The 72,089-nt window shown below is 43.5% G+C and overlaps 1 protein-coding gene across 1 annotated transcript; it reads right to left on the reverse strand.

Annotated features, from left to right (window-relative positions):
• Positions 1 to 1,311: 1,311 nt before the first annotated feature.
• On the reverse strand, positions 1,312 to 52,608 carry LOC117359722 (chymotrypsinogen A-like). The gene is made up of 8 exons (XM_033942939.1): positions 52,476 to 52,608; positions 48,800 to 48,903; positions 45,728 to 45,804; positions 42,386 to 42,467; positions 17,879 to 18,038; positions 17,771 to 17,776; positions 5,756 to 5,889; positions 1,312 to 1,604 (listed from the first exon to the last, which is right to left on the reverse strand). Exons 1-8 carry the CDS (start codon positions 52,606 to 52,608, stop codon positions 1,443 to 1,445), a joined length of 858 nt encoding a protein of 285 aa, XP_033798830.1. The 3' UTR covers positions 1,312 to 1,442.
• Positions 52,609 to 72,089: the final 19,481 nt, after the last annotated feature.

A 72,089-nucleotide genomic window follows, 5' to 3' on the forward strand; every position in this document is an offset into this window, starting at 1 on the left:
CTAGGGAGACAATGTTTAAGGGGGAAGGAGGGTTGGGTATTTCAAATCTGGAAAAATACTATATTGCAGCACTGGTCCATGGTGTAGTGGAATGGCAGGTGCAGTCTCCTAAGCAGCAGCGGGTAGAGGTGGAACAGGGTACAGGGTCTTTGCCTAGGGGACTGCCTAGATTGGGCTATCTGCTGTGGGCTGATTTAACTCTGGGGGAGATTCAGGCACTGGAGAATCCTTTGTAAGAACTACTTTAAAAATATGGCAAGGGATGAAATTCAAATTACTAAAGGAGAGCAGAGGGCTTTATTATTTACCCTTAAGTTATACTCCAGACTTTCAACTAGGGTGAGAGAGGGGAGTTTTTAAAAGATGGGAGTCATTGAATTTTAGATATTTTGGATTTAGATATATCTAGATTTTCCTGATCTTCAAGCTAGATACTATTTACAGCTGAAGGATGTTTTCCCTTATTTACCGGCAAAAGATTTTATTCAGACAGCAAAGGCTAGAGCATTGAAGCAGCTGTTGGGTACAAATATATGCAGAGGATATATTTTTTCTCTATATAGACTTCTTCATGAGGCTAAAGCAAGGGAAAACATATATGATTTCATGGGAGAGGGACTTGGATCTTTCTCTTACTGTAGAGTCACAGGAGAATATTTGTTCATGAAGTTATCATATCCCACACATTCTTGAAGATACCCTCAAGTTGTTAGTATGCTGCCATAAAACCCCTCTAGTAGTGGGTCATGTAGCAGCAATGGGGATGCAAATTGTTAGAGGGGTTGTGGGGAGATAGGTGTTTTAAATATATGTGATTGGGATGCCCTGTCATTCAGGATTTTTGGAAACAGGTCTCAGAGTATGTGCAATAATTGGATTGTGCTACACCTATTACCATGGAAATGACCCTCTTAGGCACTCAAATTGGGGAGTTAGAGGGACCAAGAGACAAATTAATTATGTTAGTTTTGATGGCTGCCCACATAGTACTTGGCAATGGTGGCACGGGCACAGGTGCCCGATGTGGGCAGTGTGCAACTTCAGCTTGGATGGATCTGTGAGAGATACCGTTTTACAACCTTACACACTAAAACTTGGCATCAGTTCCAGGATATGTGGAGCTGATATTTGGAATTTAAACTCAAAGTGGACCGAGAGAGAGGATATTATACCAATTTTCTTTGCAATGAGGATATGATTAAACAAATAACCAAGAGTTTAAAATAAAGGGAAATTCATTTTTATTATTTTGCAAATACAACCTTTCAGATCTGATACAAGGAACAGGCAAAAGGGCTAGTTTTTGCATAAAGCTGCCCACAAGATATTCCATTTAGATATAATGCTGCCTATGTTTGTGGTGACATATAAATGTTACATCTTTCTAGGTGTTATAGTGCCATGCTTCCTGGTTTCTTGTGTTTCTTTTGTTCTTTTTGCTTTTAATTAGCTGCAATAGTTTCCTCAATCCATCCACGGGCATAGGTGATCCGGGCATACGCGGCGGGAAGTTCCACATTACAGGAACTGGATCCCCATGAGACAATGCCAACCAAATTCCATACCTCATTGATTTTGATCACCAGAGGGCCACCAGAGTCACCCTAGGAAGAGAAAAAAAGCACCATTCCATCAAGCATCTCTTAGTTCCCTCTCTACTCTAGTGGGACTTCTTAAGTACAAAGCAGTGAGCCCTATGTTTATATGAATTGCAGGATATTCTGTCATGAAAATCTCAAATTCCCACTCACAGTACTTTTAAAGAAATTATTCTGCATATAAAAGTTGTTTTACATTCGGAAAAAGGCCTCTTAAAAAATTATCCTACAGTGCATATATTGGCTCTATGTGTTGGCATTCTTGGATGCATAGTTTTGGCAAAGCAGGAGTGGCATTGCAATGTACTCACCTATTCTATAAAATATGCAAATATTTATGTAGAGCATAGTATATATAATTTACACCTGTGGTAGGGCGCTAAAATGCTGGAGCAAAAAACTATCCAAACAGTGGTAATATTCAGCCTCTTATCCTATTAAGGACAGGAAAAGTAGTAGAATTTCGCAATTATACGGATAACTCTGGTGGTTGGTGGCATGCTTGAATATTCAGTGCCAGTGTCTATATAGTGACTGGCACTGAATATCAATGATTGTGATTAAATGCTGAAGTTGATGTTTAAAAGAAATGCTGATTATGGATTTTAAAACTTGGCCTGACTGTACCATATCTTTTTCAAATGGCAGATATTAGGCCTAATTTATATACAGTAAGATTGCTCCCCATTCTGTGCTTATGGAAATAATCTTTATTGAATAAAGCCTACTGTGTAATATATTGGCTACTGTAACCATGTTTGGTTGCACTAATATTGTAGAAAGGTAGGGAAAAAGAACCCGATGTTCAACTATAAAATGGGGGGAACGTTGCTGGGGGTGAGCAAACTTGAAAAAGACCTGGGGTGATGGTAGACACAACATTGAAAGCATCAGCACAGTGTGCGACAGCCTCAAAGAAAGCGAACAGAATGTTGGGTATCATCAAAAAGGGTATCACGACCAGGACGAAGGAAGTCATTTTGCCGCTATATCAGGCGATGGTGCGCCCACATCTGGAGTACTGTGTCCAGTACTGGTCGCCATACCTCAAAAAGGACATGGCGGTACTTGAGGGAGTCCAGAGAAGAGCGACAAAGTTGATAAAGGGTATGGAAAACTTCTCATATGCGGACAGATTGGAAATGCTGGGGCTATTCTCTCTGGAAAAGCGGAGACTTAGGGGAGATATGATAGAAACCTTCAAAATCATGAAGGGTATAGAGAAGGTAGACAGGGACAAATTCTTCAGGCTGTGGGGAGCCACAAGCACAAGGGGGCACTCGGAGAAATTGAAAAAGGACAGGTTTAGAACAAATGTTAGGAGGTTCTTTTTCACTCAGAGGGTGAAAACAACATCCACATGTAAAGGGCAATATAGTGGGCTCAGTTTATATCTGCATATCCATAATATATAGAAATTGCAAGGAAGCAAGGTTTGCACATGGCATCTTCCATTTAAAGCTGCTCACTGACACATAAATGGTTGTTTGTTTTTAAGTACTTGCTTTTGTCAGTTCTGCATAGGAGGGATTAAGGGAGGTGCTTTCTTAATTCCCTATTGCTTATTTCCCCCTCCAAACTAAAAATAAGTAAAGACTGTGGCCTCTGCATTTAATTAGCAGCATTCATGCGTTTAGTACTACTACTATTAATTAGAGTGCTACCAGACATTCGCAACGCTAGACAGTCACGAAGGAGACAGTCCCTGTGAGACCTTATTTAGAATATTGTGTACAATTCTGGAGGCTGCACCTTCAAAAAGATATAAAAAGGATGGAGTCGGTCCAGAGGAAGGCTACTAAACTGGTGTGTAGTCTTCATCTTAAGGTGTATGGGGCCAGACTTAAAGATCTCAATTTGTATACTTTGGAGGAAAAGTGGGAGAGGGGAGATATAATAGACGCTTAAATATCTACGTAATGTAAATGCACATGAGTCGAGTCTCTTTAATTTGAAAGGAAACTTTGCAATGAGATGGCATAGAATGAAGTTAAGAGGTGATAGGCTCCAGAGTAATCTAAGGAAATACTATTTTACAGAAAGGGTGGTAGATGCATGGAACAGTCTCCCAGAAGAGGTGGTGGAGACAGAAGCGATGCCTGAATTCAAGAGGGCCTGGGATAGGCACATGGGATCTCTCAGAGAGAGAAAGAGATGGTTATTGCGGATAGGCAGACTAAATGGGCCATTTGGCCTTTATCTGCCATCATGTTTCTATGTTAATTTAAACAGGTAAGATGGACAAACAGGATGCCAGGGTGGGGGATACATTTAGGGGGGCTGGTTAATCTGCTTGATAAGGTGGTGAGCAGTGGACAGTAAGGTTATAGATTGAAGGCTATACCAAAAAGGTGGGGTTTCAGTCTGCTTTTAAACAAAGTAAGGGAAAGGATGTGAAGGGCATACAGGGCTGCTAGATGAAATGAACGAAGTCTGGAATTGGCAGTGGAGAAGGATACAGATAAAAGCAACTTATCTGAGGAACAGTGAGGTGTATAAGGAGAGATACTGAGTGGCTGCGGCATGAACACACTTGTAGGTTAGTAATAAGAGTTTGAACTGTATGTGGAGGTGGATAGGGAGCCAGTGAAGTGATCCGAGGAGAGGGGTAAGGTTGGTGTAGTGAGGTTGGCAACAAATAAGTTGTCAGCTGAGTTTTGCACCGCTTGCTGGGGGGAGAGGCAGTTTAGTGGAGACCTGTTAGAAGTAAATTGCAGTAGTGTAAGCATGAGGTTACAAGAGTGTGGGCAAGGGTCAAGGCGGTGTGCTCAGAGAGGAAGGGGCAAATTATGTTGACTCCAAGATTGTAAGCAGAGGAGACAGAAATGATAATAGTATTATTTATTATTATAGGTTTGTAAAATGACTGACATGTATTAGTTGGTATTTTACAACTTACATGTACTCGTAAGTTACCATGTTTCCTCCGCTGATTTTTTTTTTCCATGTGTATATTTATTCCTCAATATAGGTACCCCTTACTCTCTGTCTGCTATAATGTCCTCCTCACAATTGTACCCAGCTTCTCGTTAGTGCCCGATCATTTTCAATGTTCCATGAAAACAAGTTAATTCTTATTCTGTAACTTATGTATATTTTTCTTCTAACCAATTTGCACCTTGTAATCATTGACTGCTCAATGTCCTCTTATTTATTTATACATTGTAATTCGCTGACTGTACAGCTTTTCTTCATTGTGAACTGCCTAGAAGTCGCAAGACTATGGCGGTATAGAAAAAATAAAGTTATTATTATTATTATTATTATATTTGTAAAATGGATGTTTCCACTACAAATGCTGGAAAAAATACATCTACTAAGGAAGATATTACATTGGCAGATCTTTTTTGTAAAAAGCACTGAACAGAGTTTATCACAGCCTGGAAGTCTCAATTCTGATCTCTGCATTCTGTGTAAAATGGGATTAATAGGGGGTCATTTCATAACAATTCCTATGTAAAATATCTAAACACTGCCCATTTTATATCCAAAACATTTTCCTAGAAAAGCTCTCATCAATCTTTCAAACTATTTGATGATACAAAGATTATACTAAATTCATGTTTTAAAAGTTTCTGGGGGACCTTCAGAGGGTAGAAAATCAGGTTTTTTTCCCCTCAAATCACTGCACCATATTTTAGCAGTCCACTAAATTCATGACATCAATACCTTGAAAGAAGCACTTATTTTTTCATGTCTGATAATCTTTTATATTCTTCTTAGTGATACGGAGAACCAAACTTGTATATTCTCTGTATTACCATGTTCAGGTACTAGCACTGAATATTGGGGGCTAAATGTGGGTAGATTGGACACCAGAGCTTGGGTGGGCCTGGCTGCTATTCAGACACTGCATAAGTGGGTCCTGGTTGAATATTGGGCCAGGACTCGCATAACATTTTTAAAACAAATTGGAATGTCCAGGTTCGCTGAGTAATCATCCAATTACTCAGGGAACCTGGACATTCCAATTTGTTTTAAAAATGTTATGTGAGTCCTGGCCTAATATTCAGCCAGGCTTTACAAGCCCTACCTATGCAAAATTGGGCTTAGAGTAGGCTAAGACCTTAAGTTGAATGCAATATCTAAATGACAAAAGTGGAGCATTCTAATGTTGATCTGCTGTAATCAGTATCTATGTTGGGTATTGTACTTACATGGCAGGAAGAGGCACCAGCTGCACCCCCACAGATCATGGAGTCATTCACTGTGTCACCCCATTGTGCCTTGCAGACTTCCTCACTCACTAGAGGCAGTGCTACCTGCTGCAGTCGGATAGCACTTTCATATGCTATGAAAAAGCAAAATAGACAGTCTGTCAGAAGCCAATCTTCTATTGAACTGAAAAGATTTATACACTACTTTCCATAGGAAAACGGCTTCTGAGATTGCTGTGGCTCTATGTGTTTGTGTTCCTCTAATAGCTTTTTTGGTGTACTTTCCAAACCAAATTTTCAGGACATGTCTTGAAGAATTTGAGACCTCTAACTTAGAGTTTCTTTTCCAATTCATGCATATATGTAGCCAAGGGGCCATTGTAACACAGACTCTTAAAGCTGCTGACTCTGTGCTTTGGAGAGTGATGAAAAAAAAGCAGACCTGCTAAACAAATACAGTAAAACCTTGGTTTGTGAGCATAATTCGTTCCAGAAGCATGCTTGCAATCCAAGGCACTCGTATATCAAAGCAAATTTCCCCATAAGAAATAATGGAAACTCAAACAATTTGTTCCACAACCCAAAAACTTTAATGCAAAATACTATATGTACTTGTATTGCAAGACCTCACTTATTTAGAACAGTCACTACACTCCCGGAGCATCAAAGAGAGAAGAACCGTCGGCTCAGTTGTGATGATGTGACACGTGTATACTGTACTGTATGTACTCGTATTGCAAGACATTGCTTGTATATCAAGTTAACATTTAATAAAATGTGTTGCTTGTCTTGCAAAATGCTTGCAAACCAAGTTACTTGCAATCCAAGGTTTTACTGTACTTTTGTTCTATGTTCACAGAGTAAAATCTTGGGGAGCAACCATGATTGGCTACTAAGGGTATATATGGGAATGGAGTAGCTAGCTATCACACTATTTAAAGAAGAAAGTGTATATGGACAGCTTGCAAAACTGAAGGTAGACAAAGCCATGGGGCCATATGGGATACATCCAAGAATATTGAGGGACTTAGAAAAATCCTGGTGAGACCTCTTATAGATTTACATTTTTAAAACAAATTGGAGGAAATATTTTCTCACTCAAAGAATAGATATGCACTGGAATAGAGAATGACATGGGGCCAAATTTGTCTTCATACCCATACCATCCCTGTGAGTTCTTTCCCTGTCCCTGCCCAATCACTGAAAGCTCTATCCTCATTTGCACAAGCCTTGAACACTTAGGCCCGGATTCTATAAACAGCAACCTGATTGTAGTCGGCCAACTGCTGCCTAACCAGCCAATCGGGACACATGTTTTCTAAAAAAATAAAACCTCCCGAGGCAGGCTACCTATATTGGAGGGGCTTCTGGGAGCCTAAGGAGGCAGGCAAGCCCGCTTAAGCTCACCTAAGGCTAGGTGTGGGCATGACTTGGCTTGGAAGTAGTCTTAAGCAGACCTAGGCAGCGGTATGCATCTTCGTAGGCCCGCAGTAGATGCATACAATGTAGGCCAGCAAAATGCTGACCTACATTGTAAGCAGATGCGGCCACTGAGCTTATCACAGCAAGGGATCTCCCTGTCGCGATAAGTTTAGCAGCAGCCGCCGCCTGTCTCCCTCCCCCCCCCTTACATCACCGGCAGGAGGGATGGCCAATCTCTTCTGCCGGAACCACCCACCCACCCCGAACAATCACAGCAGGAGGGATGCTCAGTCCCTTCTGCCAATACCCACCATGACCCCCCAAATGATCACGGTAGAAGGAATGCCAGTCCCTCCTGCCCATCTGCTGTGACCCCCTCGAATGATTGTGGCAGGAGGGATGCCCAGTCCTGCTTGGCATCCTCAAACCCACCCCCAAATGATCGCAGCAGGAGAGATGCCCAATCTCTCCTGCCAGAACCCTCCCACGCCCCCTGTACATTGCCGGCAGGAGGGATGCTCAATCCCTCCTTCTGGAACTCCCCACCCCCCGAACGATCATTGCAGGAGGGACACCCAGTCCCTCCTGCCGACACCTCCCCTCCCCCCTAACCCCAGAATTCACTGGGAGATGGGCCTAAGATTCCGGTTGGCCCAAGGGCCATAAGTGCCTGGGCTAATCAGGCCCTTAGGCCCCTCCCTGGTGCATCCCAAGATGCACCAGGAAGGTGCAGGCCCACCATTCCTTTGCAGGTAGACCTGCTGGCTGGACGCAGGCAGGAGCTGTCTGGCCAAAGAAATCAGATTAGATGGGAGTCTGGGGGGTCCAGGTGGGGTTCAGGGGGTCTGGGTGTGGGGGGGGGGTGTTGGCAGGAGGGACTGAGCATCCCTCCTGCCCCAATCGTTTGGTGTGGTGGTGGGGTCCGGCAGGAGGGATTGGGCATCTCTCCTGTTACGATCATTCAGGGGTGGGTTCAAGGGTGCTGGATAGGAGGGACTGGGCATCCCTCCTGCCGCGATCATTCGGGGGGTGGTCACGGCAGATGCTGGGAAGGAGGGACTGGTATCCCTCCTGCTGCAATTGTTCAGAGGGTGGGAGATGTTCTGGAAGGAAAGATTGGGCATCCTTCCTGCTGGTAGTCTTCGCGGGGGTGAGGACGGTTACTGCTAAAATTATCGTGGCAGGGAGATCCTTTGCCGCAATAAGCTCAGCGGCAACCCGATTTTCTAACCAGTACTAGTAACATGGATGTCAAAGAATTGGGTTCTTAGGCGGGCTTAGGTGCGAATCTCTATAGGACGTCCGTGTGCAATTCTCAAAAGCCACTAAAGCGGCTTCTGAGACCAGGCATCCTATACAGAGTCCAGACCTTATAATTTTAATGTTGCTCCTAATTGGGTTTCTAACAGGTACTTGTGACTTGAATTGGCCAGTGTTGGAAACAGTATAGTGGGCTAGATAAACCATTAGTCTAACTAAGTATGGCTATTCTTATGTTATTGTTGGAGTTGGGAGAGGTTCTGCAGAACTGAAGAAGAGCAGATGTGGTCTCACTTCTCACTTCACAAAATCGGAGACAGGGAAGAACTGGAAAACTATAGGTTAGTAAAACTCACTCCAGTGGTCAGAAAATTAATGGAAATGCTGCTGAAGAACAGGTAAATCCTACCAAATGAATCTGATTGATATCTTTGACTGGCTGACCAGAGAGCTGAATAATGGGCACATGCAGGATGTGGTCTATTTGGATTTTAGCAAAACCTCAGAGGAGGTGCATGAATAAACTGAATGGGATGAAGTTGGGACTCAAAATGGTGAACTGGATAGGAAACTGGTTGACTGAGGAACAAAAGTGGGTGGTGGTAAATGGAATCTAATTGGAGGAAAGAAAGGTGAGTAGTGTGGTGCCTCAAGGTCCAGTGCTGGGGCTGATTTTCTTGAATATATTTGTGAGAGACATTGCAGAATGGTTAGAGGGAAATATTTGCCTTTTCGTGGATGACACGAAGATTACAAACAGAGTGGACGCCCCAGAGGGGCCTAAGGGATCTGGCCAGTCAGAGTCTTAGGCCACTCCCAGTGCATCCCAGAATGCACTGGGAGAGAGCATGCCATTCAATGGGCATCCCTCCTGCCTATGATCTTAGGGGGGGTGGGGGCATTCAGTGGAGGCGGGCCTGTTGGCCAGATGTAGGAAGCATCCCTCCAGTTGGTCAACTTAAAAAAGACACTGTGGGGTCTGGGTGGGCTTGGGGGGTGGAGTGGTAGGGAGCATGCCGTTCAATGGGATGGGGGGTACCGGCAGGAGGGCCTGGGCATCCCTCCTGCCAATGATCTGGGGGGAGTGATACCAGCAGGAGGGACTGGGCATAGAGAATGACACGGTGACAAAATTCATCACCGTTCCCGTCCCCGCGGATAACCGCGGGAAATAATCCCAAGTCATTTTCTAGTGACAATTTCAACCTCAGTCCTTCTACACCAGCATTCTTCAAAGCAAAGCTTGCAGGTCAGTGGTTGTGCCCAATTATACTCTAATTCTTCCCTCCTTAAAGAATGACATGAAGATGATTTCCCACGGTTATCCGCGGGGACGGGAACGGTGATGAATTTTGTCACCGTGTCATTCTCTACTGGGCATCCCTCCTGCTGGTGGATGTCTCTGCGAGGTGGCAGCAGGAGAAATTGGGCACTCCTGCTGCGGACATTTAGGGGTGGGCAGCTTCGTGGGTTTTGGCATGTACCCTGAAAATGGCAAGCATACAGTGAACAGATTGAAGTAATCCTGAGTCTTCTAAAATAAAATTTATTAGCACCAACCTGGATGGCTTGGCTAAATTATGCACTTCCTGGGCTGCTTCAGGGGCTAATGGTACTGTCAGAACAAAATAATATAAATACTACACAAAGAGGTAACATGATTAAATAGATAAATGTTGAAAATTAATAAAATCCTAATAACATTGAAATAGAAAAACTGACTCAATCATCAATTATATCTGTCTATCACTGAAAACTATAATAAAAAAATGAATTCAAGCTAAGACACCAAGATGGGATAATACATACCCAGACCAGCGTAGTAAGGAGCTTGCACCAAGTCTGATAAAAACAAACACTTTTTTGAATCCTTTACTTTTGTGTTTATCAGAAACCTAGATTTCGAAAGCAGTTACTGGAATATAGAAAGAAAGCAGTAAAACTTATTCTCTTTCACTTTCAGTTTTCCCTCCAGCTCTATTTCTCTCTCTTTTTTATTTTTTTCAGATTTGGTGCAAGCTACTTACTACATCCCATATTGGTGACCTTGTGTGCTTGTATTCTTTTTATTGTAATTTTCAATGTTTTTAATATATATTTTAATAATTGATGGTTATGAGTCAGTTTTTCCATTTCAGTATTATTATATATAATGTTATTGATTTTTATTATCTATGTGATTTTGTATTTTATCTCTTTGTGTGGTACTTATATCTATTTTATTCTGACAGTACCATTGGCCCCTGAATCAACTCAGGAAGGGCGAAACATGGCCAGTTGAGCGTAGCATTCCTCTCTCCAGTGTTGCTAATAAATTTTATTTTGGAATACTCTGGACTACTTTGGTCTGTTCTTCGGTCTGCTTACCTTCTGCTGGTCTAGAATTTGCAGACTGCCTGCCTGTTTGTTTTCTGAAAATGGCAAGGAGAGCTCAAAATTCAGTATGCATATTATCCCAGGACAAGCAGGCAGGTATTCTCACATATGGGTGATGTCATTGACGGAGCCCGGATGCAGACGCCTCACAAGCAGACTTGCTTGAAGAAACTCAAAGTTTTGAGTCGCCCACACTGCGCATGTGCGAGTGCCTTCCTGCCCAGCGTCTCCTCAGTTTTCCGCGGAGCCGAGAAGTCCATCTTTGACTCTGCATTTAACTTCGTTACTTGTGCCTTCTCTGAACTGCGGTTTGTATTTTTTTCCTCACGAATCGCTGTTCTTATTTTATTTCTTTCATTTTTTAGTTTTAAAAAAAAATTCCTCTTCCGTCCGTTTTTCGGGACAGGCCACTCGGCCGCAGACGGAGGGCTTCGATCTTGCGGCGGCTATTTTTCCTTCTATGTCCCGGCCTGCCACGGGCTTCAAGAAGTGTAGCAAGTGCCAGCGCGCAATCTCTCTTACGGACCCACACCATCACTGCCTTAAGTGTCTTGGGCCGAAACATCATCCTAGGTCGTTCCTGCCTTGCCAAACACTTCAGCCTCGTGCTTTCAATCGTCGTCGTATTTTGGTGGAGAAGCTCTTCGAGATGGAATCTTCTAATGATCCCTCGACTTCAAAGGCGTTCTCCGCCTCGACTCCTACCGAGGTTCCTCCTGCTTCTACTGCTTCCACTTCGAGCCTCATCAGACCTTCGTCGTTTGTAGCGGCTCTTTCTTCGACGACATCTATTGTATCTTCCCCTGTTTCCTCAGGTCAGATAGCTCAGCAGTCGGTTCCACCGGTAGTGATTAAAGTGCCTAAGACTCCCAGGTCGAAGCACACTCAGAGTACCTCGATGTAACCTCCAGCCAAAGCAGATGGTCCAGTTTCAGACGCGGATCCATCTTTGCTGGCTTTTTTTCAGACCATGTTAGAGAAGCAGTTTATTTAGTTCCTTATAAATATGGGACCCAAACTGCTTCCTCTTATTCAGCCTGGGCATTCAGCAGACTCCCGCGAGGTCGAGCTGCTTCCTTTGCCTCAGTCTGAGCTTACATACTCTTTGCAGGGAGCAAAGTCTCTGCGAGTGTCTGGTCTGGTATCCAAAGAACACAAAAATAGAACCCAAAAATGTAAAGGGAGGAAAAATATATAACTGCTGCAAAACCTCCCCAACCCCAAGAAAACCAACTGACAAGGGGGAGAGACAAGAAGAAACCTCAATCTAAGTTAATCGGCAAATTACACATAGTGTGAAACAGGAGAACCCTCAGTAACACAGCCACCCACTAAGGGAAAGGCTGTCACCGGCTGACACTCAGAAAGAGTGTAAACTGTGAAACATCCCCGGGTTCTTCCTGTAAGTGAGAATAAATCAAGTGCACCCCCAAAAAGTGCTACGTGTGAAAAAAGATTCTAGAAATCAAAAAAACACACTATGAGGTTAAGAAATTCTTGTCTCTACTCCTTGCCAGGGGGGCCAAACAAGGAAGGAAAGTGTCCAAATCTGTCCAAATCAGAACCAAGCCAGTCAATAAGTGGAAGTACTTAGCTTCTTTAAACTGTAGAACAGCCAGCCGATGTGTGACATCATCCGTCCAACGGGACTCCGTTTCGGGGGTGCACACCCCCTTCCTCAGGAACAACTGGACTGTAATGAGACTGGTGATTCCTCCGGCGTGGCTTGGAAAGTAAGGCAGAAAATGGCACCTAACAGAGGAAAACGCCTCCAGATTTAAACTGCAGCCACTAGTATTATTGGATGAAAAAGTCAGATGACCAATTTCTGGTCTGGTATCCAAGCACGTGAAGCAAGGAGCAGATTCTTTGCGAGTGCCTCTGCAGGACTCCTCACACTCTATCCAAGGAGCAAAGTCTTTGGGAGTGCATCAAGGTTCCTCCATAAAGCCTCTGGAGCTTCGTTCTACAACCTCCAGTCCTATCCATTCTTTGATAGCATCGGCTACTTCCATCTCCGAGGCGAAGTCTCCTCGATCCTCGAGATCTGCTTTCAGGCACAGTTCTCACCGACGATCGAGGCCTTCATCGAGGCATCCTTCGAGGCATAGTTCTTCTTCTAAAGAACAACCTTCTTCAACTAAGCCTCGATCTACCCCAACTTCGACTAGACCACCGACTCCTCGTTCGAGGTCTCCAATGCCGGACCTCGAGGATATCCCAGTTTCGATTGCCTCGTCCAAGTCACCATGTTCCTTTGATGCCTTTTTTCCTGCCGAGGCTTCATCTTCGACCCAAGCTGCCTCGATGTCCTTGAGTCCTTCTCTAGGCAAAGCATTGGCAGATCAGCTATCTTTCTCATCTTTCCTTTGTCAGATGGCTGTAGACTTGGACCTTCAATTGGATACTGGCTCCAAATACTCTAAGGAGTATTTCGAAGTCATGCATCTTCCTCAACCTCCGGCAGAGTCTCTTAAGCTTCCGCTTTATAAGCTTTTGAATCAGACTTTTAGTCAATGCATGGAAACACCTTTTTCTATACCAGCTGTTCCAAGAAAATTGGACTCTAGGTATAAAACTGTGCATCGCAAAGGATTTGACAACTTGCAGTTATCTCATCAATCCCTGCTTGTCGAGTCCTCCTTAAAAAGGTCCCATCCTTCCAAGGAATATGCCACCGTCCCTCCTTGAAGGGAAGGGAAAACTATGGGCAAATTCGGACGTCGCATCTATCAAAATGCTATGATATCCTTTAAAGTCTTCTTCAGAACTAGAAAGTAGCGGGAGTAAAACCCCCTGCTCTGCTGTTCCAGGGGAACTTCCTCAATGGCACGGAGACGAAGCAGAGCTTGAGGTTACTGAAGAAGGAGGTCAGTCTGGGATGGATTGGAAGGATACTCTTTTGGAGAAAGCTCTGGTGGAACCTGAGGGAAATGAAGAGATTTTCCATCTCTGATTATTGTGGGATGGAGGGACAGAGGCAGAAGGATGGAGGTTATGCTCTATTAGACAGTCAAAAAAGCCTGAGATTGTGAGTTCAAATCCTGTGCTGCTACTTGTGGCCCTGGGCAAGTCACTCAATCCTCCATTACCCTAGGTCAAGAGTAGGCAATTCCGGTCCTCAAGAGCCGCAGGCAGATCAGGTTTTCAGGATATCCACAATGAATATGTATAAGATGGATTTGCATGCACTGCCTCCTTGAGATGCAAATCTATCTCATGCATATTTATTGTGGATGTCCTGAAAACCTGATCTGCCTGCGGCTCTCGAGGACTGGAATTGCATACCCCTGCCCTAGGTATATTAGATAGATGTGAACCCACCAGGACAAACTGGGAAAATGTTTGAGTACCTACTTGTAAACCACTTAGATAACTTCGATAGGCTACTTAATACTTTTCAGTTAGATTAGTGGCTTCAAATGCAGTAGACATTATTTCTGTATCTTTCTGACACTTTTTCTCAGTCTCTGTTTGCAAAAATGGGAAGGATCTATAATGGGAAGGTCTTCTAGTAGAACTATCATCCCAGTCTGGGCAAGTGCAACTATAAATCTGATACACTGAGCCTGATATTCAAAAGGCTTTAACCAGGTATCTGTGTCTGCTACCCAGATAAATTACAGTGACCAGATCCTTACTTGCATTTTCAATGGCATTATTTGGCTAATGTTGCTGAAAATCATCACTGACCACCCTGGTACTATCCAGATAGTACTGGAACGGAGCCTGGGAGAAGAAGAAAGTTATCTGGGGACCACTGATATTCAACGCGGGTACCTGGATACCTATCTTGTTAATTTAGGATTGCAAAAAGGCTGATTAGTGGCAGAAGTCTCTCTGTACCTTGATATTCAGCACTAATGTTTTGTACCAATTGGCATTGAATATCTCAGTATAACTTTAAACACCGCAGCTAATTTCTTAGAGTCAAAGCTCAATTGAGTTTAAATACCAGCCGGATTATTTTTATCTTCTAGCCCTGATTTAGGATGTACAACTAGATTTGTAATCATTACTCTCAAAGCTTTGTAGTATCTCAAAGCTATATACTGGGATGAGGCTAATTAATGATAAGGAAAAAAGAACTCATTACATGAGATCAAGGGATTCCATGATTTCTATAGTGGGTGTAAAACTTTGCAATTCAATTCTTAGGGTTCTGAGATTATGTAAAGATTGTATGGATTTCAAGAAACAGCTAAAAAAAAAAACCCAATTATTTGTAGATGCCTTCATATGATGTGTAAAGAGGGTTCATTGACCGCGTCTGGGCCATGCTTTGTGGTTTATAAATTTTATAAATAAAATACTGTCTAAACAGAAGGAGTAATTATCCTATACTAATTACAAACATTTTTTTTACCAGAGTCGACTGAAGCACAGGGCAAAATAAGCTGCCACAATTTGGAGACAGCAGCCAATGATTTTGCTGTTCCACAAATCTGCTAAGCAGTAGCATAGCCATGAGTGGATATCAGGGGATTGGGCTCCCTCACTTTGGGTTCAGGCTTCCTAAAATTCAAGATCCGCCAGCCAAAGAGGTCTTCCACCAGTCCAGTGGCAGCTGCCAAATTACTGTTGCTGGAAACCTCTTTGGCTGGCCAGTCTTGTGTATTCCTGCTGGCAGACAAAAATATTTAGGGTTGTCAAGGGTTGAGTTGAGGCTACAATTTGTCCTCCCCTCCCTTTGGACTCAAGACCCCTTAAAAATATGCAGCTGCTTCCAAGGCTCCTGTACTGAGCTAGAAATTCCTGCTTTCCCGTACATAAGCAGTTCGCTCTCACCAAACACAGGTTTGGGAGGCAGAGGAGCTCCAGGGGGCTGTAGCTCAGAGCAGTGACGTAGATGCTTGGTTTATCCTTGCTTCCTTTGCTGTTGATAGGCCAAAGGTGTGATCAGCATTAAATTCAGCTACAACTTCCTGTCTGTAATTTCATGTTATGAATTGCAAGATCAATGGATTCCAAGCATCAACATAGGTTGCCTGCATATTTGGGGGGGGGGGGGGGGGCAGCAGAAACATAAGAAAGACATATTGATAGTGGGAGTAGGAGGACTAATTCTGCATTATTATGTACTACATTTGGAATAGGATTACCAGACATCCAGGAAAACCTGGACATGTCCTCTTTTTAGAGGACTGGGTGTCCAGAGGGATTTCCAAAACCCAAGCTCAGGGGCCGCATCTGGAGGGCCTCTGCCCATGCATGGACATCAACACAATGATGTCACATGCATGCGCATGCATGTGACATCATCACATTGACGCATGTGCAGAGGCCCTCCAGATGCAGCCCTGAGCTCGTGGAGGTTCATGTGGGAGCATGGCTAGGGGTTGACTGGGGGCAGAATGGGGCAGGGCTAGGTGTCCTCTTTATCTAAAGAGAAAATATGACAACCCTAATATGGAGCTGGAGAAGAGTCCAGAGAGAGAGGAGGAAGCTGTGTGTGTATATATGTGTGTTGGGGGCAGGGGGCCAGTGCATTGTCCCTGATTTCATATTCCTTAACATTTTTTCATTGTGTCTCTATATCTCTAGAATTGCTATTTTAGCACAAGAGCCACAAAGTGTTTCATTCATGCTGGAACTTCCAGACATTTCTTATTTTGAAATGTGATACAAATTTATATGTAGATTGTATATAGCACCTTGGCGTGCTTATCGCGCAACACTTGTCTCTGAAGGGTCTTGCCCTAAATGTGGCCACTCTAAAGCTACTTTGTCCCAAATGTTTTGGACATATCCACTGGTGTGTTCATTTTGGTCTGTTATTTTTTCCAAAGTTGGTTGTATGTGGAGTACTACATGGCACTGTAATAGTTATAGCTTATTTTGGCTATTTGATTTTCAACATCCTATCCCCCAGTGGCCTTAAGAGTTCTTTGAGAAGAGTGATGCTTTCTGGCTTGAAGGTTATTGTTTTTCTTTGGATAGGATCTTTACGTCCTACTTATGGCCACTGGCGTTCACGTGGCTTCATCTTTTACTTATGGAAAGCATGTTGTTATCTGATTAGGATACTTGACAGGGACGAATGTTGCTAACCCTTTGGCAACCATTTTTAGATACGCTAACCCTTACTGCACATAGTCATGTTTTAATTAATAGGTCTTTATTTTTATTTCTTATGGTTTTCTTTTACGCAGCCTTAGGAGGGAGGGACGGGAGAGTGGGATAAGGGGATATTATGACTCTGTATTGAAATTTTCTTTGTTGTTAGGTGATTTAATCCTTTACTGTTTTTGCTTAAATATCATGTTGCTGTATGTTTGTACTTTTTGAAAATATTTAATAAACATGATTTAACATAATAATAAAAAAGAAATCATAAATTATAATGGTGCACTTGTGAACTGGCCAGATATGAAAGGGTGTGATGTAATATATACTTCCCTTTAAAACAGCACTGTTTTTTTGCTTGTCGTTAGCTGGGGCTGTTTACACTAATTTAAAAACAATAGTTAAGAGATGATAAGCTCAGGAGTAAGCTAAGGAAATACCGGTACTTTTTTACAGAAAGGGTGGTAGATGCGTGGAACAGTCTCATGGAAGAGGTGGTTGAGACAGAGACTATAACTGAATTCAAGAAAGCGTGGGATCTCTTAGAAAGCGGAAGAGATAATGGTTACTGTGGATGGGCAGACTGGATGGGCCATTTGGTCTTTATCTGCCATCATGTTTCTATGGGCTCCTCTTACTAAGGTGTGCTAGCATTTTTAGCACACGCAGGATATTACCGTGTGCTACACCATGCACTACGTGGCTAGAACTAATGCCAGCTCAATGCTGGCATTAGCGTCTAGCGTGCACTGCAATGTAACGTGTGCTATTCTACGCGTTAATGCCCTTACGCAGCTTCGTAAAAGGAGCCCTATGTCTTTAAGGTAGAAGTTATTAAAGAATGAGGTTTGCTGCTCGGCAGAACTGTCTAAGTACTCCATACAAAAATACCTGTTCCTTTAATATTTCCCATGTAGAATGGTCTAATATAATTGGAACTGGTTGACAACTAGTTATGCATATTATATCATAAACTGTACATACAATTGAGTTTATCACGCCCCCAGCCGGTGGTGACAAGCTGTGTTCCTGCTGGAAAATTATCCTCAGTAGCCAAGCAGACGGGAGATGCACGCTGATTGAACTGAATTGGAGAAACCAGCTTCACCAGAGTTACATCTGTGGACCCAATCCCATTCCATTCAGGATGGACAAAGACCTAGTTAAATAAACAAATAAAAAAGAAACCACTCCATTTAACTCTGGTATGATCAGTAACTGCAGCTTTTTGACTAGCAGAGCCCAAGGTGAAGCTGATAGTGGGATTAGCTCAGGAGTTCTCAACCCTGTCTTCATGACAAGCAAAGTCAATCTGGTTTTCAGGATATCCACAATGAATAATGCATGAGACAGATTTGCATACAACTGAGGCAATGCATACTCAATTATCTCATGCATAGTCATTGTGGATATTCTGAAAACCTGACTGGCTGGATGCATCCCTAGGGCTGGGTTGAGAATCCCTGGATTAGATAGAATAGTGGCTCCCAAACCTGCTCCTGGAAACACTCCAGCCAATGCTATTTTCAGGATATCCACAATGAATATTCATGAGAGAGAATCTGTCTCATGAATATTCATTGTGGAAATCTAGAAAACCTGACTGGCTGGAGTTTCTCCAGGACCAGGTTTGGGAACTACTGAGATAGAACATTGAGCTGTGGTGTTTGCCACAGAGGATGGTTAGTCAGTGTGGAAGAGTGTGTTGAAGGAAGCATCAAAAATGCACAGGACATCCAGATCAGGACTAGGATAGTCATCTTCACGGGAAGAAAGGTTGTGCGTCACAGGGTTGGTCATTGTTGGTATGCACTAGGGATGTACATTCATTTGAAATGACGTTTCAAGTCATTTATAGGCAAAAATGACAGGAAAATAATCCAAAATGTTGGTTTTATCCCTGTGTCAGAAACAGTGTACACTGTGTAACTATACATTTTTTTCTCAAGACTGTGCACATACACTGTTTTGAAAATAGGGTGCATCCTTTTTGTCTTTGCTTTGAAACAAAAAATAAAAAGAAAGAAAGAAAATTCCTAGAAAGGACACATGACATTAAGCAGAATGAAAATGTTTGCACTGCACACCCCTAGTATACAGTACCATACTGGAGAAAAATAGAACAGAGGTTTGCTGTTGCTTTGGAATTTTAAGATTCCGTCTCTTTTCCCTCCCCCTCACTGTTAAATCATAGCTTTTGAAAATTATTTGTGACCCATGAAGGAGAGTTTCCCCAGCGTACTGAGTCATTACAAGAGTAATTTCATCAGTTTTAAAACTGCTCTCAGCCCTAATTGGGAGTTTGATTTGATATATTTACTTAATATATTGTTTAATACAGCAAGGTTTTTAAAGAGGTAAAAGGTCATGAGTTTGATATACTGTACTGCCTTTCTGGGACAGGAAGTGACGTCAGAGGGGGAAGAGCTGAGGCCGGCCCGAGCAATAGGGTGGCTCGCACTGGTGAAGAGTTAGAGGCAGAGGGGGAAGGGAAGGCGTGTACGTGACAGGGGAGGGGTAGGGAAGGATGGGGGCAGAGAGGAAAAGATATGCATGTGCCCTCTACCAAGAATGCACCCGGGGCGGTCTGCCCTCTGCACCCCCTTACTATACTTTACATATATGAAATTCCTTTTCTGTGTGGAAAAAGCTTTGCAAAATTACCCTCATAAAGCACTGCTTAGACCTTGTTCTCTGTTTCAAATAACTGTCACCCAGTGCTAACAGAAATGCAACGGCCAGCTCAAGGGCTTGTGCCATTCTGAAGCAACTCTTGCGAGAGCAAAGAAACACGGTCTCACTGCTGTGAAGGATGTGCCAGTGAGGCAGGATTTTGGCACACTTGAGCACTGATGCCTGAGCCAGCGTCTCACCCGGCTCATCCCCTTAAGAAGGTCCTGAAAGGATAAACTAAATACTGTATGTTCCTTTTGGCTCTTATCGAGCAAATAATTGAAGAGAGAATCTCAAAACTTTCTACTAACATTATTTCATATATTTAAGACTCACTTCTGTAAATTGCACCCAAAAATTGGGTGCCATAAAATGTGCTCTGATGCCAGGTTCTATATATGCACCAACTGAAATGTGATTCAAATCTTCACACCTAAATGAGGTGCAGATCCCCCTTATTCTACAATTATGTGCATAGATTCTAGAAACACCCCTGATCTGTCCATGACCCTCCCATTTGTATGCCCCCCTTTTTGGAACATAAGAATAGCCTTACTGGGTCAGACCAATGGTCCATCAAGTCCAGTAGCCCGTTCACGGTGGCCAATCCAGGTCTCTAATACCTGGCCAAAACCCAAAGAGTAGCAACATTCCATGTTACCGATCCAGGGCAAGCAGAGACTTCCCCCATGTCTTAATAACGGACTATGCACTTTTCCTCCAGGAATTTGTGCAAACCTTTCTTAAAACCAGCTACGCTATCCGCTTTTACCACAACCTCTGGCAATGCGTTCCAGAGCTTAACTATTCTTTGAGTGTAAAATTGTGTTTCCCTTTTTTCTCCGCTCCAGCGCCTCCAAGGCAGAGGAAGGAGGAAGCCTTCTCCATCTTGTTCCTCCTTCCTCCACCCGACGCCACTCCTGCAGGAGCGTGCGGACCTGCTTCTCACTAGGAACTTTGCCCCACAGCCCACCCAAGAGCTGCCGAAGCCCCTGCAAGACTGTACTAGCAAGCTCTGGCTCCTCTCTGCCTCACCCCACCTATCAAGGTCCACTGAAGACCTCCAAACTCTCAGCTCCCCTTACCCAACCCGGATTCTGCCCGTTGTCAAAGTTTACCATTGTTTATACCCCTGTTTTCTGTACCATATTTTATTATTGTATTTGCTCCTGTTTTGATGCCAAACTTTTACCAGTTTTTTGCTCAGTTTCTGCACCATACTGTACTCTCTGCCAAAGGTTCTTTTACCAGTCTCTCACTTCAGTTGCCCCATTCCCCTAGCACATCCTGGGCTACTTATATATCTTAACTGTGCAATCCCCCTATTACCCATTTATTGCCCCAAGTCTCTCCGCTCTAGGCACCACACGGAAAGCGCTTAGCCGCCAATTGTCCTCACTAGCCCCTTTAGTCCCCCCCCAAAAAATAATATATATATATATATTAAAAAAAAAAAAAAAAAAAGGCTCTCCTCCCCTCTCTCGGCCCCGTACTTAGTAAGCTCAATTCAAGTTCCCCTGCTCCTTCCTCAACCCCAACTCTACTCCCCCTTGCTGCAGACTCTCACACACCAACCACCCCACCATGAATCCATCCTTCTGGATCCTTCTCCTCCTACTCTGCTCACCCCTCTATCCTTCCCTCTGTCTGAAACCTCCCTCCCCCAACCTACTCGACCCCGCTAACACCAATATCATCTGCCCCGGACTCAGAATCCCCACACTGATACGCACCAGAAATTCCCCTCCCAAGAAAACCCCCCAAAAAGTCAACCAAGATTCCCTAAAGCCCCTACCCCCTGCCAATCCTCTCAACACTATCCCGGACTCTCTCACCCCAGTCCCGACACTTTATTGCAACGCCAGATCCGCGTGCAACAAGACCCAAATCTTGAAAGACCCTCTAGACGAGCTCGACCCTGGATTTCTGTGCATCACAGAAACATGGATCGCCAAAGACGACCTATTCACACAAAACGAACTCCTCCCCCACGGTTACCAAGGCCTCTTTTCCCCCAGACCCAATCGAAAAGGAGGTGGCCTGGCACTCCTCTACAAATCTTTCTTCGACGTCCAGCTCCTTGAGACGGGCACCCATCCTTCTCTAGAATATTTGCTTGCTTCAGTCAATGATGAACTCCGCACCCACCCATTGGGCATCCTATTACTATACCGGCCACCCACCCCTTGGGCAAAATCTTCAAATCTCGTCTATGAGACCATAACAAATGCCTTCCTTAAATTCCAAAGACTTCTGATTGTTGGTGATATCAATCTCCACCTCGACGACACAAATAACAATGATACATCCGAATTCAACAACTTCCTTACCTCTCTTGGCTTCCCCTCACCCACCCCATCCCAAACCCACGAAAAAGGGCATACTCTAGACTTCACCACCTTCATTGATCTTACCACCTTCAAAACCTCAACCGACGACACTCGCTGGGAACAAGTCCCTTGGTCAGACCACTTCTTAGGGACTACCTGTCTCCCCGTCTTCATGTCACATCTTGACTCCCCACCCCACTCCTCTCATTCCATAACCTACCGCAAAAAAACCTCGAGCAACCTATTCTGGTCCAAATTTCTCAACAAACTCTCCTCCAACCCTAGACCTATAGACCCCGAATCACATTGGCACAACTGGACCATCCTCTCAGAGTCCACCTACCACTCCCTTGCTCCATTAACCACCAAAACCATCTCCTATCCCCGAAAGGCCCCCTGGTACCTACCCCTTCACAGAGAATTGAAACAGAAGTGTCGCGCTTTGGAGCGCAAATGGAAAAAAATCCAAATCCCCCTCTGATAGACAGACCTGGAGGGCTAATATTAAATTTTACAATTCAACATTAAAAAAAGCCAGGAAAAACTTCTTTGGAGACAAGATCTCCAGATCCAACAACCAGATCAGTGCGCTGTTCAACATCTGGCGCTCCCTAACTATAAAAAAAGACCCGTCTTTGCTTCCGCCATCTCTATCAGCCGAGGCCCTTGCAAATTTCTTTAATGAAAAGATTACCACCCTAAGATGCTCCTTCCCCCCCTCAGTCTCCTACAATTCCCTGACCTCTACTGTTCCCAACTCTACCTTACCGGTATCCATTCCTGCAGATAGATCCTGGACCACCTTCGAGCTTGTCTCTGAACCGCAAGTCTCCAAACTCTGCCTCAAACTAAAAACTTGCAAGTGCATTTTGGATCCTTTCCCCTCCTACCTATTCGAGAATATCCCTGCACAGGCCATCGCTTCCCTCACCGAACTTATAAACTCTGCCCTAACATCAGGCCTTTTCTCCCCCGACATGGGACACATTTCACTGTCCCCTCTACTGAAAAAGGCCGACCTCGATCCCTCCATTCCATCAAATTACCGTCCTATAGCAAATATCCCTCTCCTAACCAAGCTATTAGAATCCATCATATCCACCCAACTCTCATCCTACCTAGAACGATTCTCTATCCTCCTACCCCACCAATTCGGCTTCAGACCCAACTTTAGCACCGAATCCCTCTTGGCCTCACTAATCTCTAAGGTGCAACAACTCCATTCTCGCAACAAATTTGCTGTTCTTCTTCAATTCGACCTCTCCGCAGCCTTCGATGTCGTTCACCACGACATCCTAATCTTCCAACTCTCCGAAATAGGCATAAGCTCCACAGTTCTGGATTGGTTCTCGAAATTCCTACGCTTCCGCTCCTACACCGTTAACACAAACGGTTCCTCATCCCCCGCCTGGAAGCCAAAATGTGGAGTCCTTCAAGGCTCACCCCTCTCCCCTATCCTTTTCAACATCTACATGTCCTCTCTGAAACTCCTTCATTTATCCCCACTAGAAACTCTCTACTCCTACGCCGATGACATCCTCATCCTCCTCGAAACCGACTCGAACCTCTCGAACCTCGCTGAGAACATTTCCACATGTATTACGAACCTCCAATCCTGGGCCCAATCTGTACAAATGAAACTGAATGAGTCCAAAACCAAACTACTTTGGCTCGGCCCAACCTTAGACCATTTACCCACCTCCATCCCTCTATCTTCCGGCCCCACTCTTCAGCTTGAGTTTTCAAGCAAAGTCCTTGGCATCATCTTAGATTCCTCTCTCTCCTTCAATGATCACCTCAACTCCCTAGTAAAAAAATGCTTCTTTAGCCTCCATATGTTGAGGAAAGTAAGATCCTGCTTTCATCATTCTCATTTCGCCATCCTCGTTCAATCCACCATTCTTTCTAGACTGGACTACTGCAACTCCATCTATATAAGCCTAACAAAGAAAAACCTCCATAGACTTCAGCTAATTCAAAACGCCGCGGCCAAGCTTATTTTCGCAAAAGGCAAGTTCGACCACGTTTCCCCACTCCTCTCCAAGCTTCACTGGCTCCCAGTTTACTCCAGAGTCCTCTATAAATGTGCCTGCATAGCCTTCAAGATTCTACATGGCGTCCTTCCTCCTGTTATCCCACTCTTCTGGAACTCCTCAAACCCGCTCTCGACTAGATCCTCCCAAAAACTGAAACTATCTTTCCCTTCTATAAAAGGTATATCCCGCGCAGGAAAACTTGGAACATCCCTCCCCTTTAGAACCACAGAACTCTGGAACAACCTTTCATCCCCGCTCAGAAATTCTAGCTCCTTCCAATCCTTCCGCAAACACTTGAAAACTTGGCTCTTTTCAAAAACCTAATCACCTCCCGTGCTCTAGTATCCTGTCCCCCTCTATCTCCTCAGTCCCTCTCCTATATCCTTTCCTTGTAGTTCCTTTCCTCTCAACCTCTGTAAACCGTGCCGAGCTCTGCGCACGCGGAGATGGTGCGGTATACAAACCTAAGGTTTAGTTTAGTTTAGTTTAGTGTATAAAATTTAGGTGTGGATCTTGCACCTCCATTTATGTGAGTAACTTTTAATATCCAAATAGTGCTAATATTTGTTTGTAAGGATGTCAGTTATCAACACTAATTGGCTATTTTGTATTCAATTAAGTTACATGCATAAATTGGGTTTGCACGCACAACTCAACGTACTACATATAGAATTTACCCCTTAATATGAGCAAGTGCAAAGTGATCAATGTGGAAAAGAGGAATCCAAATTATAGTTACTGGGATCAATAGTTGTGACTATGCACTTGCATCCACTTCAGGATGTGCTTCTCACCCACTGGTGTCCACAGTGGGATTTGCATCCAGTAGCAGCTGCCTTGGATAATAGACAAATGCCACAGTCTAGCCTGGTGGTTGGAGCCTCAGTCTCTAACCAGAGGAATTCCACTTCGCATCTCGGCATGGATGATCCTAATGATGGATAGCTAGGTACAGGGGACACATTGCAAAGGGTGTCCGGTTCAAGGACTCTGGTCTCCTTCTCAGAGGAAGTGATCAATCAACTGCATGGGACTCCGAGTCATCTGCCCGATGCTTCAGAGGTTCAGGAGTGCACTGCAGAGCACAGCGGTATGAGTTTTTTCAGACAATGCAATGGCAATAGCCTATGTCAATTGCCAGGGAGGAACCAGGAGTGCTACTCTAAGCTTGGAAGCACAGATGCTGTTTCGATGGTTGGAGGTCCATCTCTTGGACACTCTCAGAAGCACATGTGGTAGGAGCAGGGCAGGATTAATTCGTCGAGGGCCACTAGGCACATAAGTACACTGGGCCCACTGCCCTGCCCCGCCCCACCCCACCCCACCATGCGCCCAGGCAGAAACAGGAAGCTGTGTCAGAGGAAAGCTTTGGGCAAGCAGCACCGCTTGCACAATTACAGTTCCCATTGCCTTTCTTACCCGGGTTTTTTGCTTGTCTTACTTTCCATCGATGGGGGGGGGGGGCTGCGTTGCCAATAGGGGTGGGACCCGCTTTGCTGATCCAGGTGGGTGCCCGCATTGCCGATCGATGTTGGAGGGGCCCATCGCCATTTGGAAAAAAACAATGTTGATGCCCTCCTTCATCAGGCCCCCCTGATCATTTTGGGCCCTAGGCACGTGCCTACTTGGCCTATTGGTTAATTCTGCCCTGGGTAGGAGTGGACAATGAGCAAGCGGATTTCCTCAGCTGGAAGACCCTAGATCCAGGAGAATGGTCACTGTCTCAGTAAGCCTTCACCTGCATTGTGAGGCAGTGGGGGTGCCTGACATTTGACCTGATGGCAATGGCAGCTAATAAGAAGGCAACTCCATTCTTCAGTTGAAGATATGAGCCAGGAAGCAAAGGCCTGGATACCCTGGTGCAATATTGGCCAAAGGCAGGATTTCTTTACGTCTTCTCTCCGTGGCCTAAAAAAAGTAGACTTCACGATGCACCAAGGGCTGATGATTCTAGTAGCACCAGACTGGCCAGGGCGACTTTGGTATGCAGACCTTGGTCCATCTGCAAAGGGACAAAGGTCTCAGACTTCCATGTCATCCCTGACTGCTCATTCAGGGCCCAATTGCCCTGCATGATCCAGAATACTTTGATCTTATGGCATGGCTCTTGAGCGTTTGGCGCTAGTGTGTAAAGGCTATTGAGACAATGTGGTCTCCACCCTAAGATTTAGGAAGAAAGCAACTCTAGTTGCATATATGAAAACCTGAAAGTGCTTCCAAGATTGGTGCACTTAGAGGAGTGAGGACCTGAACTCGACATTGATATCTATGGTGCTCCCCTTCCTGCAGGAAGGTCTAGAAAAAGACCTAGTGGTTGGCGCCCTGAAAACTTTCAAAAGTAACCTCCCTTCTTCAGATCAGAAAAAGAAGGGGGTTACCTTCAAAAGCTAATCATAAACCCCCTTTTACAAAAACATAGCGCAGTTTTTATCGCTGGCCATGTCAGTAACAGCTCCTATGCTCAAAGGAATTCTATAAGCATCGAAGCTGTTACTGACACTGTTGGGGGGGAGGGGGGAATGCATTTAGTCCAATAAAAAAGTATTATCTTATTTTGTTTGTTTTTGGATTTATTTCTACATATTTCCTTAATGTAAAAATTTAGCTGATTTATTCAAAAAGAAAGGGAATGTGAAACAAATTTTGAACATTTAGGAATTCATGGTTAGTGTTCCTAGTTGTGAAACATGATCATTACTTTAATGGAATTTAACGAAAATCTTTTTACACCTTCATAATAATTTTTCTTAAAAATAACCTAGTGGCACAGGAAGGAAGGATCCAAGATGGCGTCAGGCTGGACGCGCTGAGATGCCGCTCTGAGGATTTTTCTTCTAATAATTTTCAAGCGGTTAATTACTTACCCGATGCCTAAACGGAGGGGCCGTAGTGCCGCTGGTGCCTCGCGGCCCACAGCCACCCCCGCGGCTGGTGACATCGGGGAACTCATCAGACGGATGCAGGGCATTTTTTCGGCGTCGGAGGGAGGCCCGCAGAGGAGTAGCGGCGTCAGTGAGGCCGTGGAGATTCCTCCGGGATTGGAGACATCTTTGAGCCCCGACGTTAGGGCGCCGCCCCCGCAACCTCAGCTAAGCAGCTCTCCAAGGGGTAAGGTAACCCCGGAGGTCGGGGTCTTGTCTTCCCCTGAGGCAAGTAGTCCATCACAGAGCCTGCTGACAGGAGCTCCTATGGATATGAGCTCCTTTGAAGAAGCTGAGGGGGAATCATCTGAGAGGCGAGTTAACCTTCAGGGACAGCGACAAGTCATTCAACTGGACGGTGAGCACTATGACATTTCTTTACCTATAATTTCTCTGGAAAAACCCTCAGAAGTAACTCTGGACTCACTATGGGATCTTATGGCCGGACTAGTGAAGACCATAAGTCCCAAACTTCAGTTAATTGAGGGGAAATTATCTCAACATTCTACTGAACTTAAAGAACTGAAAAATGATATGACTGCCTCTAATTCCTCTGTTCAAAAGCTTGAACAGGACATTAAATCATCCAAACAATTACAGGAAACTTTAATGAAAGACAATATCAATCTTAGAAGAAAGATGGAGAACTTAGAAAACAACTCCAGATACAATAACTTAAGAATCATTAATTTTCCTAGGCTTCCACTGACACCTCCTAGAGAAATGTTTAAAAGATATTTTCTTGAAGTTTTGGGGGCCTCAGAAGATTCATTACCTCCTTTATCACGAGTCTATTATTTACCTAATAAGATTAAATTACCAAAAAAGCCGTCGGATCAAGGACTATTGGATGTATCAGAGTTATTGGAAAAATCAGATAAAGAGGTTGTAGAATCGAGCACTTTGATTATAACAGTAGCTCTCTCTATTGATAAAGTATGGTTGTTAAAACTGTTCTTTAAAAATAGACAGAAAGAATTTATGGGTTGTAAAGTGCAGGTATTTCCTGATTTATCACGAGAGACGCAAAAGCGTCGTCGTGAATTTCTTTTGTTGAAGCCAGGTGTTATATCTTTGGGTGCTACTTTTTATTTGCGACACCCTTGTAAATGTATAGTGCATCACCGATCAGTTAAATATGTTTTCTTTGAGCCTAATCAGTTGACTTCTTTTTTAGCGCTCTCCCGATTGGAGGTAGAAAAATCATAAGCTCTATGACTATTGGTTAATCCCAGCAATCAGCCTTCCAGCTAACTTTATGAAAGAGTGTACATTAAGTTCAATTCTTCTATCTTTGTTTTATTTTATAAGAAATCTTGGATCCAAATTTGAGGACTTGAGCATTTTAGTTAATACATGATTTAATGTTATTGGAATGTTTCTTGCTTTATGTAGAATTGCTAATTTGCTTTCTGTACAAGGTATTCTTGATTATATGATTTGAAAATCAATAAATATATTTAAACAAAAATAACCTAGTGGCTGCTGCAGTAATCGCTCTGACATCCATAGGGAATTAATGGAGTGTTTGCTGTGCAGCTTTGTACAAGAAACCTAAAATATTTTAATACTATCTATAAATGATTTTTCTTATAAAGAAATCACATACATACTATAAATCTTCAAACCAGATTGCAACATTTCTCTCCTTATATATTACATAAATAAGCAAACTATTATTCCTCCTTCTTTCTTTGACAGAGAGGAAAGAGTTGTTTTTTAAAAAATGAAAAGTCCTACCTTAACTGAGGTAATATTTAAGGTCACCATGACATCCATCTGCATCACCAGTCAGTATCTGGATACAGATACTGGATATCTTATTTTTCTTAAACTTCAGCAGCAGGTAAATTAAAAAGCTACTTATTGTCACTGCTCAGTACTGAGTTACAGTGGCATAGTGAAAGTGTGTTGTACTCCTTCCCTTCCCCCCTCCTGCCATGTGCGTGCTCCCTTCCTGAGTACCTTTTTAATTTTCCAGGCACGCGTAACATCACAAACTTGCTGCTTCTGTCATGTTGGCTATCTCTCTGATGTCACTTCCTAGGCATGGGGCCCGGAAGTGACGTCAGAGAAAGGCGACACCAACGCGGGCAGCAAGTTCGTAATGCTGCTTGTGCAGGGAAAATTAAAAAAGTATGAGCGAAGGGGCGCACGCGTGGAGGGGGAGGGAAGGAGCAGAGAGGAGGTCGGGTGCTGGTGCCCTTACCAAGACCGCGCTCGGGGTAGACCATCCGCTGCCTCCCCCTTACTACACCACTGTTGAGGCATCACCTTTTTGAGCTTGCTTTTCCATTCTGACCACATCTCTAGAACACATTCTCCTAGAACAGGGGTGTCAAACTCAATCACATAAGGGGCCGAAATCTAAAACATAGGCTGTCGCGGGCCAAATTTTTTTATTAAGATACTTAGGGGTCCTTTTATTAAGGTATGCTAACTGATTTAGCATGCATTAAATCTGCACCTTAATAAAATGACCCCTTAGTCTTAGTAGAAGTATAGGGTTACAACCTCTCCAGCCCCATGCCAGCTCTGTGATGTAAAAAAAACAAATAAAAAAGACTTTTCCTCTCTTTTTTAGGTCCTAGTCCATGCCTGCTGTCTAACATCAGCTCTGGCAGGATACACATTTCAAATCTGCCATATTGTAATCACAAAACAGAAAATAAAATTATTTTTCCTACCTTTTGTTGACTGGTCATTATTCAGATCATGTTGGGATCCCAGGCTCTGGTTGTCTTCTGATAACTCGCTTGCCAGGGCCCCTTCTTTCTTCTTCCCTCCTTCCATCCCGGCAGCTGAAGACAGGCACCTCCCCCCAGTGATCTGAGACAGGAGGGAGCATCTACAATGCACAGATAATGAGGTAGGAGAGGGCCTGAGGCCAAAGAGTGGCCCAACAGCGCGCAACACCATTCCTTCCCTCCCTTCATAAGGTGCAGCTCAGCTCCACCAATGTTAAAAGGAGCTGCGTCAAAATCGGAGCCCTGCCGCTACCGTAACACGTTCCCTCTGCCTTGGTCCTGCCCCTCCTTTGATGTATGGGACTGCGGCAGAGGGAACGTGCTACGTTGATGGCAGGGCTCCAAATTCGAAGCGGCTCCTTTTAACATTGGTGGAGATGCGCTGTACCTGATGGAGGGAGGGAAGGAACGGTGGGCCAAATCTCGGTGACGGCAGGAATTGTTAGGCGGGCCAGAGTTTGACATGTCTATCCTAGAAGCTCATGTTTATCATGTATGTTTATCTTAACTAGATTGTAAACAATGGGAGCAGGGACTGTCTTTATATATGTCTATACAGTGCATATAAACAACACAAACAAAAAGGCAACTTGCCTTAGTAAAGGTACCAAAATAACTCAAAAGGCAATTACAGTCAGACCTTGGCTAGTGAGTAACGGGGTGTGCAAAGGTTTTGCAAGACAAGCAAAACATTTTATTAGATTTTAACTCGATAAATGAGCATTGTCTTGCAGTACAAGCACGTATATGCGCGTCACGTCAAGTACACACAATATACATGCATTGCATCGTTGAGCACAGCTGAACGCAAAATTGGGATGCACTTGTAACATAGGCCAATACCTTTTGACAATCTCACACACTTTGTGACTGTTGACCGACCATGGTAAAGTGCACACAAAGAGGGTTACCCTCCCAAGATCGAGCTCAAGCGCACACAACATCCGCACATCTCATGCTAAGCATGGCTGAGCTTAATAAAAGCATCACACCCAATTCACCCGCAGTTCTAGCGCGCTGTACAAGTGAACATATCTTTCGCACTGTATTTTATACAATAGAGTACAGTATTATTGGTTGTGAAACAAAATCATCTGAGTTTCCATTATTTCCTATGGGGAAATTTGCTTTGATATACGAGTGCTTTGGATTACAAGCATGCTTCCAGAATGAATTATGCTCGCAAACCAAGGTTTCACTGTATGATGGAGTCTATAACTTAGGAGGAGAATACCAATAAAAGGAGAAGAGGAGCTTTTCTCTACCCATGGATAAAGGAGAAAGAGACAAGATGCAGTGGCGTACCTAGCATATGTGACACCCGGGGCCCATCATTTTTTGGCATTCCCCCCCTCCCCCCATCTGTACGAAAAACTTGATTTTTAGTAACAAGCCACATGTCACACAAGTACCTAGGAAAAGGCAGCATCTTACATACTGCAGTGAGCAGTACAACATCAATACACCCATTGTAAAACTAAACAAGCCAGACTAGTACAGATCAATCCTACACTGTCAATCCTAACAGAAAACCATGTCTTTCAAACACACAGAACACAGAAAACACCTTCGCCTAGTATGGAATATGTCATCACAAACTAACCCCTCCCCCTTTTACAAAACTGTAATGTGGATTTTAGCCACGGTGGTAACAGCTCTGACGCTCATAGAATTCTGAGCATCAGAGCTGCTACCACTACGGCTGGCGCTAAAAAACGCTCCACAGTTTTGTAAAAGGGGGGATAAAATAGAAATACATAGACAAAGGTTAAACTGAACCAGCAAGAAGCTGGACTCTGCATAAAATGCAACACCACAGAAACAGTGACATATGTCTCCTAAAGCAATAAATAAATAGAAAATTTTTGTTCTACCTTTGTCTTCTCTGGTTTCTGCTTTCCTCATCTTCTTGTTACTGTCTTCCTTCCATCCACTGTCTGCAATCTCTTTGCCCCTCCCTATATGGCATCTTCTCTCCTTCCATGCCCCTGCCAGAAACTGTTTGCCTCCCCCTTCCATCTCTCCTCTAGACCCCCCCCCCTTTGGTCTGGCATCCATCATCTTCCCTCTGTTCCCTCATGGTCTGACATCTTTCTCCTTTCATCTCTCTTTCCCTCCCCCCTGTGGTTTTTAGCATCTCTCTCTTCTCATTTCCTCCACTCAGATCTGATATCTCTGTCTCCTTCCCCGTTCTCTGGCATCTCTCTCTCCTCTCTCTCTTCCCTTTCCTTCTCTGGTCTTCCTTCTTTATTTTCTGCCTCCGTTTAAATTAAATTCTTTCTTACTATGCAGTCCTCAGTTTCCCTCTTTTCACTATGTCTACCCACAGCATGCCACCCCTTTCCTTCACCCCTCCACTATCTCACTAACTCTATCTTCTTCCCCCATCCAGCATATGTCCTTTTTCTTTATCCCTCTTTCCATCCAGTATGTGTTCTCTTTCTCCACTTCCATTCAGCATTTGCTCTCCCTTCTCCCCACTTCCATCATCTGACCTCTTCTCTCTCCCCTTTCTACCCACTTCCATCATCTGCCCCCTTCTCTCAATCTCTCCATCCACCACAGGCCCATCTTTCTTCCTTCCTCACCTTTCCAATTTTGGCAACAAGATCTACAATGCCGCCCCCCCCCCCAGGACAACAGGCCCGGTCCGACAAACCTCCCTGCCTGTGGCCGGCGATGTCTAAACTGCCTTCTTACAGCAGCCGGAGCATTGTAGTTGCATATGGCTGCTGTAAAGGTTGTCTCTGATGCAACTTCCGGTTGTGTCAGAGATGACCTTTACGGCAGCCACACGCAGCTTCAACGCTCTAGCTCAGGGATGCCCACACTTTTTGGGCTTGCGAGCTACTTTTAAAATGACCAAGTCAAAATGATCTACCAACAATAAAATAAAAAAAAAACACAAAGCACACTGTACGCTGAGAAAATGTTAATTATCATTTATATTCTGGGGTTTTTTCAAAGAGGTCAAGGCAGATGACTCTATGCACTGTCACCTCAGTAACAACCATACAAAAATAGACAAATATACCCCCTCCCTTTTTACTAAACCACAATAGCAGTTTTTAGTGCAGGGAGCTGCGCTGAATGTCCAGCGCTGCTCTGGACACTTATAGGCTCCCTGCGCTAAAAACCGCTATTGCAGTTTAGTAAAAGGGGGCCATAGTGCAAAATATAGACAGCAGATATAAATTCTCAAAACGGACACATTTTGATCACTAAATTGAAAATAAAATCATTTTTCCTACCTTTTTGTCTGGTGATTTCATGAGTCTCTGGTCCTTCTTCTGGTCCTTCTTCTTTCTCCTCCTGGCCCCCCCCCTCTTTCTTTTTTTTCTCCCCCTGGCCCCCCTCTTTATTTCTGCCTTTCTCTCTCCCCTTGGCCCCCCCTCTTTATTTCTGCTTTTCTTTCTCTCTCCCCCTGGCCCCCCTCTTTCTTTCTCTCTCCCCTGGCCCCCCTCTTTCTTTCTGCCTTTCTTTTTCTCTCCCCCTGGTCCCCCTCTTTATTTTTGCCTTCCTTTTTCTCTCCCCCTGGCCCCCCTCTTTATCTCTGCCTTTCTTTCTCTCTTCCCCTAGCCCCCACAAAGCCATCGTGCCGATTTCTCCACTTCCACGATTTTTTCCCTACTCTCACCCCCAAGCCAGCAGCCGATTTCTCCCTGCTCCTCCCCCGAGCCAGGCCCGGTGCGTACAAGCGTCGGGCCCACAAAAGTCTTCACTTCCAGGGTCAGTTCTAATGGGGAGGAAGTTGCCGGCCAGCCAGACAGCGATTGGCTGGCCCGAACTTACCCTCCGATGATAGAATTGACGCCGGAGGTGAAGTCTTGTGAGCTCTGTGCTTTTTGCCCGCCCACCAGCCCGCCTCACCTTTTATCTCCACCTACCGGCCGGCTGGGTTAAGGAGTGACTCTGCGGGGGAGCTGGTGCCGGGATGCGGTGGTGAGACGGAGCAATGGCAGAATAGGGAGGGTGGTCGGCTGTGCACCCCCTTAGGGCGTGCACCCGGAGTGGGGCGTGCACCCGGGGCGGATCGCCCCCCCCCCGCCCCCCTATTGGTACGCCACTGGCAAGATGAACTGTAATTTTTCTTATTTTATATTTTTTATTCTGTATTCTTATTGATTTGATTCACATTTTGCCTGCTGAAAGACTTTCAGTAAACTTTATTAATTCAGAGCAAAATCTTGACTGAAGTGTAAGTTTGTAGAAATGGAAGTAAATGGCAGAGTGAGTAGGGTTACCAGATGTCCAGGAAAACCCGGACATGTCCTCTTTTTAGAGGACTGTCCTGGACCCTGTTTTTTTTTTTTTTGGGGGGGTGGAATCTGTCCGGGCTTAGCTAGCTCTGCCAACTCCCCCACCTACTTCCTTCCCAGGATCTGCTGCTGTAATTTAATCTTCAGACAGCCAGAAGTAATGAGGTAAGCCTGCTGCCACTGGCCTGACCCAGAAGCCACCTCTCTTCAAGGCGGAACAGGAAGTCACTGCAGAGAGGTGGCTTCTGGGGCAGGCTGGCAGCAGTAAGCTCAGCTCGTTGCTTCCACCGAATGAAGATTAGAGTACAAACAACCGGGCCTGGGGATGAGGTAGATGGGGCAGTCAGGAGCTAGAGTTCATGAAAGGAAGCAATGTCAGAGGAGGGAAGAGAGGGGACTGGGGAAACAGCAGAGGGGGGGATTTGAAAAACTGCATTGTGGGAGGGAGGAATGGGGGCTGAGTAGAGTTACCAGATGTCCGGAAAAATCCAGACATGTCTTCTTTTTAGAGGACTATCTGGGTGCTCGGACTGACTTTCCAAAACCCAGCAGTTTGTCCATGTTTTGGAAAGTCCTGATGAGCTCCAGCTGTATCTGAAGGGCCTCTGAGCATGTGTGGATGACATCACACACATCAGAGCATGCATGGATGATGTCATACACATCTGCACATGCTCCAGGCCCTCCAGACGTGGCCGAAGCTTGTCGGAGAAGAAAAGAGGAGGTTTCTGGGGGTGGGGCTGAGGTCAGAACTGGGTGGGGCTAGGGTGGAATGGGGTGCAGCTAGAGGCAGAACAGGGTGGGGTCATGTATCTGGGGTTTATTCTTCAAGTTATTAAAAAAAAGTTGTTCAAAAAACTACAGAGTCTAGCTGATAATACTAAGGTTACAGAGTCTAGTTGATAATACTAAGGTTGCAGACATAAGGGTTAACTGAAGGGGGTCCTCAGAGAAGTGCCAATCTAATTCAGTGAGTTCAGCAGTGCATGGCCATGAGGAGTCCCTGCTTTTCAGTAAAAAAAAAACCTGAAGAGGTGTCAATGGAAATGTTTGATAAACATTGTTCAGTAAAGCTGTTATCAGCATAGGGAGGGAGGGGGCTGTAGAAAGCATGAAGAAGGCTGGAGAAACAACATGGAGGAAGGGAGAGAGAAACAGCTTGGAGGGGCTGGAAAAACAGCATGGATGGAGAGAGAGCTGGAAAAAAGAGCATGGATTGGGGGAGTGCTGGATGGGAGGGGAGAAGCAAAAACAGCAAGAAAGGAGGTTGCAAAGAGACAGAGGGGCACCCGCAGAGGAGGTGGGTTAGGGGTTTGAAGGAGAGAGAAAGAAGAAAGAAGCACCCACAGGAGAGGGGGGTTGGAAGGAGAGATATAGAGAGAAGCATCTGTAGGGGAAGAGGGTTGGAGGAAGGGAGAAAGAGAAAGAAGCACTAAAAGGGTACAGAGGATGAGAAGGGGACCAAGGATATGGGTGGAGTGTGGGTGGGGTCCAATCCCTGAATCTCAAAGGCTGCAGTACTGAGTCTGAGTGTGCTGCCTCCCCTGAAGTATGTACTCCTGGCCTTCCGACAGAGCAAAGAGTGCCCATGAGGGGTCCTACACCAGCAAGCCTCACATTATAAAGTTTATAAGCACTGTATACAATACCTTTTTTCAATCTACTTTCCAAAGAAAAAGAAAACTTATGAGCTCAGTGGCATAGTGAGGGTGAGTGGCGCCTGGGGCAGTGGTGCCCCTCCCCTGACCTCTTCTCCAGCCCTGCTACTTCCCATCCCCTCCCCCTACATGCCCCCATTCCCTTCCTGTGTATCTTTTTAATTTTCCAGGCACGAGCGACATCATGAACTTTCTGCCCACATCTGATATCCTTCTGACATCACTTCCTAGGCACAGGGCCCAGAAGTGAGGTCAGAGAGAGGCAACACCAACGCAGGCAACAAGTTCATAAAGCTGCTCACGCAGGGAAAATTAAAAGGTATGAGGGAAGGGGTGCACGTGCAAGGCAGGGGGTAGAGTAGGAGCAGGGGGGGCCGGAGAGGAGTACGGGTGCTGGAGCCCTTACCAAGACTATGTCCGGAGTGGATCCTCCTCTTACTATGCCACTGTATGAGATCCTATTTACACCAAATTTTCAAGTCAGATGGACAGGAAGAGGATTTTTTCTCCCCCCCCCCCCCGGTATAGACGTACAAGTAGATTGTGTACACATGCATGAATTTCTGCATGCCAGAATGTAGGTTCCTTTAGTTTTGGATGGAACTTCCTTTGGTATCTTTCTCTTTATTGGAAGCTTCTATATTGCTACTAAAGACTGGTGAGTTAATTCCGAGTGATTTTCAAAGATATCTGTAATGGATTTTAAATACAGATTCAGATGAATTCTACTGTGATTGTTGTTGACCTCCTAGCTGAGGGGTAGGGAACTCCGGTCCTCGAGAGCCGTATTCCAGTCGGGTTTTCAGGATTTCCCCAATGAATATGCATGAGATCTATTTGCATACACTGCTTTCAATGCATATTCATTGGGGAAATCCTGAAAACCCGACTGGAATACGGCTCTCGAGGACCGGAGTTCCCTACCCCTATCCTAGCTGCTTGGTTAGGGTATCATGTATGCATTTGCATTAATAGACTATTATATATGTACTAGTGTTTAAGCCCGTTAAATTAACGGATGCTAGAATATATGTGTAAACTTTTAGCACAATGGGGCACTGATGCCTTTCTTTCTTTCTTTGCTTCCTGCTCCCCCTGTCCAGCAGTAGCCCTTCTCTCTTCTTTTTACCTCCCCACTGTCCAGCAGTACCATTTCCCTGCTCCCCCTGTCCAATAGTAGCCTTTCTCCCTTTCTTTTACCTCCCCCCGTCCAGAAGCACCCCTTCCCTGCTCCCCCTGTCCAGCGGTAGCCCTTCTCCCTTCCTTTTACCTCCCCCCTGTCCAGCAGAACTCCTTCCCTGTTCCCCCTATCCAGCAGTAGCCCTTCTCCCTTCCTTTTACCTCCCCTCTGTCCAGCAGAACCCCTTCCCTGCTCCCCCCATCCAGCAGTAGCCCTTCTCCCTTCCTTTTACCTCCCCCCTGTCCAGCAGAACCCCTTCCCTACTCCCCCTGTCCAGCAGTAGCCCTTCTCCCTTCCTTTTACCTCCCCTCTGTCCAGCAGAACCACTTCCCTGCTTCCCCTGTCCAGCATCCACTAGCCTAGGCAGCCTTGGAACTTTTGCTAGGCCGGTCCACCTCCAAAGTGGGCCGGCCTAGCAAATGCCCCGCGACTACTTGATGAAACCGCGGCTGCTGCCACTGCTGGTCCAGAGGTGAGAAGAAGTGGCGTCCTGTCAGCGGCAGCGTAGTCAGAAGGCAGAAAGTCAGCCGGAGTTAGAGTTCGGGCCAGAAGGCAGGAAAACAGCTGAGGCAGGCACTGCGCATGCGCGGCACGGCCACATGGAGATTGAAGTGCACATGCACGCTAAGGGTTTTACTATAGTGGATGCTATGTTTACACAAGATTACAGTTAACCAATTTAGGAGGGAGTAAATATAGCATACTTAGAATGGTTAACTGTTATAACTAAGTAATCTATATTTACATGTATCCTAAACAGCTCTGGCAATGTGTACTATATGCATCCTTTTTACTCTTATCCTAGATAATTATAGTTATATTCATCTTATGTATAAGAATTATAGGGCCCTTTTCTTAAGCTGTCCCTATATGGAAGGCTGATTCCGAGCGGTGGTACCACAAGATTCCTGCCACGGTTTATTGGTACCTGGAGTCAGACGGGGTGAGAGAGGAGGGGAGATCTCTCTCCTGCCCTGTCTCTTTTGACTTTCAGGTATTAGGTAGGTGGACCTTCTGGGGCAGATCAGATTGGGTGGAGGTAAGTAACTTGGAGGACAAAATAAGAAAAGGAGGTATTAACTTGAAGGGGATCGGATTGGGGTGGGTAAAGGTAGTGCCAATGAAGTAAGTGTCTGACCTGTGCTAGACAGATTGTAGATGATCAGTGAGATGGATTTTCTGTCCACCACTATTTCTATAGTGGCTGAAAATCTACGGATAAAAACTTATATGCTTAGGCCCGGAATCTCTAAACAGCACCTTAACAAAGGTGACCATACATCCCGTTTTGAATGGGACTGTCCCTTTTTCAGATCCCCTGTCCAGTTGTCCCCATGCACAGCTTTGGGATGCCAAAATGTCCCGAAGCTGTGTGTGGGGCCAACGGGACAGGGGATCGCAGGAGAATGGGCTGTCTCCCTGCCCTAGGACCAGCATTAAGGGGGGAGCAAAAAGGGCAGGGCCCCCCCCCCGACTGTCTGGTGAGGTCTTCTTCCCTCCCTTCTACTCCCTCCCTTTCCTCTCGCCTGCAAACGAACTGAACTCAGGTCGCGGTGCTCTAACACTGTGCGCGCTGGCTTCCCTTCCCATCCAAAACTGGAAATTACGTCATTCCTGTTTCAGAGAAGGAAAGCCAGTGTGTGCCATGTTAGAGCCCCGCGGTCTGAGTTCAATTCACTTATGGGCCGTTACTATGGAGACAGCAGGACGCTTTCCCATCTCCCGCCCACTACCTGTCTCAGTGCCTCTCCGCTGGGGTTATCAAGCAACGGAGATGGGCCCAGACCGGAGAGAGAGCTCATGAGGATAGCAGACTGCCAGCCACACCCCAAGGGCCACAGCAACCGGCAGGTAACTGCCCAGCGTACAAGACTCGAGCAGTCGACTTCTAATTAGTCACACTGGATACTAATCATTTTGGGTTTTCTTTTTCTCCTTCCTGTAAGGATTATTTATGTACCTTAAGGAAGGAGAAGAAGAAGAAAATTAAAAATGATTAGCATCCAGTGTGACTGACCATTCTACAAAGCCAGGATTTTATGGGCTCTCTTCAAGTGTAGCCAGTATTCAAAGGACCACTTCTAAAGTCTTATTTTTCAATTTTTTTTACCAGCACTTTAAGGCCAACTCTCTAACTGAGCATCTGAATTTACCTATCACTTGCACATGAAGGGGGAAGAAGACAGATGCCAGACCAGGGGTAAGGAAGGAGGGAGGGAGAGAAAGAAAGAAGAGAAAATGCCAGATAATGGAGATGGAGGGAGAGATAGAAGAGGAGAGCAGAGAGATGCCATGGTATAAGGGAAGGGAAACTAAGGAGACAGATGCCAGACCAGAGGAAAAGGAAGGAGATGAGATGCCAGAGCATGGAGGAAGAGGGAGAGGTAGAAGAGAAGGATGTGATGCCAGGCCATGGGGTTGAGTGGGAAGGAAGGAAGGAAAGGAGAAGAGAGAGATGCCAGAGCATAGGGGAAGGGGTTGAGACAGAAAAATGAAGAGGGGTGAAGCTGAAATGAATCATGTACAAAGGAGAGAAGGGGCATAGGACAGACAGCTTATTGAAGGGACATAGAAAGAGGGAAATTGCCATATGGAAGAGAGAGAGAGGGCGGACACTGGATGGAAAGGGCAGAGAGGGCAGTGAATGGGAGGGTCGAGACAGAGGGTGAACAGGGTAGAGACACTGGATGGAAAGGGTAGAGAGAGGGGGACCAGTGCTGAATGGAAGTGTGGGGGATAGGGGATACAGATGCTGAATGGAAGTGTGGGGAGATTGGCAGGAATTGAATGGAAGGGGGTGAGAGAGGGGAGTAGACGCTGGAAGGAAGTGCAGAGGAGAAAGAAAAAAGGGTACATGCTGGATTGAGGGAATAGGATAGAGTTAGATACTGGAGTGAGGGAAAGAGGTGGCAAGCTATAGTTAGACACAATGAAAGAGGGAAATTGAGGACTGAATAGTAAGAAAGAATTTAGACAGAGGCAGAAAATAAATTGAAAAGGAAGAGCAGGGAAGAACAAGAGGAAGGGAGCAGAGAGAGATGGCTGAGCAGGGGGGAAAGGGAGGAGACAGATACCAGACCTGGGAGGAGGAAAAGAGGAAGGAGACAGATACCAGATCTGAGGGAAGAAAAGGAGGAAAGAAATATGCTAAAATCTGCTGCGAGGGAGGGAGGGCGGAAGGGATGCGAGAAAGAGGCAGAGAAAGGGGGGGGGGTTTGTAAGCAGATTAGAAAGACTAGAGAGAGAAAGGCCTGAACCAAAGGGTTGCAGGATGCAGGACTATGGGAGGTTCAAACAGAGGGGGGAGAGACCCTGGGGAAGAACAGGGTGATTTAAGATCATAACAGAGGAGGGAGAGAGAGGGAGACCTGGAACAAAGGTACAAATGAGAACTGACACTGGATCTGGGGAGGGTAACAGAGGTAAAAGAGAGAGAGACCTGGACCCAAAGGGGATGGGGCTGGATTGTGAAAGAAATGTTGGATGCGAAAGAAAGAAAGATTGGATGCACAGTCAGAAAGAAGTGCAACCAGAGACTCATGAAATCACCAGACAACAAAGGTAGGAAAAATGATTTTATTTTAAATTTAGTGATCAAAATGTGTCCGTTTTGAGAATTTATATCTGCTGTCTATATTTTGCACTATATTTGTCTATTTTTCTATAGTTACTGAGGTAACATTGCATATTTTAAAGTAATCTGCTTTGACATCTTTGAAAAAACCCCAAAACTCGTAAATGATAATTAACATTTTCTCTGTGTATAAGTGTGCTTTGTGGTTTTTTTTTAATTTTATGTTTACCATTATGAATTAATAAGATATTGTGTGTATTTTTAATATCTGATAAATTATTGTTTTTATTTACTTATTTTAACTGTTTCCTATAATTTTTTAAAATAATGTATACCATCTAGACATGTATTTTGATAGACGGTATATCAAAAATAAAAAAACTTGAAACCTGATGCATGAAAAATGAATGGATGAAAATGGGGGCGGGGCTAGGGTGGGATTGGGGGCGGGGCTGAATATTAATAGATGTCCTGTTTTGATGAAAAAAATAAATGGTCACGTTTACCTTAACTTAGGAGTCAGTAGGTGCATAAGTTAAGTGAAAAAAAATGCAGTTTAAAATGCTACTTAAAAAGCACTGGCGCCTAATAAAAGAGTGCTGAAATTGCACCTCCAGAGGCACCTAAGGACTCCTAATGCCACTGTAGGCATGGCTAATGCAAGTATGATTCACATCAAAAGTAGGTGCCAGAAATGTAGGCCTTGAAAACCCTGGCCTACATTTCTGGCGTCTATCTTTGCCAGAGGTGCGATTCACTAAATGGCACTGTCACATGATTGACACATGATCAGCAACCACTTTTAAGATGGGCATAAGTTTAAATGCATAACTTATATGTTTAGTACAACCTGGTTTTTGTGGTACCCAGGTCCATTCCTGTGGGAGGTAGGACCTCCCTTGTGGCATAGACCACCCCATAGTGTTGTTCTGTTTCTAGAAGGTAGTAATCAGTATTGCCACTAAATATATAAGTGGCAGCTCCTCCTTTGCCCTTCCTCGATGCTGGCCCCTTCTTTTGCAGATAAAATTTGACCACTTAGCAAATTTTATCTGTGTAAATGCTGGAAATACATACGTAAGTGACTCGTGTTGCCTCCTGCCTATAAGAGAATTGATAACTAGAGGCAAGCAGAAAGATCATAATCTGGGATTGCAATCCAGCGCCTGGAGACTTTTTAGTGTGTGGGAGTTATTACATTACATTACATTAGAGATTTCTATTCCGCCATTGCCTTGCGGTTCAAGGCGAATTACAAAAGAATTACAAAGAACATATTACAAGAAGTATCTGGTAATTTCTAGAGGAGATAAAGAGTAGATTAGGTTGCTTTGGGGAATCAGGAAGGTATTGGGAAGTGGAAGGAGCTAGTGGTATTAAGTCGTTTGCAGGAATTTCTTGAAAAGTAGCATCTTTACTTCTTTTCTGAATGTTTTGTAGTCTAGGGTCATAATTAGTAGATTGGAGATTTGGTTGTCGAGTTTTGCTGCTTGTGTGGCTAGGAGGCCATCATATAGTTTTATCCGTTTGACTTCTTTGATTGGAGGGTACGTGAAGCGAGTGTGGGTTTTCCTGTGTCTAGAAGATGTAGTTTGGATGAGGCGGTTGTTCAGGTAGGTTGGGCTGTTGCCGTTTATGGTTTTAAATAGTAGACAGTAAAATTTGAATAGTATTCTTGCCAGAATTGGAAGCCAGTGTGAGTTGAGGTATGACTCTGTGATGTGGTCGTGTTTCCTCAATGAATATATGTCTCAGTGCTGTGTTTTGGATTGTTTGTAGTTGTTTTATCATTTTTGATGGGCAGGGAAGGTAGAGAATGTTGCAATAGTCTACGAGACCTAGGACTAGGGATTGAACTAAGAGCCAGAATTGTGTTCTATTGAAGAATTTTCAAACTTGTCTTAAGTTTCTCATAGCTGCAAATTATTGGATTTGATTATGTGCACGTGTGTAGTTTTTTTTGTTGGGCAGGCTGCATTCTTTAGACACCATTCTATCCCTGAAGGTCTTTCTAATGGTGTATATCCTCGAGCAGTAGGTGCACCGTATAAGTCAGTTCTGAAAGCCCTGAAGGGCTTTTCTGAATTTAATGGGAGATTGAAGTAACGTACATGTCCATGTGACTCACCGCTTCAATTGCGATGATCTGCAGCTGCTCCTTGTCTGAGCTTCGGTCATGCTCTCCAATGACAACAACGTCAGAGTTTGGCCTGCAACAGAGCAAACAATGCTGTAAGTAGTGTGGGACTTGGCTTTTAATTTATAAACTCTGAGTAACTCAGTGGTTACCAAACTATTGATAATGAGGGGTTTCCAGATTCTTACACCATTTCTTACTGGAATGGTAGTTCTTATTTAGGACTAGAGGTGTTTTGAGTCAGTAGGTGGGCTTTATTTTGAAAGCTTAACAGTCGGAAACAGAGAATGAAGTGATGGAGACAGAGGTTTTACAAGTTTTGCCAAAATAAGAGAGAGAAGAAGAACAAGATATTCTAAAACAAGTCTATAGTGAAATGTATCAAACAGGATAAAACATATTAAATACATGGCTGCTAACTCCAGAAATCTAATCTATTTTTTAGATTTTTAAAAGTTTGTTCATTTCTTTTTGTTTTTTCCAGTAACCACTTATAGCTCCACACTGGTGGTGCCTCTGTATTTTTAATGGGCAGCGCATTGAGACTTGTTAATCATTTAAAGCAGTACAATTAGCAAGATTACTTGAAATATCCACTCATGCACATTTACGCCACGTAGGTAGATGTTTAAATACCTATCTGCTATAATAAAACCCTTAGCATGCGTGCACAGTTGAAACTCCATGTGGCCATGATCCCTGATCTGTGATCTGTGGCTCCATGTCGCCGCATGCACAGAAGGAGCCTTCGGTGGTTTGCAATGCATGAGGCGGTTTCTCCAGCAATGTTCCTGCCCCGATCTCTGACGTCAGCTGACATCTGATGACGCCTCTCCTTCTCACCCCCGGACCAGCAGCGGCAGCATCCGCGGGGCATTTGCTAGGCCAACCCACTTCGATAATGCGAGGTGGGCCGGCCTAGCAAAATCCCCGAGGCTGCCCAACCTAGCGGATGCTGGACAGTGAGCAGGTAAGGGAGAAGGGGTACTACTGGACAGGGGGGAGGTAAAAGGAATGGAGAAGGGCTACTCCTGGACAGAGGGAGCAGGGAAGGGGTGCTGCTGGACAGGGGGAGGTAAAAGTAAGGGAGAAGGGAAGACAGACAGGGGGAGAGAGACAGAAAGAAAAAAGACAGACAGGGGGCAGAGAGAAAAACAGAAAGAAAGAAAGAAATTCCTAAGTTTACACATCTATTCTAGCACCCGTTAATGTAACGGGCTAAAAAAACTAGTGTGGCCTAAATGTGCATGAGTCAATTCTCATTTGAAAGGAAGCTCTGGAATGAGAGGGCATAGGATGAAGTTAAGAAATGATAGGCTCAGGAGCAATCTAAGGAATTACTTTTTTTTACAAAAAGGGTGGTAGATGCATGGAACAGTCTCCCGGTAGAGGTGGTAGAGACAGAGACTGTGTCTGAATTTAAGAAAGTGTGGGATAGGCATGTGGAATTTCTTAGAGAGGGGAAGAGATAATGGTTACTGCAGATAGGCAGACAGGATGGGCCATTTGGCCTTTATCTGCCATCGTGTTTCTCTGTTTCTCTTTCTTGGCTCAATTGTTTTCATTGCTTTCTGTTTGGTTCTATTATGATATTTGGAATAAAAGTTGTACTCCTTTTATTACCGTTGCTGTTGGTATCTTTAAACACGTTCCTGGAGTACTTAGCCAGCTTTTCACAGTAAGCGTATGTTACTGTGATGACTGGATGAAGTGCTGATTTACTTTGACCATGGAAAGGGCTCATTTAGTTTTCTCCTGGATTAATACAACTTCCAAAAAGGCTGCAGAGGAAAGTTGAATGAAATGGATTTTTTGTTCCCCTCCAGGCTGGCTTTTTTTGTTTGTGTGCTACTTACCATGCTCACACTAGAAAATAGATTCAGTCTTATCCGCAACATAAGAGTATGGTAACCCACCAGCATTACCTGGATCACTCTTTTGCCTGTGCCTTAATTACACCACTATATCCAGTTAATTTTTCTTCCTTAGGAAATGGTTCTGTATTATGCTGCAGTGTGAAGCCCCATTATACATTCAAACTCTAGATAGGAAATGGGACATCCAGGCCATGGACTTCACAGTTCCCCCATTATTTTACAAAAGGGTCTGGTGAACATGGAAGCCTTTTGTAAAATATGTATAAGGATTTTGGAAAATACATGTGTAGTTGCCAGCATGTCTAGTAGCAGCAGCAGCCATTTCAAGAAAAAAAAAAAACCCAACATAAAAAAAATGGCATCACTCAGCACAGCTTCTATATGTGAAGAGCTGGCATTTACATGTATAATAGCTAATTTTTAAAAATCACTTCCACATACAAATACCCAACAATTATAAAAAGAGTGAAGCTCTGAAAACGCCATTTATGTATTTTAAAGACTATGCAAAGTACCAGGCGCTAAGTACAACTGCCCCTTCAGTCACTAGTTTCAAGCCCTGACCAAAGCAAGCACTTTGCTGAAACTTATGTATACTTTGGATTAAGAGCAAAGGCCGACAGAGAGATCTAAAAAATATACATGCATTCTCACTTATCCTTGACAGGGAGATCCAAGATGGCGTCCCAATAGAGAAACGCTACTCCAGAGCTCTCCAGTTTTAAATTCTATTGTTGCAATCACTTGCCTTTGTCCAATAGTGAAATGGAAAGGGAAGATGGTGGTTTTTTGTCCCAAGACTCTACTTTCAGCCTCTTTGTGTATGGATTTCTCCCTCCAGCTCCCGTCTACCAAAGATACGGGGAGTGGGGGGTGGAAATCACAAGATGTCTGATGTCAGAGACCCTTTGAAATGCTCTCCTTGGAACCAGTGTCACAGTCTGTAGATTTCTCTCACCGTAGGTTTTCTACAAGTGCCTTTATTAGAGAGGGAAAGGGATTGGGACTTGTATACCACCTTTTTGTAATTATACAACCACATTGAAAGTGGTTTACATACAGGTACTTCAAGCATTTTCCATATCTGTCCTGGTGGGCTCACAATCTATCTAATGCACCTGGGGCAGTGGAGGATTAAGTGTGTGGGATTTGAACCCACAATCTTAGGGTGCTGAGGCTGTAGCTCTAACCACACTTAATACCATAGGGTAAAATTGTTATGATCTGTAGTTTATTGTCAGCTGCATTCCTGCCCTACCCTACTTGCATATAAATATTCACAAAACATATATGAAGTAAAGATATCACATATATATATTAGTTGACTTGTTTACTAATAATCTATTGGATCACTTCATTTTGCAAGTTATTCTGTGATAGCAGTTACATGGCTGCAGAAGAATAGTGATCTGAGGGCCAGGGATGGCCCACAGATAGTATAAGCATTCAATCTTACCTTGGATCACAGTGGGCAGCTGTTACAATCCAGTTTTCATTGATGATTGATCCGCCACAGTAGTGAGAACCAAAGTACTAGCAGTAGAAAAAGGAGATTAATTTCAATCAGACAGTGACATCTGTAACATACATCAGATCCTTGTGTTCTATTTTTTATAACAGTAGTTCTCAACCCACTCCTTGGGGACTGTCTGGCCAATAGCTTAGCTAAACATGAGATTTTATTTTTTTTTTGGGGGGGGGCGATGGTGAAACAGTTAACATAGGCAGCCACTAGACTCCCTATTTTCTCTGCCTCCCCTTAGAAAGCTTGTAAGTCAGTAGCAGCATCTTGAGTGTGCTCAGTTCCACACATGAACTGAGCATGCTCCTGGTAACAGCAATGGGGCTCAAAGTGCTGCCATTGACGGTCAAGATTTACTGATTGGGGGCGGACTTCTCATTTCTTTCGCTGGTGAGGCTTAGCGATCCTGGAGCTACACAGATTTATTTATTTACAGTGCTCCCCCGGTCATTTGCGGTCGGCGATTCGTGGTCCCAGTCATTCGTGGTATTTTTTGACCGCCAATGACCAGGCAGGAAAGGGCAGCTGGAGAGGCAGGAGAGAGCAGCCGGAGCGCCGGTGAGTGAAGGAAATCACTCGCGGTATGATCCAACCGCCTCTTCCTGCACTAAAGTCGGGCCTCACCAATCAGGAGCTGCGTATCAAAGCCCAACAAGATTTTGATAATTAAACTCAACAAATATGGTCATCCCACAATAATCTATAAAAATGCATAATTTGGCATTGCACATATAACAAAGGCAATATCCAAAAGTACGAGGGTGGTTTGAAAAGTTGGTAAAAAAAAAAAAAAAAAAGCGAATCATAGAGGGCTATACACTTTGGGCTCCTTTTGCTACTCTGCGCTAGCGGTTTTAGTGTGTGCTTGGCGCGCGCTAGACGCTAATGCCACTGTTGAGCTGGTGTTAGTTTATGGAGCAGAGCGCGTGCTAAAAACGCTAGCGCACCTTAGTAAAAGGAGCCCTTAGTACAGCAAGATTCTAGTTTTTTTTCATATCTTAGGAAAAATAGCTTACAAAAAAATGGCAGCTCACTGGACTAAGGGCTTCTTTTACTAAGGTGCGCTAGCGTTTTTAGCGCACTCAGGAAATTACCGCACGCTACACCACACGCTATGCTTCTAGAACTAGGTGTAGCGCGGGGGGCTATTCTGCGCGTTAAAGCCCTAACACGGCTTAGTAAAAAGAGCCCTAAGTGTATAGCCCTCGATGGAGACTACGTTGTTTAACTTGTTTATTTACCACACTTTTCAAACCACCCTCGTAATTTCCCAAGGTAAATAGGCTATTTGAAAATTGTCCACCACTTTTGCAGCGATAAATACACACTGATAATTAAGAACATAAGAATTGCCATCTCCGGATCAGACCCTGGGTCCATCAAGTCCGATGATCCGCATACGGGGAGGCCCCACCAGGTGTACCCTGGCCTAGTTTTAGTCCCCATATCACAGTATGCTTCTCAAGGGAGCTGTGCATCTAATTTACCTTTACCCGTATCACTCTATGCCACTCTTAAGGAGATGTGCATCTAGTTTACCCTTAAATCCTAGAACGGTAGATTCTGCAATTACTTCCTCTGGGAGAACATTCCAGGCGTCCACCACTCGCTGCGTGAAACAGAACTTCCCAATATTCGTCCTGGACCTTTGAGTTAGTGTTTAGAGCAGTGTATCTCAAACTGTGTGCCATGGCACAATGGTGTGCCCGGAAGAGAATCTGGGTGTGCCACAAAAGATTCAAAAATTTTACATTATTTTTAAAAATGTCCTTCATAAGTATACAGTACACTAGAATAGATGACATGTACATCAAGAATCTGTCAATATTATGAGCATCTGTGTGCTTAAGGGTACCACCGCTCAGACAAGCATCATTCTTTGATGTGATTGGTCTTTGAAAACTAACAGCAAGTAATTTTATTTGTATTTTTTATGCAGTACTTATCATAACTTGAGCAACAAAGCAATCAAGGCTTTGTTACTATTTGGATCTTCTTATCCTTGTGAACTTGGATTTTCAGCTCTAACAGAAATTACATCGAAAAAAGACAATGACCGCAGATGGAGGATGATGAAATGGATGTTTGCTTGTTGACTATCAAGCTGCATTTTGAGTTAATTTACACTCAAAAACAAACACATTCATCGCTTTGATTAGCAGTTTTATTCTATCTACTTTAGTTTCACCATTGTTACAAACTTTAAATAAATAACTCTCAAATTTAATTTTTTGTTGGCTTTGCAATTTTATAATTTCAATTATAATGTGCCACAAAAAAATTTGCTTTGTTTAGTGTGCCGAGCTAAAAAAGTTTGAGAGGCACTGGTCTAGAGACAGTTTCAAGTTAGCTGAATAGTAGCAGTATTTGGATTCTAGCTGGCTATATGCATCTGCTTATCTTGGCCTCAGAAATAGCAGGCCTAAAGATATCTGAATAAAATATACAGTCAAACCTCAGTTTGCGAGTAACGCAGTTTGCGAGTGTTTTGCAAGATGAGCAAAACATTTTCACAAATCGTGACTCGCAAACCGAGCGTTGACTCGATTTGCGAGTCCCCCCGCCCGCGAACCAGCATCGCTCCCCCGCCCACAAATGCCGCTCCTCCCCTGCGAACTGGGATCACCCCCCCCTCGTGAACCGGCATCCCATGCCCGCCCAAACTGAAGGTTTACCTCCATCTGGCACCGGCACGCACCACCAACCCACAGGAGGTGCTGGTGTCCGAAGATTCTGCCTCTTGCCGGACTGGGCCTTGAGCATCTGCGCATGCTCAAGGCCTTCAGGCTCCCGTCTCTCTCCGAGATTCTTGGAAAGAACGAGAGCCAGAAGACCTTGAGCATACGTAGATGCTCAAGACCCAGTCCGGCAAGAGGCAGGATCTTCAAAATAATTAGTGGGATTAAAAGCACCTGTAAGGGCTAACAGTTTGGCTGTCCAAAAGATAATACTCATACATATTTAATATAAAACCCAAATGAGTTTCCCAATGATGAGGATTATTACCTGTAGGGACACTTGCCAGGGCCAGGAGCCAGAAATTGCTTCTTCTCCATTGATAATCCTTTGTAGATTGTTCAATTCTGGTGTAATAGCAGGAACTCCACAGTCTAGATAACATCAGTGCAAAAGTTTTAATATAGTGCTATTATTTGTCAGTGTAGTGCTCTCATCCTCAAAGCTGCTAAGTTACGTGCATTTTGGAGAGAAGTTTCTATGTGCATTTCTTCTGTGACAAGCACAGAAAAATGTATCCCGTATGTTTTGCTCAGTAAGAGTAGATTCCGTTGGTAGTTTCAAACGGCAGTTCTTAAAAATCTAATATATTGAAAACTGCAGAGCACAGTATCTCTTTCACTTGTTCTGCACTAGTGTTCCCTCCACCCCCTCTCTTTGTCCTCCCCATGTTTCATATAATCCGTTACTAATTTTAACCTCTGAGATATAACCCCCATGAGATAAATAGAAGAGAGGAGAAAGTTCTTCAAGGGCAATAACATTTCTCTCATATTTATTTGCCATTTGAACACATAAGGATACAAAACTGGCACTTCCACGGGTAATTGTGTACTTATGCGTCTAAGTGGTAGAAAATCAATTAAGCACTATTCTGTAAATGCAAGGGGGCATTCATATGGGAGGGGCATTTAGATGTTACAGTCATGCTTTGCTCTGCTAGACAGTTAAAGTGGCATAGTACATCGGAAATAAATAAGTAAATAAATAAATGATATACTGCATTACGCAAGTATTCTATATCAGATCCGGGCATCATAGTAACATAGTAAAATAGTAAATGATGGCAGATAAAGACCCAAGTGGTCCATCCAGTCTGCCCAACCATACATACTCCACAAATTAATTTTTTAGTTTAAATGGTCATCCAGATGTTTATATAAAATAGGTTCCCACCATGCAGCATTGGGGCATCTAGATGGAAGAGCCCCATGTGTGACTTTGAGAGTGACCAGTAAGAGTAAATAGAAGAGAAGAGATGTGGGACCAGTTCCTGGACTTCCAAGAGTTAAAATCGCTTATACACCAATAAACTTTGCAATTTTAACTCTTGGAAGTCCAGGAACTGGTTCCACATCTCTTCTCTTCTGTGTTACCTGGTCTTTTGTGGTGCCAAGGTCCATTCCTGTGGTGGGTAAGACCGTCTCTGTGATGTAGACCAACCCCACAGTGTCGTTCGTTATTTGCAGGACGAGTAGATGCCATCCAATACTTACTCTGACCATACACAATGCCAATATAGGCCAGACTGAGAGCCCATAGGAAGTTCATGTTTATCCTTATAATGGCAGCAGACAGAAGTTCTGCATCTGCTGTTCCTTCCTTTATATAGTGCTTACCTAGTATAACCTTCAGCAGTGTATGCACACATCTGCCCTCCTGTATCAATCACATTTACACTGTCCTTGAGAGGCAGGAAAATTCACAGTTGGACATTTGGTCCTGTGTGAATTTAAGTTCTTTGTTTAACTTGCTGTTATCTCTTTGTGTGAAAGTCTGAGCTGAATATATATTTGTTCTTTGTAATATTAAGGGATTGCTTCATTGAAAAGTAAGTTTTATGGGGTCCATGAGAGGCTGGAAGCAACATAAGGAAATATATTTTTATAGAATGGGTAGTGGATGTATTGTATAACCTCTCAGTGGAGTTAGTATTAGAAATGAAGGGACATGCACAGAGGTCTGACGTCCAGCTCCATGCCCATACTGTCTGAGCAAAGCAGAATATGTAGCCAATATTTCATAAGTACTGTCACCTACTCAGTAAACCCACATGAAATAACACTATCATTCATCTTTCACAAGCCAAAACTTATTTTAGTGACATTTTGCAAAGTCTTCAGTAGTGCCAGTTGTTAGCCAAGTATTTTCTATGGCTAAACAAACATTGTCGGCACTGGCCTCATCATCAGACCTGCTTTATGTTAAACTATTTAATATTTTTGTTTTATATTTTTATTTGTGCTTCGTGCTCATTAAATACTTATAACTTAAAAACTTATCTTTGTTTTACTGTGTTGCTTCTATATCGGGAAGGGACCTGTCATAAGAATATAAGAACATAAGAATGGCCGCTGCTGGGTCAGACCAGTAGTCCATCGTGTCCAGCAGTCCGCTCACGCGGCAGCCCTTAGGTCAAAGGCCAGTGCTCTAAATGAGTCCAGCCTCACCTGTGTACATTCCTGTTTAGCAGGAACTTGTCCAACTTTGTCTTGAATCCCTGTAGGGTGTTTTCCCCTACAACAGCCTCCGGAAAAGCGTTCCAGTTTTCTACCACTCTCTGGGTGAAGAAGAACTTCCTTACATTTGTACGGAATCTATCCCCTTTCAACTTTAGAGAGTGCCCTCTTGTTCTCCCTACCTTGGAGAGGGTGAACAACCTGTCTTTATCTACTAAGTCTATTCCCTTCAGTATTTTGAATGTTTCGATCATGTCTCCTCTCAGTCTCCTCTTTTCAAGGGAGAAGAGGCCCTCTTTCCCAATTTCTTACTGTACGGCAACTCCTCCAGCCCCTTAACCATTTTAGTTGCTCTTCTCTGGACCCTTTCGAGTAGTAACATGTCCTTCTTCATGTACAGCGACCAGTGCTGGATGCAGTACTCCAGGTGAGGGTGCACCATGGCCCGGTACAGCGGCATGATAACCTTCTCCGATCTGTTCGTGATCCCCTTCTTTATCATTGCTAGCATTCTGTTCGCCATTTTCACCGCCACCGCGCATTGTGTGGATGGCTTAATTGACTTGTCGATCAGAACTCCCAAGTCTCTTTCCTGGGAGGTCTCTCCAAGTACCGCCCCGAACATCCTGTATTCGTGCATGATGGCTTTTTCAAGAAAAGTTCCCCCTTGTAATACTTTCCACACCATCCTGATTAGATACTTTCATCTCAAAGAGCAACTGAACTGAGCATGAGTGGGAGGGGCGACGTCAGCAGCCAAAGCACACTGCTCAGACAGCATTGGCACAGAGTTGGGCTGTAGCTTGGCCTTGGCCATCTTTCCCAGCAAAGGTATGATTTAAATGCAGTAAAGGGTAGGGGAGTCTGCACATCCATATCATCTATTATCTTTTCCTCTCACTTAGAGATCCTATATACTTGTCTCGAGCTTTCTTGAATTCCAGTACAGGCTTTGACTCCACCACCTCTACCAGGAGGCCATTCCACGAATTCATCACTCTTTTTGTGAAGAAGTATTTCCTCAGATTACTTCTGCTCTCTCTCCTTTTACCTTCATCTTATGCTCCCCTCAATCCAGAGTTTCCTTCCAACTGAAAGAGACTACATTTATGCCACAGAGGGATTTAAATGTCTCCATCATATCTCCCCTTTCCTGCCCTTCTTCTACAGCATACATATTGAGATTTTTAAGTCTGTTCTCATACATTTTATGACAGAGACCACAGACCATTTTGGTTTCCTTCCTCTGGACTGACTCAGTCCTGTTTATATCTTTTTGAAGGTGTGGTCTCCAGAATTGTATACAGTACTCTAAATGAGGTCTCACCAGAGACTTATACGGAACCATTATCACTTCCTATTTCCTGCTGGCCATTCCTTTCCATATTCACCTAAGCATTCTTCTGGTTGTCACCTGCATGTAAATAATTGTAAACAGCTTTGATTGTATCACAGAAAGGCAGTATATCATATCCCTTTACTCTTACCCTTTTCAACTTCTTTGGCCACCTTAAGATCATCATATACAATTATCCCAAAGTCTTGCTCCTCTTGCGTGCACAGAAATATTTCAGTCCCTAAACTGAACTTCTTCTTCAGGTTTTTGTAGCCCAAATGCATGACCCTCCATTTATTAGCATTAAATCTTAGTTGTCAAATTCTGGACCATTCTTGAAGCTTTGCTAGGTTCCTCCCTATGTTATCTATACCATCAGATGTGTCTACCCTATTTTACAGTTTGGTATCATCCACAAAGAGACATCCCTTCTACAATATCATTTACAAAAATGTTAGAAAGAAATGTCGAAAAAACGGTGAGGTAGATGTGTCTACCAGCACCTAAATAAAAGGTGCTGGAATTGCACCTACATAGGTGCTTTAGGCCACTGAATACCAAGTAGGCATAGCCAATGCCAGAAGTGGCATTAGGTGGCCTAAAGCACCTATGCAAGTTTCAAGTTTCAAGTTTATTGAAATTTTGATTTACACGCAATATCAAATATTTTCAATGCGTATAACAAAAATAAAATTGGGGAAATAAATGAATCATTTAAACAATAGACATAAAAACATATTCATAAATAAAAAAATACATAAGGAATACAGGGATAAAATTACATTTGTTTAAAGTAAAAAAACCAAAAGAAAAACATTTAAGGAAGAACAACATCAGGAAAGGTATATAAAAAAAAAAAATCATTAATATTTAAATGTAACTTAGGTTAAAAATACGTCTTTAAAAGAAGACTGAATCCAAGAATAAATAGGGAGATCATAAGAAGGGAAATATTATCTGATTTAAGATTCAAATGCATCTTTATAAAGGTAACTTTTTAAATAACTTAAATTTTTCTAGAGAGGTTTCGGCGCGCAGAAAGATTGGAAGTTTGTTCCAGAGCTGAGGTCCAAAAATAGGAAAGGTTGTATTTCTTCTAGTGCCTATTACTTTCAATGATGGAGTGGTTAGTAAGTATTGATTTGCTGATCTAAGAGATCTAGCTGGGGAATAGGGTATTAAGTACCGATATAAGAATATTGGGGTATTAGTTTTCTGAATTTTAAATCTAAGCAGCGCAATTTTATATGTTATTCTATGTGAAATCGGTAGCCAATGTGCGTTTCGCAGAAGAGGTGTGACATGATCATATTTTTTAGAATGGGTAATAATTTTTATTGCAGTGTTTTGTATAATTTGTAACCTTCGTATTTCTTTCTGTGTTATGCCTTGGTATAATGTATTGCAATAATCAAGCCTGGAAATTATCAAAGAGTGAATTAAGATATTTAGAGCTTTAGGTTCTAAAAATTTGGCTAGAGATCTAATGAGACGAAGTTTGTTAAAACAGTTCTTAACTACAGAGCTAACCTGATCATGGATAGCTCATGATCCGGTAATATTCCCAATATTTTGGTTGTCGTTACTTTTTGTAATGGGAAACTATCCAAAAAGATTTTTGCTTCAAATGTAATTTCTTTTTTCCATGGCAAGAGCATTATTGATGATTTAGATGGATTGAGGGATAGCATATTGTCTTTTAACCATTGGGTAATTTGTGTTAACTTGTTGTTTATATTCATTATCTCATTGGCATCGCCGGTATTTAATGGATGAATAAGCTGGATGTCATCTGCGTATGTGTAAGCTGAAAAACCTATGGATTGGCTTAGTGTAAGAAGTGGAGCTAGGAAAATATTGAATAAAAGAGGAGACAAAATTGAGTTTATATAATTATTTGATGAAGTATCATTGAAAATAACTTTAGATGACAAGGGAGATATGATTCAGATGTTCAAATACTTGAAGGGTATTAACTTAGAACAAAATCTTTTCCAGAGAAAGGAAAATGGTAAAACCAGAGGACATAATTTGAGGTTGAGGGGTGGTAGATTCAGGGGCAATGTTAGGAAATTCTACTTTACGGAGAGGGTAGTGGATGCCTGGAATGCGCTCCCGAGAGAGGTGGTGGAGAGGAAAACTGTGACTGAGTTCAAAGAAGCATGGGATGAACACAGAAGATTTAGAATCAGAAAATAATATTAAATATTGAACTAGGCCAGTTACTGGGCAGACTTGCACGGTCTGTGTCTGTGTATGGCCGTTTGGTGGAGGATGGGTAGGGGAGGGCTTCAATGGCTGGGAGGGTGTAGATGGGCTGGAGTAAGTCTTAACAGAGATTTTGGCAGTTGGAACCCAAGCACAGTACCGGGTAAAGCTTTGGATTCTTGCCCAGAAATAGCTAAGAAGAAAAAATTAAAAAAAAAAATAAAAAATTTAAATTGAATCAGGTTGGGCAGACTGGATGGACCATTCGGGTCTTTATCTGCCGTCATCTACTATGTTACTACTATGTTACTATGTTACATGTTACTACTATGTCCTGAAAATATGAGTTAAACCAGTTAAAAACTTGTTCTGAAATACCAATGGCAGATAGTCTCTTAAGAAGTAGATGGTGATCGATGGTATCAAAAGCTGCCGAGAGGTCAAGTGAAATTAGAAGCACTGATTTATGTTGATCCAAGTAATATTGAATATTGGTTGTAAGACCTATCATTGAATATTCTGTAGAATGATTGGTTCTAAAGCCGGTCTGGTTGGGATGTAATATATGAGTTTTCTCAATAAAGTTGTTTACATGATTGAAAACAACTTTTTCTATTAGCTTAGTGAGGAATGGCAAGTTAGCAATTGGTCAATAATTTGCTTCAGATGAAATTGGATCTTTAACATTTTTAATTATTGGACGGATGATTGCCTCTTTCATTCTTTTGGCATAATGCCGGTTGTTAAATTATTTTCAATCATGGACCTAATAAAAGATCCGAAAAAAGGAAAGAAACTTTTTAAAAAGGATGGAGAAATAGAATGACAATCCGCACCATTGATGTTAATACTTTGTAGTAATTGTTTAAGGACCTCTAAAGATGGTGTTTGAAAATTAGTGCATTTTGAAATAGGTAGAGTGGAAATTTGGTCTATATCTATATTATGGTTACTTTTTGCTTTAATGCTATCTCTAATTTTATGTATTTTGCTTACAAAGTAATTTGCTAGTGTTTGTGCTTTTGGTTTATTTACTAATTCTGGGTTTTCTATTCTTTTTGGAACTGTAAGATTTTTTAAAATGGCGAAGAGTGCAGAGGACTTTTTGGCATTTTCAATCTTTTTAGAATAGAAGGATGTTTTTGCTAAATTTATTTTGGTTTTATAGTATGATAATTGATCTTTATATTTGTTCAAATTTTCTTGTGAATTGTTTTTTCTCCATTCCCGTTCTAATGCCCTGAGTTGTTTTTTAATTAGATTAAGTTCTTCTGTATATCAAGGATTTCTTCTTTTCTTATGGTTAATGATTTTTGTACATAATGGGGCTAGTTTTCCCATTAAGTCTTCCGTGGCAGTGGACCAAACTTTAATTTGTTCATCAATTGGTAAGAGACGAAAATCTTCTATTTTTAAGTTAAAAGATGTTGTTATGGAGGAAAGTTCTATTTTGTTATAATCACGATAGGTGATTGATTTTGAGTAGTAGTTGTTTTTAACAGTTTTAAAGAAAAGGTTCAGGGAGATTAGTGAATGATCTGACCAAGGCTCAGTAGGCTCAGGAAGACTGTAACACAGAAATATCCACCTTCACAAATATTACCTCTATAGAATTCCTTCGCTCCACTAGTGCACTGCGATACTCAAGAAAACAGAAGGGAGGTGGGACTAGAACCAATGAAGAAGCAAGAGAGCAAGCACACCCTAAGCACAAATAAAAAGGCCAAAAACAGAAAACTATTATTGTTGGGGGATTCCATCATCAGAGGCATTAACCTTGGAACACAAGGCGAGGAGACCAAAATAGTGAAATGTCTTCCAGGATCCTCAGCTACCAGGAGTTCCAGGCAAATACAGACTATAATTAAGGAAGAAACTAAGGATTTTAACACTGATGTTGTCATCCATCTGGGAACAAATGACCTGGCCAACAACTCCACACTTGCAGCACAGAAAGCTTTTCGGGAGCTTGGTGAGGGCATGAAACCTTTTGTAAACACTTTAGCTTTTTCTGAAATACTGCCTGCATATGGAAAGGGAGAGCAAAGAGTGAAAAACACAGAGGACTTTAATAGATGGCTCAAAGCCTGGTGTCATCAAGAAGGCTTCAGGTACATAGGAGGATGGGGAAATACATGGAAGGACAAGAAGCTATATTGCACTGATGGGCTACATATTACTACAGCAGGAAAAAGAAACCTTGCAGACAAATTTAGACAATATTTTTCTAGGCATTTAAACTAGAAGGTGGGGGTGGTGTATGTACGAAGGACAATTATAGAGACCACCCCCGGCAAAAGAAAAGATGTGATAGTAGTAAAGACTGCAACATAAGCAATATCAGCAACTCATTTCTTAGTATTGCAACGGAAAGTGAAACGAAACAAAAATCCATACGAAAAGGAGATTATCGCTGAAAAATAGCTGGAAAGCGATGACCACAAATGCGCGCAGTCTAAGCAACAAAGTTCATGATCTGCAAGCCCTGATGTTAGAGGCAGATCTAGATATTGTCGCTATCACAGAGACATGGTTCAGTGAATCACATGGATGGGATGCAAACATACCGGGATATAATCTTTTTAGGAAGGACAGAGATGGCCAAAAAGGTGGAGGAGTATCTCTCTATGTAAAGATCAATATCCAAGCGACCGAAATGCAAGGGACCTGGGGAGAGGAAAAAGCGATATGGATTGCTCTGAAAAGAGAAGATGGAACTTCTATCTATGTGGGTATAGTCTACAGACCTCCGACTCAATCGAAGCAAATTGATAAGGATCTGATTGTGTATATCCAAAAGTTTGGAAGGAAAGAGGAGGTTCTGCTGTTGGGAGATTTCAACCTGCCGGATGCGGACTGGAATGTTCCGTCTGCAGAATCGGAAAGAAGTAGGGAGATTGTGGATGCCTTTCAAGAGGCTCTGCTCAGACAAATGGTGACGGAACCCACAAGGGAAAAAGCAATTTTGGATCTGGTCCTCACAAATGGAGAGAGTATCTCTAATGTTCAAGTGGGTGCTCACCTGGGAAGTAGCGATCATCAAACGGTTTGTTTGATATAACAGCTAAAGTGGAGAGCGGCCGCACGATACTTAAAGTCCTAGATTTCAAACGTACGGACTTTAATGCAATGGGAAAGTACCTGAAGAAAGAGCTGTTAGGATGGGAGGACATAAGAGAAGTGGAAAGACAGTGGTCTAAGCTGAAAGGAGCGATAAAAATGGCCACGGACCTTTATGTGAAGAAAATCAATAAAAACAAGAGAAAAAGGAAGCCGATATGGTTCTCCAACCTAGTGGCTGAGAAAATAAAGCCAAAAGAGTTGGCATTTGTAAAATATAAAAAAAACCAAGAAGAGGAGAGCAGAAAGGACTACAGGGTGAAACTGAAAGAAGCCAAGAGAGAGATACGTCTGGCGAAAGCACCGGCGGAAGAACAAATGGCTAAAAATGTAAAAAAGGGAGACAAAAATTTTTTCAGATATATTAGTGAAAGGAGGAAGATGAAAAATGGAATTGCTAGGCTAAAAGATGCTGGGAACCAAAATGTGGAAAGTGATGAGGAGAAAGCGAATGTGCTAAACAAATAATTCTGTTCTGTGTTCACAGAAGAAAATCCTGGAGAAGGACCGAGATTGTCTAGCAAAGTTACACGAGAAAATAGAGTAGATTCTGTGCCGTTCACGGAGGAGGGTGTTTATGAGCAACTTGAAAAACTGATGGTGGACAAAGCGATGGGACCAGACGGAATCCATCCCAGGATACTAAGGGAGCTCAGAGAGGTTCTGGCGAATCCTATTAAAGACTTGTTCAACAAATCTCTGGAGACGGGAGTGATTCCTGGGGATTGGAGGAGAGCGGATGTGGTTCCTATTCATAAAAGTGGTCACAGGGATGAAGCAGGAAACTACAGGCCGGTGAGCCTCACTTCAGTTGTTGGAAAAATAATGGAAGTGTTACTGAAAGAAAGGATAGTGTATTTCCTTGAATCTAATGGGTTACAGGATCCGAGGCAACATGGCTTTACAAAAGGTAAATCGCAGGGCCGCCATCAGGGCAGTACTACCAGTCCTGCATTCAGGGGCCCGGAGCTGACAGGGGGCCCGGTCTTCCCCAGGGTCGCAAGCATAGTCTCCTCTTCTTCTCCTTACCTTACCTGCCCTGCCGCAGCACACAGCTGAACGGAAGTCTTCCCGATGTCAGCGCTGACGACGGAGGGAGGGCTTAAGCAAAGCCCTCCCTTCCGCCGACGTCAGCGCTGACTTCGGGAAGACTTCCGGTTGGCTGCTTGCGGCAGGGCCGGTAGGGAAAAGGCAGTCGTGTACCGAAGGGGGGGGGGGGGCGGTCCGCCCCGATGCAGCCATGGGGGGGAGTGTGCACAGCCGGTCAGGTCCCCTTAGCCTTGTGGCGCTTCCCCCAACCGACCGACAACAGGCCCGGCTGACAAACCTCCCTGCCCTACAGCCGCGAATCTAAATTACCTTCTTACAGCAGCTTCAATACTCCAGCTGCTGTAAGAAGGTAATTTAGATTCGCGGCTACAGGGCAGGGAGGTTTGTCGGACCGGGCCTGTTCTGTTGTCTGTCGGGTGGGGAAGCACCACAAAGGTAAGGGGCAGGAAGGGAGAAAGGGAGGAAAGGTGGAGTGGAGAAGAAAAGACGCTTAAGGGAAATGGGTAAAACTGAGGGGGGAGAAGGCCGCTGAAAGCACTGGGGAAGACAAAGGGGTGGAGAAGGACGCTGAAAGGACATGGGGAAGACGGGAGGGGGGGGAGAAGGATGCTGAAAGCATATGGGGAAGACAAAGAGGTGGAGAAGGACGCTGAAAGGACATGGGAAGATGGGGGGAGAAGGACACTGAAAGGACATGGGGAAGACAGGGGGGGAGAAGGACGCTGAAAGCACATGCGGAAGACAGAGGGGGGAGAAGGACGCTGAAAGCACATGGGGGAGAAGGATGCTGAAAGGACATGGGAAAGACAGGGGGGGGGAGAAGGACGCTGAAAGCACATGGGGAAGACAGAGGGGGGAGAAGGACCCTGAAAGAACATAAGAACATAAGAACATAAGCAATGCCTCTGCTGGGTCAGACCTGAGGTCCATCATGCCCAGCAGTCCGCTCACGCGGCGGCCCAACAGGTCCAGGACCTGTGCAGTAATCCTCTATTTATACCCCTCTATCCCCTTTTCCAGCAGGAAATTGTCCAATCCTTTCTTAAACCCCTGTACTGTACTCTGCCCTATTACTCCCTCTGGAAGCGCATTCCAGGTGTCCACCACTCGTTGGGTAAAGAAGAACTTCCTAGCATTCGTTTTAAATCTGTCCCCTTTCAACTTTTCCAAGTGTCCTCTTGTTCTTTTATTTTTCGAAAGTTTGAAGAATCTGTCCTTCTCTACTCTCTCTATGCCCTTCATGATCTTATAAGTCTCTATCATATCCCCTCTAAGTCTCCTCTTCTCCAGGGAAAAGAGACCCAGTTTCTCCAATCTCTCAGCGTATGAGAGGTTTTCCATCCCTTTTATCAAGCGTGTCGCTCTCCTCTGAACCCTCTCGAGTAACGCCATATCCTTCCTAAGGTACGGAGACCAATATTGGACGCAGTATTCCAGATGCGGGCGCACCATCGCCCGATACAATGGCAGGATAACTTCTTTTGTCCTTGTTGTAATACCCTTCTTGATTATGCCTAGCATTCTATTTGCTTTCTTAGCGGCTGTTGCGCACTGTGCCGTCGGCTTCATTGTCATGTCCACCATTACCCCCAAGTCCCTTTCTTGGTTGCTCTCATTCAATAATATCCCTCCCATCGTATAGTTGTACCTCGGGTTTCTGTTTCCAACATGCAATACTTTACATTTCTCAACGTTGAACTTCATCTGCCATCTCGCCGCCCATTCCCCCAATTTGTTCAAGTCCCTTTGCAATTCTTCGCATTCCTCTTTAGTCCCAGCTCCACTAAATAGTTTTGTATCGTCCGCAAATTTTATTATCTCACACTTCGTGCCTGTTTCTAGATCATTTATGAATATATTAAATAGCAGCGGCCCGAGCACTGAGCCCTGCGGAACACCACTCGTGACCCCCATCCAGTCCGAGTAGTGGCCCTTCACCCCTACCCTCTGTTTCCTACCCGCCAACCAGTTTCTGATCCATCTATGTACGTCTCCGTCCACTCCATGGTTCTTCAGTTTCCGGAGTAGACGTTCGTGAGGCACCTTGTCAAAGGCTTTTTGGAAATCAAGGTATATGATGTCTATGGGGTCTCCTCTGTCCATCCGTTTGTTAATTCCTTCGAAGAAGTGCAATAAGTTCGTTAGGCACGATCTCCCCCTGCAGAAACCATGTTGGGTTGTTTTCAAAAGTTCGTTTCTTTCCAGATGTTCATCGATGTGTTCTTTAATCAGTGCTTCCGTCAGTTTCCCCGGAACCGAAGTCAAACTCACTGGTCTGTAGTTTCCCGGGTCACCTCTTGATCCCTTTTTAAAGATGGGCGTGACATTGGCTATCTTCCAATCCTCCGGGATCATGCCTGTTTTCAAGGATAGGGATATGGGGAAGACAAAAGGGGGGGGAGAAGGATGCTGAAAGGACATGGGGAAGACAGAGGGGGAGAAGGACGCTGAAAAAACATGGGGAAGACAGGGGGGAGAAGGACACTGAAAGCAAATGTGGAAGACAGAGGGGGGAGAAGGATGCTGACAGGACATGGGAAAGATGGGGGGAAGAAGGACACTGAAAGGAAATGGGGAAGAGAGAGTGGGGAGAAGGCACTGGCAGGGAAGAAGACAGAGATGCCAGACTATGGGGGGAGCGGAGGGAAGAAGATGGGTGCCAGACCAATTTGGGAGGGGGGAGAAAGGGAGAAGCACAGTAACAGAGTAAATGGAAGACGCAGAAAGAAGAGAGACAGTGGATGGAAGGAATTAAATGAGAACATGAGGAAAGCAGAAACCAGGCAACAAAGGTAGGAAAAAAAATTATTATTATTTTTTTTTTTTGCTTCAGGATAAAGTAGTATATTAGTTGTGTTGATAAAAATTTATAAACATTAGAGGCTCTGGTAGAAACCCATTTACAAAGTATGTATTCTTCCCAATTAATATTTCCAAAGAATTCACTTTGATTCGAATTAGGGGCATATACATTTAGTAACGCCATTCTATTATTGCCCATGCTCATGTCAACAAGTAACCACCTTCCTTGAGGATCTGCTTTAACCATATTAAATGTTGCTGGACATTTTTTATTAATCAATATTGCTACTCCTGCTTTCTTTTTTATCGCTGGTGCATATAAACATTGCTTTATCCAATTATCTGACAGCTTCATAGATTCTATTCCAGACAAATGTGTCTCCTGCAGAAAACAAATATCTATATTTTGTTGCTTAATATATGACAATACCTTTTTCCTTTTTATTGGATGATTGAGGCCATTTACGTTCAAAGAAAAAATTTTAAAACCCATTATATAAATAAAATATAATATACAAATATATCCTTCTCAGACATATATTATAAACTTTTCCTTTTCCCTTAAACCAAAATACAAGCTTACCTTCCCTCCCCACCTTCTCTCTCCCTCCCATATACCCATCCCCCTCCCTCCCCACCCCCATCATAAATGAAGACTTCGAAACGCACATACTGACTGTGTAAAAGAAAAACTCCCCACAGGCAACATCATACTTAATCTACCCGCTTCCCTATAACTTCTTATTAGCAATGAAAAGACAAAAAAAAAAATATTTTTTTTCCCCTTCTTTATTCCTTTTTTTTCCCTTCTTTATTTCTTTTTTTTTTTCCTCCTCTCTTTTTCCCCCTCCTTTTCTTTTTTTTTTTTTCCATCTAACCCTTAGTATCTCATATAACATACAAGAAATAAAAACTTCAATCTTTTATATGTATTTCCCAAACCTTCCCCATTACTCTATAAAAAATCTATTAATAACTTATAAATAAATTTCAAAGGCATTTTTATATCCTTTATTATATTTTTTTTCTTCTTTTTTTTTTTCCTTCCCCTTTACTTCTTTCAAATACTATAATCCTAACTCCTATTCCCCTCCTCACTTATATAAATAACCCTTTACAATTACCCTTCAACCCCTTTCAAAAATTAGAATAATCATTTAACACATTAGTCATTTCCATTTTTCCAAGAATTAGACAGCATTTATATATCATCATTCATATTTCTCATGTGAAGACATCAAACCTATGATCTTCTCTCTTCTATATGGATCAGCAGTCCAGACTATTCCAATTCAGACGTTCTTCATTAAACTGTCTTTACCAATCCACATCCAGCAGATCTCTCAGCAACTTTCTCAATTCCATTGACCACAAAGCTCAGTCCAGAATGTTGTCAATCTCCACAGGTAAATTTCCTCTAGCTCAGTCCATTATACTGACAATCCTCATGGTTGAATTTCCTCAAACTCAGTCCAAAATGCTGCCAATCCCCACAATTGAATTGCTGCGAACTCAGTCTAGAATGCTGCCAATCTCTTCAATTAAATTATCACCATCTCCAACTATAACACTGCCAATCCCCACAGCTGCATTGCCTCAATCTCAGTCCAAAATGCTGCCATTCTCCACCTTTAAATTGTCACAAGCTCAGTCCAGAATGCTGCCAATCTCTTCATTTAAATTACCTCCATCTCAGACTATAACGCTGCCAATCTCCATAGTTGCATTACCTCAATCTCAGTCCAGAATGCTTCCCATCTTCACAGTTGGATTACCATAATCACAGTCCAGAATAATGCCATTCTCCTTAATTAAATTACTTCCATCTCAAACCATAACGCTGCCAATCCCCATAGTTAAATTGCCTCATGCTCAGTCCAGAATGCTGCCATTCTCCACAGTTAAGTTTCCTCAAGCTCAGTCCAGAATGTTACCAATCCCCATATTTAAATTGCCTCGAGCTCAATTCAGAATGTTGCCAATCCCCACAGTCAACTGTCTCAAGTAATGGAAAATGACAGTTTTATATTCAAAAACAATACCCCGCTATGAATAAAGTCAAATAAACATAACCTATGCATCACACTATTAAAACATTAACAGACTTCTCATTAATATCTTCATTTTCATTTTAGGTATTCATCGGGCTTTCACTTTATCTATATATTCTTTTAACTTCCCTGCTTCTTCAAAACTGAGAGTTTTGTTGTTATGAGTCACCCGCATTATAGCCGGGTATACTAATCCAAACCTGGCACCCATTGCTCTCAATTGTGGGCGTAATTCTAATAGCTGTTTTCTTTTATATGCAGTTTCCTTGGCAAAATCCGGGACTATAAATATCTTTGCATCCTGACATTTCATATTTTTATGTTCCTTTGCTAATTTCAGGATCTCTTCTACTTGCTGATATCTAAGTAGCTTACATATTTAAGGTCGCGGTCCCTTTTGGCTGCTTAATCTCTTTGCTGGAATTCTGTGCGCCCTTTCTATCTCCAACGGAAACTTACTTTGAATTGGTAGAATCTTAGGTAGGAAATTTAACAGAAAAGTAATAGGATCACCCTTCTCAATCTCCTCTGGTAATCCAAGTACCCTCAAATTTTTCCTTCTTGCACGATTGGACAAATCCACAAAATCCCTTCTTAATGCTTCAATTTCTTTATGATCCTTTTTATACAGTACTTTTTCCTCCTCACATTTTTCCACCCATTTTTATAAACATTCCATTTTCAAATCCACTGCATTTAACCTCTGAGTTAAACTCACTATCTCTCCTTTCACCTCCTTTATGTCTTTTGAATTTTCCAAAACGATATCTTTTATCGTTTGTATTTCTCTCATAAGATCTCTGTTATCAATTTCATCCACTGGCAACGGCACCATCTGCGGGGAAGTGGAGTCAATTTTTGATCTTTTAACAGACCCCGATCCAGCTCCAGCCACGGAAGATTTACTTTGTCTGCCCGACGCCATTCTTATACTTCTTTTCTCTCACTAATTTTGTCTTTCCTTTAAACTTTTACCGCTATTTTTTAAAATCAAGCTGCCTGTCACCACGGAGCCGTTCCCTCACGCAGCCATCTTCGTTCGCCTCGAAGCCACGCCCCCTATTTATTAATCTTTAACCCTTTCAGGACCATAAGGATCGTAGGCCAATTTTTGTGGTTTTGACGACATTTTTATGGTAAAAAGGGCTTGCAGATGCCAAAAAATTGATTTTTTTTGTGAAATATCATTATTTTTATTTAAAAAAATCACACTTCTGGCTTATGGACAGTGTGGCAAGTGAATCTTCTCGTCAATCTAGCAACGACGCTAATGAATGAATGTCGGAACCAGTTTGTTTACATAAAGGCAGTATCATATGGAATCCGTACATATCAAATTTAGAACTGTAGACTATCCCAATCAAAATTTATAGGATTTTAAAGTTATGGGACAAATATGTCCCTTGGTCCTGAAAGGGTTAAAGTGAGCTAACATGACTACCACACTACTTCATCATAAATTAACCCCCCCTTTTTATATAACCTTAGTTGCAATGGCTAACCAATCTCGTCAACCTAAGTCTAGAGCAACGTCAATATCCCAAATCCCTGTCCTCTATTGCCCTAACCCCTATCCCCATAGCAGCAGGAAAAGATACAACCAAACCTGAACACTTTAGACCAATGGCGGGAATCTCAAGGCTAGCAAAATTAATCGAATTCTGTGCCAACTCCCAACTGACATATTATCTATACCAGTGATTCCCAACCCTGTCCTGGAGGAACACCAGGCCAATCGGGTTTTCAGGCTAGCCCTAATGAATATGCATGAGAGAGATTTGCATATGATGGAAGTGATAGGCATGCAAATTTGCTTCATGCATATTCATTAGGGCTAGCCTGAAAACCTGATTGGCCTGGTGTTCCTCCAGGACAGGGTTGGGAACCACTGATCTATACAATGTAGAAGCACTACATAATACACAACATGGATTTAGATCCATGCATAGCACTGAGGCCCTACTACTGGAACTAACATCAAAGGCCAAATCATACCTCAGCATGTTCCAAAAAGGTACCCAAACTGACCGGATGACCACTGGATTGCACTATGACCCCACACACTCTCCCAGTGGTCACTGACCCCCTCCCAACCCACAAAGATCTGAATGAAACAGTACATACTTGTCTCTAGAACAGCAACACCTGGTATGGTAAAGCCTTATACATAGAACATAAGAAACGCCTTCACCGGATCAGACCAAGGTCCATCTAGTCCGGCGATCCGCACACGCGGAGGCCCATTTAGGTGCTCCTTTTTGGAGACCCAGATTTCCCGTATCCCTGAATATGATCTGCAAGAAGGTGTGCATCCAACTTGCGTTTGAAACCCAGCACAGTATTTTCTGCCACCACCTCCTCCGGGAGAGCATTCCAAGCACCCACCACTCTTTGTGTGAAACAGAATTTCCTGACATTTGTCCTGAACCTGCTGCCATTCAGTTTTAGGCTATGACCTCTTGTCCGCGTCACATCTGAAAATGTCAGTAATGCTGCTTCCTGGTCAATTTGGTCAAATCCCTTTAATATTTTAAAAGTCTCTCTCAGATCCCCATGCAGTCTTCTCTTTTCGAGGGTGAACAGTCCCAGTTTTCCGAGGCGTTCCTTGTAGCTTAAATTCTCCATGCCTTTGACTAGTTTCGTGGCTCGCCTCTGCACCCTCTCCAACAGAATTTTATCCTTCTTAAGGTATGGAGACCAGTGTTGGACACAGTATTCTAAGTGTGGTCTGACCATTGTTCTGTAAAGTGGCATTATAACATCTTCCGACCTACTTGTGATCCCCTTCTTAATCATGCCTAACATCCTATTTGCTTTCTTCGCTGCTGCCGCGCATTGAACCGATGGCTTTAGGGTTCTGTCTATCAGCACCCCCAAATCCCTTTCTTGTTCGCATTTGGCTAATGTCACCCCCGACATCTTGTATTCATGTTCTTTGTTTTTCTTTCCCAGATGCATCACCTTGCATTTGTCTATGTTAAAATTCATCTGCCACTTTATCGCCCACGTTTCCAGCTGATTTAGATCTTTCTGAAGATCCTCACAGTCCCTTTGAGAGCTAACCGCCCGACATAGTTTTGTATCATCCACAAACTTGATTATATTACAAGATGTTTCCTCTTCCAGGTCATTTATAAAAATATTGAACAAAATGGGACCAAGAACCGAGCCCTGGGGCACGCCGCTGGTCACCTTTTCCCATTCCGAGAATTTCCCATTTATGGTTACCCTCTGCGTTCTGTTCTCTAACCAATTTCCGATCCATCCGTGCACTTCTCCTCCTATTCCATGACTTAGTAGTTTACTCATAAGCCTTGCGTGCGGAACCTTGTCAAACGCTTTTTGGAAGTCCAAGTAAATTATGTCCATTGGATCTCCACTATCTATTTGCTTGTTAACCTTCTCAAAAAATTGAAGTAAATTTGTCAAATATGACCTCCCTTTCCTGAAGCCGTGTTAACTAGCTCTCATTAGGTTGTGCTTTTCCAAGTGTTGAACAATGCGGTCTTTAATTAGTGCTTCGATTATCTTCCCAGGAACCGATGTGAGACTCACCGGTCTGTAGTTTCCTGATTCACCTCTTGATCCTTTTTTGAAAATTGGGATGACATTTGCTATCCTCCAGTCGTCTGGTACTTGCCCGGTTCTAATTGACATGTTAGCTAAGGATTGTAGTAGTTCCCCAATTTCTATCTTAAGTTCCTTTAAAACTCTCAGGTGAATCCCATCCGGTCCAGGGGATTTATCACTTTTTAGTTTGTCAATCTGAAAGTAAATCATGTCCAACTCCACATTTATTGTTGTTAGGCTCTCCTCTATGCCTCCGGTGAATACCCTCCCAGTGTCTGGCATTGTTGTAGTGTCCTCGTTTGTGAAGACAGAGGCAAAGAATGAATTTAACCTATCAGCAACCTGTTTGTCTTCTTTGATTGACCCTATCATTCCTTGGTCGTTGAGAGGGCCCACTGCTTCTCTTGCTGGTTTCTTCCCTTTTATATATCTAAAAAAGGGCTTAAAGTTTTTGTTTTCTTGCGCTATTTTTTCTTCATAGTCTTTTTTGGCTTCTATTACCGCTTTATGACACTTTTTCTGGTCGATTTTGTGACAGTTCCAGGCCTCCGTCGTTTTTTCCCGTTTCCATTTTTTAAACGAGTTCCTCTTTTCCCTTACTGCAACCTTCACCTCTTTGGATAACCAAGCTGGTTCTCCTTTGTTCTTTTTTCGCCTTCCTTTGGATATCTTCGGTATGTAAAGATTCTGTGCTTCAATGATGGTGTTTTTCAGTAGAGACCATGCTTGTTCAACTGAATGGATTTCTGCTTTGCCCTTCTTGAGCCGTTTTTTAACCATGGTTCTCATGCTGTTGTAATTCCCTTTTTTGAAGTTAAAGGTTGTGGCTTTAGTCTTGATTGGTTTCCCCTTTCCAATGCCAATGGTAAAATTGATCATATTGTGATCACTTGTCCCCAGCGGGGCTGTAACCTCTACATCTGCTGTCCTTCCAGTAATGCCATTTATAACCAAGTCCTGGATTGCGTTTCCTCTTGTCGGTTCTCCCACCATTTGTTCAAGGAAACAATCTCCTATCATCTCCAGGAATTTTGTCTCTCTGCCGCAGATTGACGTTCCCAGTTTCCAGTCTATCCCCGGAAAGTTGAAGTCCCCCATGATCGTTACATTTCCTGATTTACATCCACTGTGAATTTCCTCCATCATTTCTTTGTCTGTTTCTTCAGTCTGTCCCGGTGGTCGATAATAGAGGCCAATTTGTATATCTGCTTCTTTTTGTCCAGGAATCTTTATCCAGAGGGACTCTAGTTTACCATTTGCTTCCATCTCCCCCTCTCTAACAGACTCTATTTCCTCCTGGATGTACAGGGCAATGCCTCCCCCTTTTTGCCCAATCCTATCTCTTCTGTATAGTTTGTATCCTTGCAATGCCGTGTCCCATACATTTTCTTCATTCCACCATGTTTCTGTTATTCCTATGATATCCAGTTGTTTATTCCTTGCTAGTTCTTCCAGTTTGCCCATTTTGTTTCTTAAGCTTCTGGCATTTGTATACATACATTTAAGATCTGTTCGTGCTAAATTCCTGGATTTAGTGGTTCTCCCACCCCTTTTTGTATCCAATTGATCTTTTTCGTTTTCATTGCCTCCCGTAGTTTCATCTTGTTTTTCCCCTATATCTGTGTGGTTTTTTGAAGTTTCTTCTTCAGGATATCCTGGTGTCCGGGCCATCGACTGGTTGTCGACTGTTGGCTCTCCCCTGGTCTTTAGTTTAAAGCCTTCTCAATGAACTTCTTCATGTTCTCAGCTAGAACTCTCGCTCCCTGCTTGGTGAGGTGTAGACCGTCCTTTCTAATGTACCTGCTTTTTCCCCAGAATGTTGTCCAGTTTTGCACGAAGTCGAAACCCTCTTCTTCACACCATCGCCTCATCCAGGCGTTTACTTCTCTCAGTTCCTCCTGTCGCATTTGCGTCTGCTCTCGGCACTGGGAGGATTTCCGAGAAAGCCACCTTCACATCTCTGACCTTCAATTTCCTTCCGAGTGATCGGAGCTGGTCCTTCATTACTTCCCTATCGTATTTCCGTCTGCTAATATCGTTGGTTCCCACGTGGATAAGTACGGCGGTATCCTTTCCTCCTGCTCCGTCTATGATCCTGGTGATCCTGCTGGCCACGTCCCTCACTCTTGCACCAGGCAAGCAGGTAACCAGTCTATCCTCTCTTCCTCCCGCAGTGTGGCTGTCCACACTTCTTATGATGGAATCTCCAACTATGATCCCAATCTTCTTTAGTTTGAGGTTCCTCTGGGGTCTTAGGTCCGTATCCATGGTGTAAATCGTGTCTTCCGTCTTCTGTGGCTCATCCCCAGATGGTCTATCTTCTCTTCTGATTGGATTGGTGCCTCTTTCTTTATCAATTACTTCATCCTCCTGGGTTATTTGGTTTCTGATCTCAAGCCCTGGGATTTCCACAACCTGTTGGTGGGCATCTTCGATGTATCTCTCCAATTCCTCAATCACTTCACTGGTACTGGACTCCACAATCATCCTCTCCTGCTTGTGCTTTTCCTCCTTATGACTGAGAAGTTCTTCGAGTTCCTTCACGGTTCCCTCTAGCAACCAGACTTGCTGTTTCAGGCTTTCCAGCTCCCTCCTCAAAGCTATCGCAAATAAAGTAAAGGCAGCAACTCACAGATGAAATTCTGCCCGATTATAGAGCTGCACACAGGTGTCTTAAGTAGCCTGGTTGGTGGGTTAGTGAACCATAGAGAGGAGGACCCAGGCCCATAAGCCAATCTAAACATTACACCCTATTATATTGCTATATAGATGCTACCTGTAGCCATAAGAACTATTGTAGTGTATCGCCGAAGAAGCGAGTCATCCACTCCAGCTGACTGCCTACAGGATAAGCCTCTGGCGAAAGACTCTCCTCCTTGCCGGCGTCTGTCCTCCTCTCCCCATACTGCCCTTCCTCCTGGATCCCTACACCGAAGCAGGTTGTGGCTAGATGGGTCTCCGTGCATGTGCAGTCATCAACGAAATGACATTATCCATGCATGTGACATCATTACATTGACGATTACGCACTTCCGGGTGCCTTTTGGCCAGGCACTGGGTTTAGTTTGTCGCCGGCTGAAAAGTTTGTGAGCCACTGAGCTTTTGGGTTGGTAGACAGGTATAGTAGGTTTTAGAGGGCTCAGCATAAATTATAAGGGATATATGGTGAGATGCCCATAAAGAACATAAGAACATAAGAAATGCTTGCACCGGATCAGACCTTAGGTCCATCTAGTCTGGCGATCCGCAGACGCGGAGGCCCAGCCAGGCCTACCCTGGAAAATACCTTAGTTACTCATATCCCTCAATGTGCCTTTCAAGAAGATGTGCATCCAACTTGCCCTTAAATCCTTGAATGGTGGTTTCCTCCACAACCTCTTCCGGGAGAGCGTTCCAGGTGTTCACTACTGGCACCATTTATGTGAAGTTCACAGCACTGCCCTTTAAGATGTCCCTCTGCTCTGTTGGGATATCTATGTGGCCAGTTCATTACAATGCTGGTAACTCCCATGACCGAATAGTCTGGATTTGGACGTTTTGAACTTGGATGGTTTTGTGGTTGAAAATGGCAAAGTTGGACATCCTTTTGGCCAAGATGTTTAAGTAGGTGATTTAAAAAAAAGGATTTCTAACGGTTTTACTGATTTCAAAAATGGCCATTTCTCTGTCTCTGACTTTGGACGTCTTGTGGGAAGCATCCGTAATTGGATTTAGATGTCCTATCGAAACTGCCCCTCCCTTCAGACACCTAAGTTTTGGAGAATCGCGTTTAGCGGTGCCTAAGTCACACTCAGCCCATAGAAATGTCCACTTAGGCACCTATCACCCAATTAATTTTTTTTAAATCAATTATTGAGACTATTAAAGGTATTTTGGCAATTAAGTTAGGCACCTAACTTTAGGCGACCTTCATAGAATCAGCCCCTTTGTCAAGTGATTTTCCTTTTTTTTTTCATTCCATCGGAAAAATAAGGAATCCAAAAAGTAGAAAATCGCTGGGCTAACCCCCCCTTTTACTAAACCATGATAGTGGTTATTAGCGCAGGGAGCTGCGCTGAATGCTCTGTGCTGCTCCTGACGCTCATAGGAACTCTATGAGCATCGGGAGCAGCGCGGAGCATTCTACGTGGCTCCCTGCGCTAATAACTGCTATCACGGTTTAGTAAAAGGGGGGGAAGGGGATAAATGTATAGCCCTCGATGGAATCTGCCCCAACTTTGTAAGTTGGGCTAAGAACTTTTCAGCGGCCCCTCATATATATGCATATTTAGCCATTTTCTGTATGTAAAACAGGCTTTTGGAAAATATTTTATAAATGTCCCGGGGTGGAGTGGAGAATGGGGGGAGCAAGGGCAGAATTAGTACTTATTGTGTATATAAATTTTATAAAATGCTTTGAGAAAAGTGTAAATATGGGTATCCCGTTTCCCTGGGGTAATTTTATAAAAGCACTTAAGGGCATATGTTAATTTTTTAAAATAGTTGAAGCACTGCAATTCTGTATTTCCCAGAGACATTCCCCATGATAATTAAACACCACAGCTAGCACTACTACTACTACTATTTATTATTTCTATAGTACTGAAAGGCATACAAAGTGCTGTACATTTAACATTCAATAGACGATCCCTGCTCACTTGATTTAAATGGTTTAAATCTATACTTGAATATTCATCAAAAGTTATCTGGGTGCCGCTAATATTCAGCGCTGGTCCTAGTTACCTAATTGATCAAGTTAGCACAGCTAGGGTAGGATACACAAAGCTCCAGCAACCCGATTGAAAACACCAGGTTGGGAACGATTTTGATTTTCCAGTCTATGCTCAGCAGAAATAGCATTCAAACCATATGCATGCTATTTGTCCCATCCGGAGAGAGCCCCATTCTCCCTGAACCTTAAGAAGGCACAGCCTGGTAGTAGGTCTTAGGGTCTCCTCTCAAATTTCTGCCCTGTGTCCCAGCCT

The sequence above is a fragment of the Geotrypetes seraphini genome, chromosome 4 (assembly GCF_902459505.1).
Source record: "Geotrypetes seraphini chromosome 4, aGeoSer1.1, whole genome shotgun sequence".
Lineage (NCBI taxonomy): Eukaryota > Metazoa > Chordata > Amphibia > Gymnophiona > Dermophiidae > Geotrypetes > Geotrypetes seraphini.

Coding starts and splice junctions, on each gene's coding strand:
- LOC117359722 (XM_033942939.1), bottom strand. CDS start 52,608: ATGCATTTGGGCTACAAAAACCTGAAGAAGAAGTTCAGTTTAGGGACT. Junction 18,039..42,385: donor AGATCATCGCAATTGAAGCG/GTGAGTCACATG, acceptor TTATTTAACTAG/GTCTTTGTCCATCCTGAATG. Junction 1,605..5,755: donor CTGGTGCCTCTTCCTGCCAT/GTAAGTACAATA, acceptor TTCTCTTCCTAG/GGTGACTCTGGTGGCCCTCT.